The 71,530-nt window shown below is 43.5% G+C and overlaps 2 protein-coding genes across 19 annotated transcripts; one reads left to right on the top strand and one right to left on the bottom strand.

Moving 5' to 3' along the window:
- Positions 1-7,298: 7,298 nt before the first annotated feature.
- Positions 7,299-25,947, top strand: HNRNPA3 (heterogeneous nuclear ribonucleoprotein A3). Of its 18 annotated transcripts, none has more exons than XM_088676363.1 (16): positions 7,299-7,361; positions 11,040-11,139; positions 15,216-15,338; positions 15,506-15,652; positions 15,809-16,019; positions 17,214-17,303; positions 17,391-17,483; positions 17,579-17,662; positions 19,107-19,244; positions 20,880-21,005; positions 21,090-21,162; positions 21,249-24,032; positions 24,117-24,181; positions 24,966-25,032; positions 25,474-25,545; positions 25,806-25,947. In XM_088676363.1, exons 2-11 carry the CDS (start codon positions 11,077-11,079, stop codon positions 21,143-21,145), a joined length of 1,131 nt encoding a protein of 376 aa, XP_088532489.1. In that variant the 5' UTR covers positions 7,299-7,361; positions 11,040-11,076; the 3' UTR covers positions 21,146-21,162; positions 21,249-24,032; positions 24,117-24,181; positions 24,966-25,032; positions 25,474-25,545; positions 25,806-25,947. The 18 variants fall into 18 exon arrangements, with proteins under 18 accessions (XP_088532489.1, XP_088532450.1, XP_088532482.1 ...); XM_088676324.1 differs by having other exon boundaries at positions 17,579-17,660; positions 19,093-19,244; XM_088676356.1 differs by lacking the exon at positions 7,299-7,361 and adding an exon at positions 7,646-7,682.
- A 1,377-nt stretch (positions 25,948-27,324) lies between these two features.
- Positions 27,325-52,497, bottom strand: NFE2L2 (NFE2 like bZIP transcription factor 2). The gene is made up of 5 exons (XM_035134632.3): positions 52,322-52,497; positions 32,826-33,095; positions 32,160-32,252; positions 31,403-31,600; positions 27,325-29,216 (listed from the first exon to the last, which is right to left on the bottom strand). Exons 1-5 carry the CDS (start codon positions 52,340-52,342, stop codon positions 28,020-28,022), a joined length of 1,779 nt encoding a protein of 592 aa, XP_034990523.1. The 5' UTR covers positions 52,343-52,497; the 3' UTR covers positions 27,325-28,019.
- Positions 52,498-71,530: the final 19,033 nt, after the last annotated feature.

A 71,530-nucleotide genomic window follows, 5' to 3' on the forward strand; every position in this document is an offset into this window, starting at 1 on the left:
ACCGTCAGTGTCTGTATTTAATGAATTCAGCTCTTGATAGAAGTGCTTCTCATTTACTCCTACAAAGATGTTATGTTTTATGCTTAAATTCTCACTTCACATTTGACACAATCTCAAGTAGAGCTCAGCTATTTGGGGGGGGGGGTTGAGACATGTCACACATTAGTGGCAACAACAACAACAACAACAACAACAACAACATAATTTATTATTTATACCCCGCCCAACAAATAATAATAATAATAATAATAATAATAATAATATATTATTATTATTATTTATACCCCGCCCATCTCTTCCCGAATCTGAGTGACTTTATCTGCAAAAAACTTTGCAAAATCATTGCAGGAGATCATGTGGCCCGTACTGGGCCCCGATGGAGCAGGTGATTCTGCTAAATTGCAAACCACCTGAAAGAGTCTCTTGCTTGGCAGATGAAGTTGATGGACTACGCAGAATTGGATAAGATGACAGGGAGAATTCGAAACCGGTGGGACCAGAGGTTCTTGAAGGATTGGACTAAATTTGAAAAATATTTGAAAAACAATTGTAATTAACAAATTATGCTGGTAGGTTTGCAGGAAGTTCTATAAGGAGAAATATATTAAATATTACAGTGATAATTAGGAAACTGAAAATTGATTAGTGATTATTAAAAGTAATAGTGAAATAAGGAATACAAGATGAAGTTAAAAAGTTGGGAAATCGAGAGACATGGTTGATAGAAGTCGAAAAATATTGTATAAGAAATGAATGAATGTTAAATTATTTTTGGAATATATATGTAAAAATTTAATAAAAATATTATATAAAGAAGAAAAAGAAAAGAAAGAGTCTCCTGCTGCTGTTTTCTGCAGATGCAATAGAAGTGGTGAAGAAAGTCTTCTTCGCCATCGCTATCGCCACTTGGTAGGCTCGACATTGAGCTCTAACCCGTGTCCGGTCAGCTTCAGAATTAGTTATCCACCACTAGCGCTCTAGCCATTTCAGTGATTGTTTCATTGCCCTTAGATCTGTGGAAAACCACGGGGCTGTCCGGAGGGCACTTTGGAGCCAAACAGTCAATAGCCCTGGTTAACTCCACATTCCAGCGAGCCACCAGGGAATCAGGTGAAAGGCCATCAACATGGGATAAAGCATCCCCTACCACTCTCTGGAAACCATTTGGATCCATTAAGTGGCAGGAGCGGGCCATCAGAATCAGTCCCACCTCCCTACAGAGAGGAAGGGTTGCGGAGAAGTCCAGTTGCACCAAGAAGTGATCTGACCATGGCACTTCTTTAGTTTCGCTTTTACTTAGTGTCATTTCACCAGCATCCATAGAGGTGAACGTCAGGTCCAAGGCATGTCTGCGGCTACGAGTTGGGCCAGACTTATTCAGGGACAGCCCCATGGAGGCCATGCTTTCCACGAAGTCCCGAGCGGCCCCTTGTAAGGTCGTGTTGGCGTGGATGTTTAAATCCCCTGGGACAACCAAACTAGGTGTCTCCAGGAGAACATCCGCCACGACCTGAAGCAGCTCGGGGAGGGAATCCTTGGTGCAGCAAGGAGGTTATTACCCCAAAAGGAATCCTGTACTGCCCCTATTGCCCAACTTCCAGAACATGCACTCAGAGAACTGGGTGCTAATGACTTCCTAAAAATCACTGCAACCCCCCCCCTTCCCGCCCACAAGGCCTGGGTTGCTGTGTGTAAGAGAAACCTGGTGGACAAGCAGCGGCAAGGACAGGCCCATTTGCTTCATCCAACTACCAACATGAGTTTGACCAAACTGTGGGAGGCAGTGAAAGACAGGAATGCCTGGCGTGCTCTGGTCCATGGGGTCACGAAGAGTCGGACACGACTAAACAACTAAACAACAACAACAACAAACAACAACAATCTATCATACAAGTCGTGCTGGACGTAGATATGAACAGGTTTTCCCCAACTTCTAGATGTATAATATATTGACCAGGTACTGGATAATTTAGTTCTATATTTTCAGTTTGCTTTTCCAGCAGGGCAGGCTGAACATCTCTTAACTTCTTCCAATCTTTTTCTGCAAGTATATTTTTGAAGGGGTTGCAATGAGTCTCATTGTGTCCTCAAAAAATAGGTGGATTAATTGGGCTACTTTTTGAACTGAATATGCACAATTTTGCCATGAATACCAGTTTGTGTTCAAGGGAGATATAGCATGCTAACATAAACCCATTCCGTGGGCAATGAAGAGTTTGTGTCACCAGCACTCAGAATGGTAGGGCAAATGCCTTGGAGGCATCATTCAAAGTTGATGCTAGGATTGCGGTCTTCTAATTTTCTAAGGGTCCATGTTTTTAAGGGCCAGCACTGCAACTACCATTGCCTCCTCTGAAATGTCTTGCTGTATCAGGGTGTGGTGCTGGCTTGGTTATGGTAGCTGAGCTGCCTTTTATTCCCCCACCCGCCCCAAAAAGGGTGCAGAACTGAGAGACCCACCAAGCTAGGAGGCAGGAGGCTATAGCAGACATTTCCCCTGCTGCCACCCACCCCATCACAGAGCAGGCTCGTGGACGTGGGGAGCTGCCTACCAGAAGGATACTGTGTTGGAGAGAGCAGCTTGCCTGAGGCCCCCTCAAACCTGCCCTGTAGGGATTATCATCATTGTCGTCATGGACCAAATTTTCTGCAGGCTTTCACAGTGCTCTTGCTGCTTGCACACTTCAGCAGCTCATATAGTGCTGGGTGCTGCGATGTCAGTATCTGGTAGGATGTGCAGTGGGTTGATGTGATGTTTTCATGTCCCCATGTACAGATTAACTCAGTCTATACATTGTTAACATGGAGAAGCATCGTCTTCCCGGTGATTCGTGTGTGCCAATGGTATTGCCATGGATACTCAGGAAGCAGCTGTTAGGGCTGCTACGCTCTCTTGTTTTGTGTTTTGTCGTTTTCTTCTTCTCCGCTTTCCTGCTCGGTGAAAGCCAGCCATCACCTTGGCAGAACTCGAAAGCTGCCTGTCTAGTCCTACTGGACTGGCATAAATCATAGTACTCCGGTTTAAACGGGCTATATAGCTTGCAATTGTATAATTTGACAAAAGAATTAGCAGTGTTTACAATTAATCATTGCTGATTGTTCGAAGAATGCCTGCCAGCGTGCTTAAGAAATTGCTGGGGCTAATAGAAAAAGTTATATTTGTTCTGTTTAGAAACCAGAAAATGGCAACTCAGACCAACAACATATATTTAAATTCAGCCTAAGAGAGTTGGCTGTTATTGGCTGAACACTGACCCCATGGTGTTTGCTAGCAACCACTCCCACAACCAGATCTGCATTGCAGTCATGGAAGGAATACGATCTATTTTTTCCCCTAACTTGCTCATCAGGGGTTCTATGAAGCAAGTTAGAAAGGACACATTCACATCTCTCTAGTTTTGATCTTCAGAGCAAATATTTTAAAAATTAAATATGTATCAAATAATGCAGCTATGTCTCATTAAAATTCTCAAATTAATAATCACAGGAAACCTTACATTCACATTGCAGATTTATTCATCAAACAAAGGGACTTCAAAGGGAAAGAGCGACTGTAGAATTAGAAGTCATTATCACAAACAGCAACTAACTGAATTAGTTATCCTTAAATAAAATATGGAAACATCTCAGCTCCTTCCATTCTCTGCCTCCTCTGGCCGAACATAGATGGATATTTTATGGATATTTATTCCATCTGTAACTGAGTGCACAGGATGGGCTGAACCAAATCACAACAGCAAAACAAACAAAACAGAAAACAAAATAAACACACCATCCTGCATACTGATGTTGTGGTTATGTTTTGACAGCTCAAATATTTGGAACTTAATGTCTTGTCTCCTTGCCTTAACTGAAATATATCTGAAAATTAAAAAAACAGTTATGAGAAAAGAGAAGCAATCTCATTTATATTTGCTAATCTTGCATATTATTGAAGAATTACAAGCAACCAAATCAGGTTTTTTGCAGGCACACATGTCATGTGTGAAACTACTGCAATGTACCCGCATGTGCAGCAATCATTTATTAGTTTGCTTTTAAAGATATTTACATACTGCCCTTCGCTATATTTACAAACAAGATAAAATAAAAACTACATAATAAACAAAAGCATTAACATCATTCTCACAAGTTACATAAACAACATAACTTAAAAACACCGTTAAAATGGCATAACCCATTAGACACTAAAAGCCTGGTGGAAAAGGTGGGTTTTCAACAGGCATATGAAAGAACAGAGTTGTGGGAAGGTAATTCCAAAGATGTGAAACCACCACTGAAAAAGACCTTCCACAGGTCGCTGCACTCGACAGGTCCTTTAATACAAGAATCACAAGAAAAGTCTCTTCCACTGATTTTAGGATGTGGGCAGGTTGATATAGGAGAAAGCGTTTTCTCAGATATTTGGGATCCAGTCCATTCAGGGCTTAAGATATCACCTTAAATCCTTCAGTTAGGCCCAGAAGATAGCTGGCAACCAGTTGCTTCTGTTTGAAAATGGGTTATATATACACAACAACCCCGGTATTCATATCAATGTTCTTGCCATCGCATTCTGCATTAGTTGCAAATTCTGGAGAGCCTTCAAGAGTTGGAAGACCCATCTAAAGTATATTATAAAAGTCCATCCTGGAGGTTATCAGGGTGTTGATAACTGTAGTCAGGCTATTATTCCTGCCCAGAAAAAGCTATAGCTGATGCACCAACCTAAGCAGCTGCTGAGGTCACCTTAGCTTCAATGAGACTAGGGCCCAGCGGGAGTTGTCATCTTTTCGTAGGGCCTGCAAGACAGAGCTGTTCCACTTGGCCTTTGGACTGACTCAGTCTGACCCTGGTGTTACCCTCCCCTAAGGTTTTATCCTACAGATATTTAAATGAGGTTCCACTTGTAGATTCCTAATTTTAAAATTGAATTTTAACATTGTATTTAATCTGCATTTTAATTGAATTGTTTCTTTTATGCTTGTTTTGATATTTTTGTTGTTAGCCACCCTGAGCCCGGTCTTGACTGGGAAGGGCAGGGTATAAATAAAATAATAATAATTATTATTATTAAGTGACAATGATAGCTCTAGATTGAACTCCCAAACCACACCCTTGATCTTCAGTAAGTGCAATACCATCCAGAACATGTTGTCTGACCAAATCCCAGACATGGTAACCCCCGAAGCACAGAGCTTCTATCTTGGTTGGATTCAACTTCAATTTCTTGAGCCACATCCAGTTCAATACCACTTCCAGGCACTTTGGCAGGGTTGGTGAGCAACCCAAGTAGGGGCAGCAGCCCCTACCATATTTATATATGTGTTTTATATGCCAACTACCGGTACTTCCTTAGTCCATTTCTTCAGAGATTGCTGCCAATGAAAGTTTGTGCGCAAAAGGCTGTTGTTTTGCAAAGAAGGAAGCTCCACCCAAATCATTATTTAAAATTGATTATCATATTTGCATACTGTCCTTTATCTGAAGATCACAGGGTGGTTCACCACATAACAATAGGTTGAATTGGGCTAGATGAAGCACATTTGAGCCCTTTTTTTTGCTTTTGCCATTTTTGCCATGTCAATACAGATGAGAATTCAAATGGAAATGTTAATGTGCATGAAAGGCAATGCAGATTTAGATGGAGGTTCCACTCACAAGGTGTCACCAGGGCCGTCTTACCCATAGGCGCTAGGGGTGCGGGGCACCCTGGCACCGGGCTCTCAGGGGCGCCAGGCCAAGAGTCCAGCCTCCGAGAGTTGAGTCCGGGGAAGAGCCCGCCTGTTGGTCGGGCTCTTCTGCTGCGGGCAGCTCTGCACTGCGAGTTCGGGGGTGACCAAGCCAGCGGGATGCTTAGGCGGCCGGCTGGCTCCACCTTTCTGTGTGCTTGGGACTGGGCAACCGGGGGGGGGGGAGGCGCCAGGCAGATCTTTGCACCCTGGCCCTGCATATGCTTAAGACAGCCCTGGGTGTCTTTGGGACAACCGTGCTTATTTAGCTATGGGATTTCCCACTCTAGCTATCTCCCACTCTAACAACCCTTGGGAGAATTAGATCAAAGCTACAAAGTATTAAGCATGGATATGGGGGGGATTATCTATTTTGAGAGAATATGAATTTGATGATACATTTTAATGCCTTGTAATTTTGTACATGAGCTTAGCCAGGATTTTTGTTGGGGGGGGGGGGCAGGCTATTGTTAAGGGAAGACAGAACCTCAGATTTGTATTGATTTAGGGGAGGCAGCTGCACCCACACAGCTACGCCCATGATTTTGTACGCCTTGAAATTGTGTTTTTTTGGTATAAAGTTTACAGGTTTCTAGTCCAGACAGGTGTTAGCATTGCAGAGTAACCGGCCAGGCCCAGCTACTCAGGAGGCCCCCCCTGCCAGCTGTTGCACCCAAGGAGATGGTAGTATCTCTTGGGTGGTGGGAGCCCCCCTCCGCGCTGCAACACCTACTCCCGCCTGCCTTCTCCTCAAGACTCCTCCGGGGCAAAAGCGACGCAACAAAGCAGCTGCTGCTGCTCGCGTGCCCACGAAAAACAGGCAAGTTAGCGGCTGCAAAACACTCGCAAGTAAACAGCTGCCAGTGCTTCAAATTGTTACACTGTGAGGCGCCATGGCTGGGTCTCCAACGCTGCCCACAGGAAGAGCGCGGGAGAAATGGCGGCGGTGGCCTCTCGCTCAGCTGTGCTTATTATTTATTATAGTGTTCTCGAAGCTACTAACATGAGTTTGACCATATTGCGGGAGGCAGTGGAAGACAGGAGTGCCTGCCTGGCGTGCTCTGGTCCATGGGGTCACGAAGAGTCGGACAGGACTAAACGACTACAATTACATTATGTTGATATTTGTGGGGAGGCATCAGGGACGCGCGAAGCGGCCGCTCCAACTCGGTTGAGCAACCTTCCGCCTCTCTTTAAAGTGTATTAATAAAGGTGTGTGTGTGTCTGTGTGTTATAAAAAGCGCATCCATCATCTCTGTTTTCAGACCTTCTATAGATCAATTATATATTCAAAGTGGGAGGCATTAATACAGCGTCGTCGTCGTCCCCTTCAGATGTTGTTGAACTACAACTCCCATTATCCCTGGCGGCTGGGCCAAATCTGGCGGGAATGGGCGAATTCAACAACTGGCGCCCCCATCGCGAGACTTTACCTCAGGGACGGAGAAGAGGCAAGAGAGGCCATGCGGGTGCCTGCGCGCACCCGCGCGCTTCCCTGCCTGCCTACGCGCGCGCTTTCCCTCGCAGCCACGTCAGCTGTCACTCCCCACCCACCCACGTCAGCCCTCTCCCCCCCCTACTCCCCGCGCGCGCGCGCTCTTTGTCTTGGCGGCGGCTCCGTGGGAAGGACTGGGCTGAGGCAAAGGGAAGGTGGGTGGTGGTGGTGAGGGACCGTCTCTCCTTCCCTCCCACCCATAACCCGGAATTGGCCCTCACTCGTGGTCAGGCACAGGCACGAGCACGAAACGCCGCTTCCCCCCCCTCCAGTGTCTCAGGCGCCGCGCTCGTGCACGCGCGCCTCCCCTCCCCTCCCGCTAACCGCCCGTTTATTTGCTGTTCTCCCTCCTTCCCCGCGAGCCCGCCTTCCTCTCTCTCACGTGCCCCGCTTTTCCTCTGACCCGCCCCGCCCACCCTCTTCCTCTCGGCTCCATATTGAGGCTGAAGGAGGCTAAATCCAGTCACAAAATGGAGGTAACGTTTGTCGGCGCCGCCGCGCGGGAAGGCAGGCAGGCGGGGAGGGAGAGGGTCCTGCAACGGCGGTTGCGGAGCGGGCGTGAGAGTGGGTGGGTGGGGGTTGCAGAGGGAGCGGGCGCGTGGCGCGGCGCATGAGGGGCTCGCGGGAGGGAGAGTGATTGGCTGGCTCGGCTCCTGGCCTTCTCTCCATCCACACACACACCCTCTCTTCCAACCACCTCGGTTCTTGCTTTATCCAGCTGCAAACAGCTAATTATCCGAAATGGCGCGAGAGGGCGGCGGCGGCGGCAGTTGGGCGGGAGAGACTTCTGTTGGGCGCCATTGTAACCCTATGGAGAAAGAGGCTCGAGTTTGAGCGAGAGCAGCCGCAGGAGGCTCTTTCCTAAGTTGGACCCAAACCAAAATCCTTCCCTCAACTGTGTACAGTATTAGGCTTGAATATGTGTTTGTTTGTTTGTTTGTTTGTTTGTTTTTGTGTGTAAGCAAATTACAACCCGTGACTTGATTCAAGTGCCTATCACTCGATGGTCTCGCTGGTTCTCATTCGACTTCGCGAGCCACTTGTGCAGCGTTTGCCTTTTTAAACTTTAAAAGCTCTTTAATCCCACTGACTTGAGCGTGACGACGAAACATCCTGAGACCTGTGTGATGTGTTATTTTTAATGAAAATAAAATAGTTAAGAAAAGCACCCAGTTCCTCCTACACAGCAGCAAAAGAGCTAAAACTAACTGCTTCCCATAATCTATTCTTCGGGTGCTTTCAGTTCTAATAATATTATGGGATATCTTGCATTTGTCCACGTGGCCCAGTGGGCCTTGAGATGAAAACACGTTCTCTCCCCCCCCCAATAGTAACTGGTGGTTTGACATTGATGTTGAATTGTAGCAGTTCCTATTTCTGTCTGTCTTGCTGGGTATTTTAGTGGCTGTCACTAAAGCCAGTAAACTGGAGTTTTCTGGTTCATGGAAACAACCAGGCCTTCGAATGCCTCTTTAATAACATAATCTAGCTAATTATCTTTCTCTGGCAGTATGATCAAAAGCCTGGCAGCTGAATTCTGAAAAATAATAATGGATTCAACCCCCCCATTGAGTGATTACAGTTTTGTAGATGAGTCCCCTATATAAATTCATCCTATCCTATGCTTTTTGATAGAATTACTTGGGAGTAAGTTCCATAAGGTTCCAATTTAATTTTTATTATATCCATTCTTTAACCAAAAAATCAACATAATGATGTGAATAAAATATCTTTAAGATTGGATGTGAGAAGACTTTCGAGACCTTGGAATCTTAAATTAGATTTAATTAAAATTGAACCTGATTGTGTAGCTTCAATGAAAGTCCCCCTCAAACCAATGCTGAACTACAGTATAACAAGCATTTTTGTATGATGACATGCCAAATAATATTTTGCAGGTCTGGAGACAACTATCCATGATTAAAACCTGTGCATATCTAGACTGAAATGTCAAACACATGTTGCTTCAAAAAAACACCCTATACCTGAATGTTGTGCTCTACATTGCATTCTGGTTTTTGTTTTTTTTTAAATTCCTAGCTGACATACAGATTTTATCTGTTATCCTATTAAGCTTCAGAAACATTTGACGGTATAACTTGATGTTTTGTATATGAAAATTAGAAATGATCTTCTCAAACATCTAAGTATTCTGTGACTAAGCAGTCTTGCCTAATCCTGTCTATCTGTAGCAGGAAAAGGGCTTTGTACTGTACTGTACCTGTAACAAGAACTATATGCTGTTCATTATACTAATGTTCTCCTTGGCCTTCTTGCTGAAACCAGCTATGCAGGGTGTGTTGGGGCTTGCTTTTTGCTCTGTTTCAGGGTTTGCATTCTCTATAGCTTTGCTTATCTAAGCTGAGTGTTAGGGACCTGGGTCATAGAATTGTAGAGTTGGAAGGGACCCCAAGGGTGAAGTGTTGAACCCCTTCAGCAGAAGCTACTGTCTGTCTTGAGGTATAAAAGGATTCAGAGAAGGCCTCTTGAATTTCTTGTTTTAATTGGCCATTTCTTTCTTCCAATATTTTAATGTAACTCTGGTTTGGCAACAGCTGTCCCTGGCAAAAAAGCAAAATTTAGAAGTAAGGATAAATGTCCCTGCTCAGCATAACGGGGGGGGGGAGGGGGACTGATATTTTTGACCAAAACTACACCCCCTCTGCATACAAATAAATGGGAGTAAGAATCTTCAGGACATAATTGCTAGATTTGACCTAATAGCAGAGCCCCTCAACTTGAAATAGTAGCATAATTGCAATGAACTACATTGCAGGGTTGTTATAAGACACTTCTGTCCAACTTGGGCTGTATCCACCACCCGTACCCACCCTGTTTTGCAACACCACCAGACCAAATTGCAGGGTTGTTGAAAACAATGCAGCCTGCAATTATGAGGAGTGAAACACTGGAGGGTTGTCCTAAATCACTCTACCAGCCAGCCCCTCTCCAACCTGAATTATGGGGAGAATTACATTGGCAGGGCTATTTATTTAAATGTAGTGTTCACAGGAAATAGGACATGAGGCTAGAAAGAAAAGCAGTGCCTCTGTTTGCTGGCACTTTGTAAGGCAATGCACATGCTAGTGCTCAAAACTGGGGGCTTCTCTGTTGAGTTGTTATGGACACCTTTATCCTGCCGAGGGATTTTTTAATTATTGCTTCTCAGTGGGAAGCAGGAAATGGCGCATCTAGGCAATAACATGGCCATCACTGTGAGATAGATATCTGAATCTATATCAAGGATCAGAATTGCTGGTTCAGTGATACCCCAGCTGTAAGCAGGGCAACAAGGACGTCAACCCCCCTTTCTTTAAGCCGCTGGCCTAGTAAGAGAGGTAGCAGGGCCTCTGGTTCAAGGACCTGGATGTCTCGCAGGAACGAGAGGCGCCAGGTTTGAAGGCAAAGCAAAGTAGCTGTAGCGTAAGCCTTGCCTTGGAGGCTAGGCAGGTTTGGCGGACTCGAACAACACATTGAGGGAGAGAGGCAGAAGAGCTGAGGCGCTGATTGGTTTTTTAATTATAAGATATTTCCAGTGATACTGTCAGGTTATATGCCTGGCTGACCTATTCAGGCATTTGTTCCCCTTTCTTGCTAGCTACTGCTTTGCAATTCAGTGTGTAAACAGATGAGTTCCATATTTCAGGATAAATGGCTTGAGATTAAAGACACTCCCTCTCTCTGTTTGTTTCATTCTCTCATACAGTACCATCCCTTAAACTAAAGTGGCTCCCATATGCTTGCTCCACTAAAATAAGCCATTTATTTGTATGAGAGTAAGAAAGTAAAAACTTTTAGGAACGGGTAAATTACTCGTGCTACTTGTTATTTAGGTTAAAAGGAGCAACTGAGTCAGAACGCTCTCCAAAAATGGCGTGTAAAGATGAGAGAGAGGCTGAAGATTACAAGAGGAGGGGAAGAAGATCTTCACAGGTGGAATACTTTATTTTTTCCTAGTTCTGTTACATGGGTAAACAGAGAATTCTTGCTTTCTGCTGCTTTGGTAACACTGTGTTTGCTCAGATGCTACATTGCACTTCTCTTCTGCTTGGCTCTTACGCATGTATTATGCTTTTTATTCTCCACACTAGTTGGTGATTTCTATAATAGCTCAATACTTAGGCATATTGAGAGTTACTATGGAATATTGAACTTGAAAACCAGCAGTGCTATTTCTATAATGGTATAAAAGTGATCAAATTCTATGAACAGTCATTTTATTAAAGAGGCGGCTTTTAATGGTTCTCCAGAAATACAATACACAGAAAGGAGCAAGGACTGAGTATTGCCTGTTGATTAGGATCTAGATATCTCTAAAGTGCTAATAATGTGCTGTGATATTTCAGACTGCATCCATTGTTGGATACACCTTCATAAAAAGATACTTGGTATAGAAAACTAGTGTGTTGGGGGTAAGATGTTCAATAGTCTTCAACGCAGAGGAGCATTACATCATAGAAAGTCTTGTCTGCAATCTAAAGGTGTGTCAGACCAAACACAGGTTTACCATATGACTGAGAACAAGGCCAGGAGTGGGGATGATCACTTTCTGAACCAGTTGTAGTGGGCAATATTTTAGAGATCCTTAGCAATAAAGCTGTTTTTGAGAACCCATATATTTCCCTTCTCCAATGCCCCCCATGACTTCTTACAAACTCTGAATGGTGGCTTGTAATGTATGGTGTTATGGTTTTAGTTTTGTGCTATAGAATTGTAGAGTTCCAAGAAACCACACGATCTTATTGTGAGGCAGCACCACCCACCAGCTGCCCACAGATGAATGGAATGCATAAGATCTAAAGACATCCTGTTTGTGGAAGGCAGGAGGAACAAGGGAAAGCAATGAGTCCATCATGACAAAGGTGCTGCTTTATGGGAACTTACCAGAAGTTTAGGTTTTTTCTTGCTGCCTTCACCTTTTGGCAAGTGACATGTGGAGCCCATTCCTTGCTCTCTAGCTTGGATCTGGGGTGGGTATCATGCCCATAAGAGTTCTGAACATAAGAATAAGGAAGATCCCAACCTCTCTCTCCAACTCCAAGCATGAATGGCTGTTTTGGCAGTGGGTGACTTAGATGTAAGGAACACCTTGGGTGCTTGCTGTCAAAGCAGCTCTTAAGAGAAATCTTGGGCTGGGACACTTCAGTAGTAAAAATCAAGAGCTGCAAAGAGAGCCTGAAGACTCCACTCAAGTGAGGAGATTGAGGCTGGCCATTTTGTCAGATCTTCCATTTGGAGGCCCTGCAGGAGATCAGAGACTAAGGCTGTAGTCCTGCACAATTTAAGCCCCACTTAATACACTGGGACATGCTTCCTGGTAAACATGCATGTTTCACTGGAGAGGAGAGACTGGATGACCACAAAGTTTCAGCTTGGCTACTGAAGACAACCAAAATTTGTGACCTTCTGTCTTCCAGTTTGGACCAATTCATACATTGTCCATTTGGCAACTACCTTCCATAATTCAGGTTTTGCCTAGAAGCCCTCTAGTATTCCATAATAGTTGCCATAAAAACCATGATAGGAAAGATTCAAGTCTGTAGAATTGGCGTTGTGAGCTAAGCTTTTCTGCTCAACTGTGTTAGCTAGGCATATATTTCTCTACTAATAATTAGGAATGCTGTGGGCGTCTGCTAATAAGGCTGTTGCAGAACATTGTACTTGTTTCTCTGAAAACGTAGCTGTTAAGCCTCTTGTGCAGGGACAAAATAAAAATGATAATTTAGGGAAATCTGTTACTTCGTTTGGAGTCTCCCCAGAAGAATCAGCAGATTAATTCAAAGAAATGTACTACTTTCAAGGAGCGATGGTTAAAAATACTTTTGATACTGAGGAGTTCCTGCAGCATCTAACCTGCTTCTGAGGGAGAAAGTAAGCACATTGTTAAGTGAGAGTGTAGTATATAGAAAAGAAAAGAAAACATTTATATTTTTCTGTTCCTGGGAATTATAGCCCCTCTGTTTGAAGGCTTTAACATTAGATTTTCATTTAGTCTCTAATATACATCACCTGTAATAAAATAAGTAATTTCTACCTGCAAACTAAGGCACCTGAGGTTGCCGTTTAAAAGAGGAAGCATAGCAAATGAACCACCATTACTAGTGCCCTGCTAGGATTAGCAGGGGAGAAGTGAGGGCAGAGCAGCATTCTTGTGCTTCTTCATCCTTCCCTGAGGTTTTATTTTCCTGCCCCATAAAATTCATTACACCAGTTCCAGGGCTGTTAGTCATCTCCCTGGTTTGGGTGTGTGTAGAGGAACTGGGAAGAGTATGGATCTGTTGGATCTATAGCCTTCCCCCAGCGGGGACATAATTTTATAAATAATCGCTCTCAACACATGATTTATGCAACCTTAATGCGAACAGATAACAGTTAACTATAAAATGCTCCATACTGTTGACCCCAGACCATACCTCCTTTTGGGGCCAGTGGGTACATCTCGAATTTTCATAAAGTTCTCTGGGTGCTAGTCACAAAATGGTTTCCATGGGGGCGACATAGCAAAACTGATACAATGGAGTTTGCAACATAACACACAATGGTTGCCACATCTAAGAGAGCAGGAAAAAGATGACCACAGGCAGGCATGTCCCTCATCAGTCTGCTGTGCTCAGTCACAGAGAGAAACTGTATTTGAAAGGGAAGGGAGGAGTGAGTGTCCAGCCCTGGCATCTAATTAAATGTGTAATGGGGGGGGGGTGTTCAATGTAGGAGAGACTGAGCTAGTGTGAAGAAACGAACAGAAAGAACAAAGAGTCTCTCAGGCACTGGATTTTTTAGAGGATGTTTCTTGAGACCTTTTGCGGGTGCCGTTGGAAATACTGGAAGGCACCCTAGGCTCCATGAATTGGTGGTTCCTGCCTTAGTACATGAAGTGTAAATGAAAAAGTGGTATCATAAAATGGGTAAGAACATTTTGTTCCTTATGTTTCTTGGAATTGAAATACTTCATCTACTCTTTGGAATGATGGGTATTCCATTAGGACTTGTATCTATATGGGGACAAATCCTGTGTCTCCTGAAACTTTTTCAGTTATGCCAGGCACAGAAGACACCTTTGTTTTGTAGTGCAATCGTGTGTTTCTGAGCCGTAAGCAATGCAGTTGGCTATTTAAAAAATGCAGCAGCATTCTTGTTCTGTTGTGTGCAGGTTATTCTGAACTTTACAAAGTTAAGTAGGACTGGATGCTGCTCTCTTGTGTTGTGTAGCCTAAAGTTTTGTTCTTCCTGCAATAAATAAATAAATCTGGGGGTTGAGATGTTAGGCGTGGTAAGTAGAAAATTATACGCACCCTTAGTCGTTTTGTTTAGTGATTAGCCAACTTTTGCTAGAGTTGTCTATCCTCTGAAGTTCACGACATGGCATTAAAGGTTTTTAGTTTGTTATTCTTTTTAACTAAACTTGAAATAGTCAACATTTCTTTATATGCACAGACCAAAGACATCAGTTGATGAAGGTGTTAGATTATTAATTGAAGTTTATGTCCTCATCCTAGCTGCCTCTAGTACACTAACAGCACAGACCTTTGCATGCCTGCTCCAAAATCCCATTGAGTCTAGTGGGACTTACTTTCATGTAAATGTGCTGTACTTAAGACAGACTTGAGGGTAAGCACTGTTGAACATAATGGGATTTCCTTCCCCATAAACTTGCATAGGATGCATTGGATGGCTACATTACTGAGTAAACATGTGCTGAATGAGGCTGTAAGAACTGTTCATACACTATGTAACAAAATCCTGGTATAACACCCAATCTGCTTTGCACCCTTTAAACTTGTTTATGTAGAAGTAAGTGTACCGAGAGAGAAACCATGAGCCAATTGAGTTTATTATTTATTTAAATATTTACAGACCTCACTTTTCATTAAAAAATACAGCAAAGCACTATGATAGTACCTAATCATAGTGAAGTGTGATAAGACAGTAAGTTGCTGTGAATTGTGTTGGTGGACTTCGCTGCAATAACACAAATCTCGTACAGCATATTGAAACTTACCTTCTTTCAGGGCTACGATCCTAAAGAACCCGAACAGTTGAGAAAACTGTTTATTGGTGGCCTGAGCTTTGAAACTACAGATGATAGTTTAAGAGAACATTTTGAAAAATGGGGCACTCTCACAGATTGTGTGGTAAGTAATCATAACATTCAGTTTACTTTTAACAATGTTATGTGTGCTTACTTGGAAGAAAGTCTCACTTTCCAGTGGGGCTTACTCCTAGGTAAGTATGCACAGGTTTGCAGCATTCACAAAAGTCAGTGCCTAAATTATTGTTACATGCTTTAACTTTCTTGAAGGTGATGAGAGACCCACAGACGAAACGTTCCCGAGGCTTTGGCTTTGTGACCTATTCTTGTGTGGAAGAAGTAGATGCTGCTATGGCAGCCCGACCACATAAGGTTGATGGGCGTGTGGTGGAACCAAAGAGAGCCGTTTCTAGAGAAGTAAGTGAATATTTAAGTATATATACTGAATTGGTCAAACCTTAATTGTAGGAACTTTTAATCATTTGCAAATCTTTTTGTAAGACATTTGTAAGTATTTAGGCACGGCACCATCTTGGAAGGTTGAGATACTAAATGTAACTTGTGATTTTATAGGATTCTGTGAAACCTGGTGCTCATTTAACAGTGAAAAAAATATTTGTGGGAGGAATTAAAGAAGACACAGAAGACTATAATTTAAGAGATTACTTTGAAAAATACGGCAAAATCGAAACCATAGAAGTAATGGAAGACAGACAAAGTGGAAAGAAAAGAGGGTTTGCCTTTGTAACATTTGATGATCATGATACAGTCGACAAAATTGTTGGTATGTAATGCTTTTCTTTTGTGCAGGCTTTTTATATTTCTTTCAAGCTACTGATGCATGGAACCTTCTCCTAGTGAACAAAAAAAATTACTATAAGAGCTAGTCTTCCTATTTGCTTTCTTACTAAATTGAATATATTTTACAACATTACCGTTTTAAATATCAATATACTGTAGTGCTTTTGGGGGGGGCGGATGCTTTTCTCTCCTGAACTTTTTTGTGTGGTGGCTTTCCTACAATTTTAGACGACTATGAGGAGCATGATTTGCTCCCAGCCTCTCTTCAATCCCCCTCCCCTGCCTGAATCTTTCTAACATGTCTTTGTAGTTAAGTGCCTAGCTGAGAAGGACAGTCCAGTTTCCTTGCTGGGCCCCTTGTCAGGATCTAGCTGGCTGTCTACCTGTCCCTATTCTCCCCCCCCCCACTTGGTTTGGTCACATTCTTTCTCTCCTGCAAGTAAGAATTTCATGCTACACCCCAAGGTTTCAAGCATCCTTCACACTAATTGAGTATACTTATGAGCCAGGTACAACAGACTTGCTAACTGCTTTAAAATATAGCCTGGACAATGCTAGGATCCTAAAGAACCTTGGGTCCAAAGCAAGCACATTCTTGGAAATCCAGCAGGAAAATGAGCACACTTGGATTGCGTGGGAAGAGTCCAATGCAAATGACCATTAGGTACCACACTATGGAGGGCATGATCAGCTAAAATCAGAAAGGGGAAGCTTTTTTTATTTCATTATGGTCTTTCCTACTGTTTCCCTATCATTCAAGTACTGCTTGGATTCCATGAGTCATTTGTTCTTTGAGGAGCTCATTTCCCCATGAATTTTTCCTTCTCCCACTCCCCCCCCCCAAATAATTTCTAGGCTCCAGAGATGTTCCTTCTTTATGAAGAGGTGAGATGAGAGGGATGCTGAGCATCCATTTTATGGTATATTCTGCCCACAAAGATCTAGGAAACAAACTTCATTGCCTATTGTTTTCCTGGCTTCCTTTCTTTGGCTCTTTGTGCTATGCATCTTTTGTTTTATGGTATTTTTAGAGTTTCCTTTACTGATTATAATATGGAGGAAATAAAACTAAATAATAATACTGCTGCTCCTGTGAAAATATATTCTGAATAATATGGCATAAGTGGTTATTCAATTGTGCACATTTTTATAATGATCATTTTAAAACTTATTTTAGTTCAGAAATACCACACTATAAATGGACATAACTGTGAAGTGAAGAAAGCTCTCTCCAAGCAAGAAATGCAAACGGCAACTGCACAGAGAAGTGAGTTTGTTACATAATAGCACAGCCCATGGCAATAATTGCCTACAAGCATTGTAATAATTCACTCTTTTTATTTTTTGTCTTTAGGTCGTGGAAGTAGTTCAGGCAATTTCATGGGCCGTGGGAACTTTGGAGGCAGTGGTGGCAGTTATGGCAGAGGAGGAAGTTTTGGTGGCAGAGGTAAACATCTGTTCTTGCTTCTCTACCCCCTTCCAAAAATACTACCCTGGATTACGGTGCATCACTGTATATTACACTTCTTGTTCTGATTTTAGGTGGTTACGGTGGCAGCAGTGGTGGTGGTGGTGGCAGCAGAGGAAGTTACGGGAGTGGTGATGGATACAATGGCTTTGGTGATGGTAAGAATAACATTGCTAATACCAGTTCAGTTATACTTTGGGGGTGGGGTCAGTCCCTCCTTAGATCTGCCTGGTGTATCTTAATGTGAGAAATGTGAAAGGGAAGCTGACAACTTGTGGAAAATCTAGGTATTACAGTAAATTGGGTTCTCTTAAGTTTAAGTCATGATTAACTTATCCCATGGGACTAAGGCATGACTAACTTACAGAGCATTAAAAAAAAACAACCAACACCTTATGTCAGACTGGGTGATCACCAAACTTGTCCAGGGCAGCTGATGGCAGGCTGTCCATCATTTAGATTCAGGTAGGTAGCCATGTTTGTAAGACGCAGTCAAAATAAATAAATACATAAATTGTCCAGTAGCACCTTAGAGACCAACTAAGTTTATTCTGAGTAAGCTTTCATGTACATGTACACTTCTTCAGATACATCAGTTAATTAGCCAGTGGTAGGTCTTGGAATGGGGCATTCTAATGAAGGCGATAGAACTGAGACAAGCCGGGATCCACTGGATCCCAAACTGGTCTCACTGCTGTCATGTGATGCTGTAGGTCCCAATTGCCTTTCCAGCCTGGAATGTCTCCCCACCCCACCTTCGAATTTGGCCACAAAGAGTGGCAGGGGTGCAGATGCATTTTCCCTGACATCTGGAAGGACAGTTGATTGTGCCACAGTCTTGAATCCTAAGTTCCTGTGAACAAAATTCTGCTCATGGGAGTGCCACCACTCTGGGGCAGGGAAGGAAGTCCCCTAAAAAAGCTCCAGGTAGTTGGGGAATCTCCAATAAAAGTTGCATGGGGCGGCACAGAGGGCTACTGGTGAAATTGGCAAACACTTCCCACTCGCCCTTTATATTAGTAAGAGCTTCTGCTGGATCAGATTCCCTTCTGTACATGGACAGGCAACTCAGGATCTAAACATTATTTTTAGATTTGTGAACTGTATGTAACCTATTAAGAGACTTTGGAATTGCTTTATTTTCTTCAGCCAAAATATAGTTGGGTATGCACAAAGCCTTCTCAGCAGGATAAATAACCAAAATATAGGTTATCCTCAAGCTGCTTGAATGACCCATGACAGATAGAGCCTCTGGTCCTTGCACATGGAATACTTGGCAGTTTCCAGTAATCAAGTGATAAATCATGCTCAGTGGCAACCAGTCTTCAGCTATGGACATGAAATGGTTTCCATTGATTGCAAATTGTGACTACGAATCCTTAGTCATGGCTAGGTCATTGATTTTATTTGGATTTCTCCATTGGGATTACTTGTTTGGTAGCTATTACGTCGTAATACGCCTTTCGTAGTAGTTGGTCTCCAAGCAATATTGGTGATTTTTTTAGATACTGCTTTACAGTTCCCAGTTACTTTTGTGTTTAGATCATGTCGTTTCATAACAAAAAATTCACATTCCTGTCACTTTTATTGATCTTTCTCAAGGTGGGAACTATGGAGGAAGTCCTGGGTATGGCGGCAGAGGAGGTTACGGTGGCAGCCCGACCTATGGAACCCCAGGTGGTGGATATGGTGGAGGAGGTGGAGGCTATGATGGTTACAATGAAGGGGGGAGCTTCGGTGGTAAGAATCCTGAAGTACATTGTGTTGATACATCTGTTTGTTCTGCTCATGTTGGATAACAAGCTTGAGGTCTTTAGCCTGTCACCATTTTTAAAATGTTGTGCAGTGTAAACTTCAGCTGAAAATGAAAACCACTTCCAAGTTCTAACCCAGACATCCCCAAACTGCGGCCCTCCAGATGTTTTGGCCTACAACTCCCATGATCCCTAGCTAACAGGACCAGTGGTCGGGGAAGATGGGAATTGTAGTCCAAAACTTCTGGAGGGCCGAAGTTTGGGTATGCCTGTTCTAACCCCTTGAAATCACAGTGGTATGAAAGATATTATTATTATTATTATTATTATTATTATTATTATTATTATTATTATTATTATTATTATTCTGGGTGGCTTCCAACAAAATATTAAAATATAGAAATCCACCAAACATTAAAAGCTTCCCTAAAGCTTCATGGTTCCCCGCCCCCGCCCCCAGGCCAGTTTTGTAGGATGTCTTCTTTAAGCTATGGAGATGCACTTGTAACAAGACTCCAGAGCAGGGGATCTACAGAAAGAGGGCTTGCTTTCCCACCTGAGCAACCTTCCAGTGGCCACATGTCAGTGGTGGACAGAGCCCAAGGCAAAAGTGTGCAAAGGAAAGTAGCTTTCTACACATGCCTTTCTCTATCCCCCAGCCAGGGGCAAAGAGCTCATTGACACATTCCAGCCAGGCAGAACCCTCAAGAAAGGTAGAATGGAGGGCTAGCAAGCAGTGTGGCCTGGGCTGAGTCGCAAGGGCTGGATAGAGAGGCCTGAAGGGCTGCATTTTGTGCCCAGGTCTGAGGTTCACCACCATTGCTTCATACAAACATTCATTAAGCCTTAAAACCTAATAAGGGAGCAACTACAACTTTCTAGCCAGCTAGTTCCATTGCCCAGCATTTATTTAAGAATCTTTACGTTAATGTAATCTACAGACTTTCCCCCTCTTACCTGAAACTCTTTGTGAATAATTTACTGTTGTTTGTTTTTTCCTGCCTCTGCATTTTTTGCTGGCATTGGAGTGTAGAGGAAAGAATCCAGTCTATCTGTTCAGTGTTCAGATCTGGGGAAACTTTGGATCTGTGCTAGTGAATGCCTTGCAGTGTGGATTGGAATACTAGTCTCATTTTCTGGGACTGGACTACTGCCCGATATCATTTTTTAAAAAAGAATAATGCTCTTGTTCATACTTCTCTCAAGAAACTTTGAACTTGGTTAAGTTGACACAGCAGAATTTTAAGTATCTAGAGTTATTAATGTGGTTAATTAAAAGAACAGGAACCCTTAATGATTTAGCAAAGAAGTGAGCATTTTTTATTTTGCCAATATAACAAAGGTTAGCAAGAACTGAACAGGAAATAAATTTTTGCATGTGTATTTTGAATGTTCTTAGGAACAATTGCAGTTACTCAGCCTAGCCATGATTATGTCCAGTTAGCTAAAATCCCATTATGTGCATACAGTAAATCTGGAGTTATGAAACTCGTGTTGTATACTAAAGTGTATTTTGTTTGGGTAGGTGAGTTAATGTGAATGAATTGTAGTGCACTTGAAATGTACTTCTGAAATAATTCTTGATCTGATAAACACAAACCTTACATTTTATTATTCTCAGGCAACTACGGTGGAAGTGGAAACTATAATGACTTTGGCAATTATAGTGGACAACAGGCCTCAAGCTATGGACCCATGAAAGGAGGTAGCAGTTTCAGTGGTAGAAGCTCAGGCAGTCCCTATGGTGGTAAGTATAACTTACTAAAGTACGTATGTGTCTGTTAGGTTCCTAAAGAATACTTATTTCAACAGTCCATGTTCCCATTTTTAGGTGGCTATGGATCAGGAGGAGGTGGTGGTGGTGGCTATGGTGGAAGAAGATTCTAAAAACTAGCAGAATAATGGTAGGTATGATACAAATACTTGTTGTATATGAAGACTATACAACGTTTCACTGAGAGTAATCCTTTTCTTATCCTGTATTCAACAGGCTACACAGTTCTTAGGAGAGAGCGAGGAGTTGTCAGGAAAGCTGCAGGTTACTTTGAGACAGTCGTCCCAAATGCATTAGAGGAACTGTAAAATCTGCCACAGAAGGAGCGATGAACCATAGTCAGAAAAAGTTACTGCAGCTTAAACAGGAAACCCTTCTTAAGGACTGTCATAGCCACAGTTTGCAAAGAGTGCAGCTATTGATTTAATGCAATGTAGTGTTTAGATGTACATTCCTGACTTTTTTTAATTTGTTGTTTGTAGCTTTGTCTTTTCTTCATAAATCAGGTATATTGCCCTGTAAATTTGTGGTAGTGGTGGTAGTGGTACCAGGAATTAAAAATAATTAAGGAACTTTTAATTTTTTCCAATATTTGTGTAGTTCAGTTTTTTCTCACTGAAACTTCTTTAAATAAAGAAATGTAGTTTTAGGGTATATTCTTGCTAGGAAAAAAAATCAGTGCATTATAATCTGTATTAATTTAAACTAGAAATGCTGAATCATTTAAGAACCTTAGTTTTCTGCATATGTAACCGAATGAAATGAGTTGCACATGCAAAGGGAGAGAAAAGATGTTTGCATTAAAGCTTGTTTAGCTGTATAACTAGGAGTGAGTCATTTAAACTAGTGCTTGTGAATGATAAAAAGCTTTACTTTCAAATGAAAATTCCAGATACTTCTGGCTTGTGCATATCTTAATTTGTAGCCTTTGTTTCTTAGCCTAAGACTTATAAGTAAATAAGCCTTGAAAGAGATACTTTAAAGCTTTATTCAGTTTGCCTCCCATTTCATTGGTATATACAGGAACTACATTAAGCATTGGCAGAACAGGTTTATTACTGTTGAGGCTTAACACCCCACCCCCAACCTCAAACAGATTTAAGTGTGTGTGCACACACACTCTTTTGAATTAAAACTTTGAAACCAATGACCTGGGTCTGTTAGCTTAATTGTATAACTTCATTTGTATATATTTCTTCCCTCAAAACTGGTTCATCTATAATGGTCAATACTTCCTACTTTGTGTATTTCTGCATGCCCTCTCTTATCTGAAACTTACAGCACAGGCACAATCGCTTCAAGTTCCTTGCAAATGGGTGTAAATATTCTGACCTATGAACAAACCCAATACATTTCACACACTTTCTAATGCCTTGATTGTAGGCCTTGAAGGTGATATGAAAACCAAATGGTTCACAATCTAGCAACAGGAAATATCTGGGCTGAACATGATACATATTTGTCACTAACAGGAGTATTGTGGGCTATAAATCCATACTTTTATGCATCAGAATCGTGTGTTCAAAACTTGATAAAATTCATAAGCAGGGGTGTGTGGTCTACTCCTTCACTTACCCAAATTTGTGTACAGCCATTTCCCAGGCTATCCTTCTCAACCTGATCAGACTTCTCTTTTAACTATTGCCAGAGCAGTGCTTTCTGTCAGTACACATCCAGAAGAGTAGGGCACAGTGAGTAGAAGAAACTCAGACACTTGCCAGTATGATGCTGGATTTTTTCTTCTGTTACTACTTCTCTAGGCCAATGAACAGTATCAGGTAAACAATTCCAGTATAGGAATGGATTATCAGACACTATAAAACGTTGCTCTAAAATTGTTGTAGGTTCAACCAAATGTGTATATTGGGCTTGTACAAGGCATACAGTGGTGGTGGTTGTATAGAATTCTATGGTTAAATCTCAAAAAGTACAAGTGTGCTTAAACAAGGGTCAAGCACTGATACAGCCCCGGAGTGCTATAATATCATAATTGTATATACAGCGGTACCTCTACTTACGAATGACTCGACTTACGAATGTTTCTACTTACGAATGGAGCTCCGCCCGCCATCTTGGATGCTGTTTAGATAGGATTTTTTCTACTTACGAATTTTCAGATAGGGTTGCTTCGACTTACGAATTTTTTCTCCCAGTGCATTCCTATGGGATTTGACTTACAATTTTTTTCGACTTACAAATGTGTGTTTGGAACGCATTAAATTCGTAAGTAGAGGTACCACTGTATTAAGGTGGGAGTTGGGTAGTTGGCCAACAGGAAACAAGTGTTCTATAATCCAGTAGGCAAAATGTGTAGAAGGGCATCACTTTGGTATTGTGAAATGGAATCCTCCCATTACTAAACTGCATATGCAGATTTCTTCTTAGAAGAGTAGAGTAGATGTAAATCACCCCTTTCAGGCCTACTGTTGATTGTAGGGACAGAACCTAGAGGATGAGTTTTTCTGTTCTTGTTGGAGTGGGAGAGGGTGGGACCTTGATGGCACACAGGGGGAGGGGGAAACCAATTTTATAGTGTGTTAATCTGTTCTGCTATTCTTAATCATGCAATCTGAAAGTTGCCAGTTGTTGGTGCCAGTGACTTAGACCTAGTTCTCTGATGTGGAGAAGTGTAAGCAGAGGACAGCAATTAACCAGCTCTAAAGACTTTAGGATGTACCTCTTAGCCAATGTGTGGATCAAAGGAGACTCAGACAGGACTTCCTGCAGCCTATTGTGTATGTGGACCAGTCAGCATATTTAAAGAATGACAAGGCAGCGACAGCACCAGCTTCAACTTCCAGAAAAGTGAAAGCATAAAATACTATGCTGATAGTGAGCAGCTTTCCAAAAGCTAGTTAAAACTGCCTATCACTGCTGAAATATCGAAGAAAGTCTAGCAAGAGTTCTTCACCAGTTGGAACCTCCTTGAGTCATAGCTACTTGAGTTCACCCAGTCATAGGTCTAGCATTTAGACCTGAAAGGAAGGGGAATGAGAATAGGTAAGGTTCGTCTCTAACACTTTTAACGAATTAAAAGAGCTACTCTTTCCTGAACAAGGTAAGAAAAATCTCTTTGACTTGCAGATTGTTGAAGAAACTTCTGCTTGACCAGATGTGGATTTCTTGCCTGCTGGGAAACCTGTGGCTTGGTAAGACTCTAGTACAATATAAAACATTGATGTGCCCATGACTGTATTCTTGGCTTTGAATATCCGGCATCTGTGATAAGGAACTATGCAAAAACCAGGTGAGTGCCAGTACTTAATCATTGTACTTCCATACTATGAAATGTGAACAATGCAGCATTAAAATTGTAATTCTCATCTGACTGATGTATAGGGAAGCTATAACTGGTGACTTTTAGCACTGATACAGCTTTAGAAAATGTTTCATGTTATTTTAGTAACGCAAGAATCCTAAAAGATAGGTCAGTGTTATCCAGATTGCTTAAAGGTGGCTGAAGTGTAGTAGCTTGTCTGATGAACTGCTTGCTGAAGCAAGATTTTATATGGGACTTAGCCTTGCACATAGTGAAATGGTTTCTACTGGATGTAGCCTTGCACATAGTGAAATGGTTTCTACTAGATTACATCTTTTGGTAATAATTTCCCACAACTTAAATGATAAGTAGATTTTTAAAATAAAAACTGTATTTCATGTTCATTAGTAGACGGGTAACTCCCCGTTTCCGCAGGGGTTGCGTTCTGGGTCAAAGCACACGTCGGTGGAGTGCGTATAAGCCTGCCCCCAGCCCTCCTTTTTACAGGTCCAAAAGGACTTGTGCATCAGTTGGATGTGCCTAAAATGATCACTGCCTGTAATTAGATTTGGGCAAATCCAATGCATAAAGTCAACCTGAATTCTGACCACCTTTGCACACCTGTTGGAACTGCAGATTTTCTGTTGGTAATATTATTAATTACTGAATTTCAGACAAGAAAATAATTTCCTCCTCTGGAAGTTGAGTACCTGATGTCCCTAACAAATAATTGGTATTCAGGTAACCCAAGTCTTTAAGAATGGCTTCTTAGTACTGTATCTTGGTTGGGCTTTCCCTGCATATCTCAATAAATACTTAAATTCTGTCTTGCCTTATTCTCCATCTGTGTTAGGTCTGCATGCTAATGAATGTAGGTTCATGGTTCCATATCTTCTTCCCCTGTTGGGCACCTAGGCTTTTGTCAGCATTATATTCTCACTCCTATTCAACCATGAACTTTGACAGGGAACATTTATAATTGTTGACTTCTCCCGTCTTCAGACACACGTGTCAAATGTAGTGCAAATGTTTAATGGGAGAGCACACAGTGCTACAAGGCCACGTCTCTTAATTTGCCTCTTATCTAAAACTGCTGCACTAGACGTTGCAGTTTGCTGCTGCCGTTGCCCAGCACCGGAGTGGCAAACGGCAGCTCTGCTTATTTTCTCTTTTCTAAAATAGGGACTCGGCCAAGCTGCTTGTGTGCTCATTTTGCACCTTTCCGCCCTACACACAACAGAACGTAGATTTGGGGTGAGTGTATGTGCTTCTGTTTTCTTCCTCCTCTAGTAGGAGGGTGCCGGCTTTGTGCCTAGGAAAGAAAGTCCTGAATCCTCGGTGAACTTGCTTACGTACTGTCCCAAGGCTGCATGTTTGGTGAGGTGTTTAGAAGATTTGGGGAGAGAAGTGCAGGCAGAGCAAGTGTTCTTCAATAACTAGTTGGCGAAGCTGGGATACTCCTTAGCTTTACAATCTTAATGTGCTAAACTTGCATTTTCTCTTCTACTCTGCAGGGTAGAACAAAGACAACCATCTCCACAAGTTGAAAGAGGATGTGAAATACGCTGATAGCCTATGATAGGTGAAAGTGATTGAAGTGTGACATCTCCCACTCACCTTGTTCAAACTCTTAAAATAAAGTGTCATAAATTATGAGTTGGCCAATCTTTCCAATCGTATGTGGCTATTAGGACTTCATTTCTACATCACTGCCCGCCCATTTACTAAAGATTTCCTTCCAGCTTCCACAGTGTTAAAATCGAAGAGTTTTGAATTACTCAAGTGAATGTGGGTAACCTTCCTTTAGTTGTATGGACAACACACCCCTGGTTTTACAGCAGATTTGGCTAGCCTGATTTAACTGTAAATAAATCTCAGCCTTTGAAAGAGAAAAAAAAATAACCTGACAAAATTTTATCAAATATTTTTTCACATTATAAAAGGGGAATTCAGGGCTCAGCAAGGCAGTGTCCTGATAGGGTTGCTGTCGACAGACCTACGTGTATTGTGTAGTTGGAGATGTTCTGGAATACAATATTGCATGTTTTTAATAATACGAATGACATGCATTTGTGTCACTCATGCTTTCACCTGCAAAAATGTGTGTAGCAGCCGGGAAAGACTTTGTGTAGGATGAGTAGGCAATACTATGAACAGCCTTCATAACTAATGTTATATACATACTGTTTTCTAATTAGTAACAGGTTCCTGCATACAAAATGGCCGTAAAGCTAAAGAAATTACAGCACTACTTTTAAAGGTTTAAAAGGGTGCTTGAAATCCATGAAACTGAAGTACACCATTGCTTGCATTTAAATAATAATAATCATAAGTAGCTATAGCTGTAATTTGAAGTTTGAAAGCTTATAAAGTCACCCTATGTGTACTTAATTTGGCTTCTTCGAAACTACTTTGGTCTTCAGTTTGTGTTTTTTATTCTAATACAGTATCAAACTACAGGTAATAATATTAGGTAAGGAATATTATTTCGGGTGAGATTAATTAACTACTGCCATTTCCAGTGCTAGTTTGAGCTGCTGCACTAATAAAAATAAAAGCTGTATCCTGTACTCCATAACATAATGAGTGACCTCTAACAGAGTCATTGAGTCCAACTTTCAGTGTAGGGATATTACCCATCATGGCCAAACTCACGTCTTTTGAGATTAAGAGTGAAACATTACACTAAGTAAAAAATTGTTGCACGGTGAGACATGTTGGATGTCTCACCCATTAGCTTTCCAGTAGGGATGTCCAACAGGTTGATTGCGATCTACTGGTAAGATTCCCTGCAATGGCATGGTAGATCTCTCTAAAAAAACCTCAGCAACTTTGACCTGAACCCCCACAAAACGGGGCTTTTCTCCCTAAAAAAAGTTCAACAACTGAACCCCCCCAGTTCAGGGGGTAGATCATTGCCAGATTTTAATTCTGAAAGTAGATTCTCAGGAGTTGGCCACCCCTGCTCTACAGGTATATTGGCCCAAGTTGAAACCCTTGTGGTAAGGCCACATTCTAATGAAACAATCTAGGCCAAGAGTATATGCAGTTTATTTTTTAATGTACAAAATCTAAAAATTATTACTTAGAGCATACATTTGTATGCAAAGCAAAATTTCAGCTTTAAGGACACAATCCAGCCCCAAATTAAGCATATTGATGCTCCATTCATTTCAATGAAAGAACAGTTTTAATTCTTGTAATGAGCCTCCAGTTATTTTGGCTGGGCTGAGCCCTACAATACTCCTTTAGTATGTGTGTTTACTAACACTACATTCAATCTCTTATATTAAAGCAAAGCGTAAAAATTTTCAAGGAACTGCAAACATTCCATTCATATCATATCAAACAATGTTTATGAAAACAAGATTGGTCTTGTAAGTAATTAGGATTAAAAGTCTTAAATCACCCTTGATATACAGTTAGGTAAAACAAATTATAGGAACAGTATATAAATAAGAAATTTTGAAATATTTACACTAGAACAGGAACTAGCCGAGTTGCTGCTATATAAAAAAAAAGAACTAGTATCTTATAAAATTACTACCCATTGTGCATACATTTGCCTTACACCGATTTTAAGTGTATTCATATAGTTAACGCTAAAGAGACATTTGTGTAAAGTCACTTTGGGGGGGGGAGAAATATTTTGCATCCTAGGAAGTCCTAGGAGTAGAAAATACAAATTGAAAAAATAGTTGTTGAGAGAACATTAGTCTCCCTGATCTTCATATTTTAGTCTCTGGCTTCTTGCTCTTAGGAATAAGAAAGATGGTGCCATCTCTTGTTTGCTGCAGTGAGTAATCATTAAGTGAATAAGGCTTGCCATCTTCATCCCGAAGCATACGGAAGACCTCAACGTACAGGGTGCTCAGCTGCTTTTTCAGCAGTCGCAAGCTCTTGTCGTTTTCTGCTTTCTCTTTGAGGAGCTTCTCTTTCTCATCCTTGAGATAACCTAAGTCGTGCTCCAGCTCGGTTATGTTTTCCAGTTTCCTTTTGCGGCAGTTCTGAGCAGCCACTTTGTTCTTGCCTCGCCTTCGTATGTCACGAATCAGAGTAAGCTGTGCCTCACTGAACTGCTCCTTGGACATCATTTCATTGAAGTCATCCACAGGGAGATTGATTATTTTTTCAATGGGGAAAGGGATACACAGAGCTTTTGCCCTAAGCTCATCTCTGCTGAAATGAGCATCAAGTTGGCTGGAGGACTTGTCCTTCACAAACGGAGCTTCAGCATGACCAGGGTTTTCAGGCAATTCTTTTTTGGGTATACTTGTGAGCTGCGATTCAGGATTTGAGACGCACTGTCCTGGCGACGGAGACAGCGGAGCATAGAACTGAAATGAATGCATTTTAGCATTGCTCTGTGGCACGCTTCCAGGAGCACTATCCATCTCTTCCATTTCAGAATCGCTGTATCCAAATCCTGTATCTCTAGAGATGGAAGATGACCCAACAGAATGAGTGGGAGATGTTGTGCTGGGACTCGCATTCAGCGAAATGCCAGAATCAGAATCGTTGCGTTCTGGGGCATTTCCTGAAAGGTCACGGTTAAAAGCTTTGCACTGAGCAAACTCTGAAAGATCGATAGGTTCGTTTAAAAATCCAGCAATTGCCTGGTCCACAAAATTTGGTGGTGGGGGAGACGTGTTCATATTCACACCAACGAAGGAAGAGTAGAAATCCTCAGGAAAATCAGTGCTTGTGCATGATGTGGTGTTTTGGCTAAGATCTTCTGGCAGTAGCATGCTGGAAAAGGAAGATTCCAGAGGGCTCAGGTACTCTGGACTGCAGTTAGCAACTTCTTTCTCCATATCAGGTAATGAATCATAAAAGCTAAAGTTCATATCAGCCTCTGCTGATGCATTTTCCAAGCATGCATTTGGGGTTACTTCAACCAGGTTATTATTCTGAATGTTAAGGCACTATAAGGAAATAGGAGAGAGAAGTTCAGCAATGATATATACAGGATGAAGTTTTACCGTGTGACAGTTAACATTGTGCACCTAGCAAGCTATCCAGTCAATGCATTTCTTGTGCTTTAGAGGTGATACATTTGGCTGTTGTCCCTTTTTTCTATTGCTTCTGTATATCCGACGGGGCCAGAAGAACTGGCCATACAAAGCAGGAATTGGGAGAAATGCACGCAACTGCAAACACTCCCTTTTAGCCTGTGTAAACTTCTGTGATGTGAATAATTGGGATAAGGGGAAAGGGAGGGGCATCTGAGACGTTGGAAACTATAGCTTGCAGCATTTTGCTTTTTCAGTCACCTGTTGCCTTTCACTATACCGAAGTTGCATTCTAAAAAGATGCCTGCCATATACAGTCATACCTCGACATCCGAACCCTTTGACTTTCAAAGGTTCCGACTTCCAAAGTCGACAACCCCCGGAAGTCCTTTCGCCGTGCGCGTGTTCTGTGCATGCGCAGAAGTGCGAAATCGCGCGTGCGCTGTGGCGGCACTTCAACATCCGAAAACCTCAACTTACGAAGACGGCTGTGGAACAGATCGTCTTCGTAAGTCGAGGTACCACTGTATTTAAATAAGTTATTGGAGGCAATCTTCCCTCAAGTAAACATTTCTGTATTAGGAATTTGCATCTTCCCGTTTACATTCCTACCCCCACCTTTAAAAAAGTTGCTTTAATTTCCTTGATAGTTGTGGAAGTCACTGTTGCTTTGGAGTACAGTGGTACCTCGGGTTGCAAACACTTCAGGTTACAGACTCTGCTAACCCAGAAGTAGTACCTCGGGTTAAGAACTTTGCTTCAGGATGAGAACAGAAATCATGCTCTGGCGGCACGGTGGCATCAGGAGCCCCCATTAGCTAAAGTGTCTCAGGTGAAGAACAGTTTCAGGTTAAGAAAGGACCTCCAGAACAAATTAAGTTCTTAAACCGAGGTACCACTGTACTCACTCGACAATGTTTTTTTTAAAAAGCTGCATGCTTTCTCTTCCATGTCTACTGTCTTAACATTTCATGGGCTGGATAAAGCTGAGAAAGGGCTTCAGAGAAGTCTTCAGCTGCTTATCTAAAGAGGCAATACCTTGGCAGAAACGCTAATCACTCCATTCATTGTGCAAATTGAATGTTCCGTAGAGAAAAGTGCTACATAGTGAACTGGGGTTTCTGTTCAGCTTCTTGGAAGTGCAAAACAAACGCTATTCCCCTCCTTGCTGTACAGACCCTAGGAAAACCAGTAAAGCAAGCCTTACTAGGGGATAGTAAGCCCCAAGCTCAGTGGAGCTAAATTTACATGAACTCACTAGGCTCAGCGCCTCCCGTCAACTAAGTCAGGTGCTTTGAAGACCCAGCCACGCCACTGTTCACCCTTCTCCCTGCCAGGCTCCCAGGTGCTTTTCAGCAATGGGCAGTAGTGCTGCTTTTAATCAGTCACCAGTTTTCCATCAGGCAGCGGCTGCCCACCATCTTGGTTACACAAAATGAGGGGCCCCAGCCCGTGAGCTATAAAATTTAGATCTATTGGCCAGGGCATTGCATTTTAGGTAACACAAGATGGTGGCCTGCTAGAATGGATCAGTCAAGCCTAAGCACAATTCAAAAAAGTAGTGCAGCCCCACAGAAGCATGTTTCGGAGGCCTGCCAGAACCACTACTTGATCCTGGTTGGTTGGGTTGGGGATATACCGAGAAAAGACCCCACCCCAAGTCCAGTGCCAGCCCTGAGACTCAAGATTACGATTTGTATTGAAGGTTAGAAACTCAACACAAACTTCTTGAGCAGAGCAGGCGTTGCTTTTGAATAAAAAGCATGCAAAGGTTTGGATTGAAAAGGAAACTGCCGATACGGGCAAACCTTTTGCTTTTCATGTTCTTCTAAAAAATACTGGTGGGTGAGTAAACGTAACAACCTTTCAAGCTGCTACCTTCATCCTCATAAACCCAAAATTTAATTTTGTAAATACACAGTAGTTGCAAGACGACAGGAGGACCCACCGTCCAAGGGCAAAAATGTCAAAACTTTTGATGTGCCTTTTTTTAGTATAAATATTTGCCCCCAGTATCTGGCTACTTATTTGAAGTGTTATTTAATAGTAATAATAAATTTGATTATTTAGTCATTCGTTCAAGCGCTGACTGCTGTTACCTGCAGCTCTGGAATAGACAGCAATTCTTCCCAAACTTGTTCTATATCTTGTGCGGTCTCAGCATCTGCCGTTGTCGACTCTGGAATGGTAGACTGAAGGAGAGACGGGTCAAGTGGGATCATCCGATCAGATTCAACAAAGACCTGGTTGCTGTCCATCTCAGAAGGTGCTGCTGGCAGAAATTCAGCAGAGGGAACCTGGAATACCAGGCAACAGATTTTATTTATTTTTTGGTCAGTTATGCTTGAAACCCGCTGGCTCTTAGGTTGGCTTGTGGCAATGAAAGAGGTATTTCGTAGTAGGGACATAGGCAGCTGCTTTATAGCAAGTCCTGTCCTTGTCCATCTAGCTCAGTATTGTTTACACTGGCTTGCAGCCGCTTTCCAAGGTTTCAGACTAGAGATTTGCCTAGGCCAACCTGGAGGTGCCAGGGATGGAACTAGAGAAAGCAATATGTTGGTAGGACAATCTGTACATTCAAATGTGTTTGCTGCATAATGCATGCCATTAAGCAGGACACTGCAATCACAGGATCACAAAATTGTAGAGTTTGAAACTCCCTCAAGGATCACCTAGCCCCAACCCCCTGCAATGCAGGAACCTTTTTGCCCAGGGTGGGGGCTGAACCCACGACCTGAGATTAAGAGTCTCATGCTCCACCAACTGAGCTATCCCGGCCCCCCGATAAAGAGACAGAAAGGAATTTTAATTGTTGTAAAGGAGAGGCCAGATTAAAAACAGACTTGCAAGATTTACCTGGTCATCAGCAAACAAGAAAGTCTCTGCCAAAAGCTGCATACAGTCATCAAAGAACAGGTCATCTGCATCTTGTTTGGAGATATGAACGCTCTGTAGATTGAAGTTAAAAAATAGCAAATATGTAATACTTCTACTAAGTTCAGGCAACCTGTTCCTTTATATATTGGGAGATATCTCTCCATGGAGTTTTATTTTGAAATAAAAAAGGCACAAAAAAGCACACCACAATGCAACAAGATCACTAAAGAAACAAACTTTCTGGTTGCAATCATTAATATCTCCTGGGTGTGCTTGCGGGAGAATTAGAATAAAGGACACTAAGAAAAATCTCATTAAGTATTGAAAGACTGGCTATACAAGTTCTATATTGGATAGATAGTAAACAGAAAATATATAGGCATCTGTACTTTCTGGAATTTCATCAGAAGTTTCAAGAGAACCCATGGAGCAATAAATGGAAACCGTAGCACTAGGATAAAAAACAATGCGATTCCTTACTTCCTGAATAAGTTTGTATATAACCATAGTCTCACAAATTGTATCAATCCCCTGCTGTTCAGATAGTTTGCTCTGGAGACTTGCAGTAACATTCTTTAGGAAAGGGGGTGGTACCCAAAATGTAGATCACATGACAAAAAGTTGGGGAGGTTTTTTTTTTTTTACCTGTGAATAATTATTGGATGTGATGGCATTTCCTGATTCAATGGCTTGAGCAGGCTGAATAGGAACAAATTCTCCTGTTTCCTCATCCAGCTGCAGCTGGTCTAGGAAGGCTTTTTCTTGCTCTTTCTGAAGCTGCTCTTGTCTCTCCCTCTCAAGCTTCTTCTGTTTTTCATACTCATATTCCTTCCGTCTTTGGCTAAAATCAAAAACTTCACGCCTTGCTCCGAGATCTATATCTTGCCTCCAGAGAATGTCGATCAGATTCATATCCTGTATGTGTAAAAAACAACAACCCAGTATGGATAATAATATTGGATCTTCAAACTTTTTTTCTTTACATAGTTTTCAAAACAGGTGCTGTCTCATCTAAGTTGATTTAAATCAGGGTTTTCCAATCTTGGGTCTCCCAGCTGTTTTTGGACTACAACTCCCATCATCCCTAGCTAGCAGGACCAGTGGTAAGGGATGGCAGGAACTGTAGTCCAAAGACAGCTGGAGAAACCCAAGTTTGGGAAACTGCTTTAAATGGAATCAAAGGACTGTAAACTACACTCTGGGTATTCTCCATTGCATGATGGTACAAAATTCATGATATATTTGACTTACTCCCCGCCCCGCCGCCTCCCCAAAAAAGGTTAAGATGTGACTTCGTGGCTTCATAATAGAGTTTCGGTCCTGAGCACTAGCTTCAGATTAATGTAGCAGTCACCACAACAGTAGGATTTATTTGTGAGTAAACATGCACAGTAGCAACTTCATGGCTGTAAGCACTAGCGATTGTTCCATTAAACCTAATGGGACTTCCTTATAAGTGAAACCCAGGTTGCCTGCGTTGTAAATATGCATTACAAATTTGAAGTAATGGACCAGTGGCATGCATTAATTAGCAGTGACAGTTTCCAAAGCGCGATTACAGGATTCTATTACAGACGAATATTACAGAATGCTTTTAATAAAATGTAAACACCTTAATGTGTCACGTCCCCCCCCCAAAAAAAACCTTCATTCTGATATAGCTGCTATTCATTCAAAATTGCAATGAGAAAGCTGTCTTTGAAACCTGATATTTTTGGAGCGCTTCCAGAGGGATCTGTTTATTGAGCTTTAATCAGGGAATTTGTTCGTAGGGGGGGGTGTTAGACAACATCGGCTATTTAAATGAGCATTTGTCCTTATTTGTTGGGAACCTAGACGGTAAAGGTAAAAAGGTAAAGGACCCCTGGACAGTTAAGTCCAGTCAAAAACGACTATGGGTTGCGGCGCTCATCTCCTTGCATCAAAGCACATTCCAGTGCGTGGTCCTGCAAAAGTCTGGTCTTTTGGGAACGCATGTTCATTGCACAAGACCTCTTAATCAACTATAGTGGCACAAGCTGAATTGGTCGGTAAGCGACTGAAACCCACCCAGAAATAACAACAATCTGGAAACACCCTTGGCCTTAACAGGTTTTTAAAAAAAGGAAAACGGGAAGATCCTTTATATCATACCATTTGGTCCATCTAGCTCAGTAATGGCCATGCTGACTGGCAAGTGGCTCTCTAGAACAGGGGTCAGCAAACTTTTTCAGCAGGGGGCTGGTCCACTGTCCCTTAGACCTTGTGGGAGGCCAGACTATTTGGGGGGGGGCAGGCACCTTTCTGATTGGCTGAGGAAATGCTGCAAGGGGGTGGAGAGGGGCCAAGTTTTGCTGAGTTCGGAAAATGTATTTAACCCACTGCACAACAACATGAAGGTGTGCCGTTTGCCATCTGCTGCACCTATTGATTTTGTCTGACAGAACCAATAAAATAGTTTTTAGAACTTTGGAATTTTGCTGACGGAAATATTCTTTCATCTGGTCCTAAACACAGTGCGAGTGGGGGGGGGGGAGATGAATAAATTCCTATGCCCCACAAATAACCCAGAGATGCATTTTAAATAAAAGGACACATTCTGCTCATGTAAAAAAACACTGATTCCCGGACCGTCTGCGGGCCGGATTGAGAAGGCGATTGGGTCAGATCCAGCCCCCGAGCCTTGGTTTGCCTACCCATGCTCTAGGAGCAGGCATCCCCAAACTTCGGCCCTCCAGATATTTTGGACTACAATTCCCACCATCCCTGACCACTGGTCCTGTTAGCTAGGGATCATGGGAGTTGTAGGCCAAAACATCTGGAGGGCCGCAGTTTGGGGGTGCCTGCTCTAGAATTTCACTGACGAGTCATTATCCCCATGCTGCAAGTTGCAAGGGGTTATGGCTGGCAAGCAGCAGCTTTGCAGTTTTCATACTGCGGATCAAGTTCTGAGTGGGATACAACTCTGCAATGTTGTCTGGGTGAATTAGAACCCCTGTTGCAGCTTGAAAGCTGGGCTGAAGTTGAGATTAAGAAACAACGAACCTGCATTGTTATTCACTGCTTTTACCTCCGTACTGCATGGTGGGCAAAGGCAGTAGTGCATGACAGCCCTGCAGTGTAGTGTTCTACTCTTATTGCTTAATCCCCCGTCCAGTGAAGCTTACTCCCTATTCTGTAACACTGGTTGACCCTAACAAAGGTAAAGGGGCCCCTGACCATCAGGTCCAGTCGTGTCCGACTCTGGGGTTGCGGCGCTCATCTCGCTCTATAGGCCGAGGGAGCCGGCGTTTGTCCGCAGACAGCTTCCGGGTCATGTGGCCAGCATGACAAAGCTGCTTCTGGTGAACCAGAGCAGCGCACGGAGCGCCGTTTACCTTCCCGCCGGAGCGGTTCCTATTTATCTACTTGCACTTTGACGTGCTTTCGAACTGCTAGGTTGGCAGGAGCAGGGACTGATCAACGGGAGCTCACCCCGTTGCAGGGATTCGAACCGCTGACCTTCTGATCAGCAAGCCCTAGACTCTGTGGTTTAACCCACAGCGCCACCTGGGTCCCATTGACCCTAACAAAAGTCTTTGTTAAACTGTGAATTTTCCCCATTTGTGAATGGCCCAACACAACTTACTTTTCTTGTATGATTTGGAGAACATTTAAACAGGGTGTAAGGGTGAGCTTAGGGCAAATTACCTTGTCATAAAAGCCATAAAATTATCCTGACGTGCATAAGACCAGCAGGATCAAAGCACTAACTGCATTAATATATTGCTCCCCGTACTAGCAGTTAAAGCTTCAAACACAAAGTCCATGTTGTAGGCACAAGACAACAATGGAGTGGGGGGGAAGAAATAAGCAATTTTAACTTATTCCCCCTGCAATTCTGCTGTTCACCCCCTGCCTTAAAAAAACAGCTGTTCCAGAAAGTCAGCGAACCGTGTTGCAGAACACAGGAGGTAGCACTGGGGGCTGCAGGGGGAATTGGCAAAAATCACCTCCACGGCATGTTGGTCCATTTCACAAACAAACAAAAACACATCTGCAGAAGGGCAAGTCTGGACCTGACCCACTGAAGTTTTCAGATAATGTATTCGCTAAATAACATCTGGACTGGGATTCACATGAAGAAATTAGGTGGTGATAAGTTTCTCACGAGTAAGAAGAGAATTCAGGGTTGCCCAAGGAAAAGCAGGAGCCCCACTAGGTTCGAGACACAAAAGGAAAGACTTGTGGACAACACAGCATGAACTTCTGCAATTGACCGTTGCACAATATGGCAATGAATGCTGGCTTACGATGGCTACAGCCACAATAGCTAGATGCAGAGGCAGCATTCCTTTGGATACCATATGCTGGGGACAAACAGGGAAGGGTTATTGCTTTCCTGTCCTGCATTTGGACAGATACTACAGGAAACGGAATTCTGGACCAGATGGGCCATTGATCTGCTCCAACAAGGTGATTGCGATGTTCCTGCATGCCCATGGCTATATTCACCAAATTCCAGGCTTTCCCTCTAACGTCTATCTTTCTAATTAAAGTATATTTCAAACCTCTTCCAAGGAGATGCCAAATTTCACTAGGAAAGGGGTAAAAACGAAGAGAAGCTGAAAGAGTTATTATGGCTGTCCACAGTAAGGGTTTGGTCCCTCCAGACTGCCATGGTAGAACGAACTAATTAAGTCTGGCAATAAGGGAGAATGCTGCAATATGGCAGGGCTTCATTAAAGGCCAGTAGTTTACCAGCTGCTCACCCTCTTCTCTCATGGCAGATTTGAAATGTCTCCTTCATCTCTGAGCATTTGCAATATGTTCTGGATAAAAATGGCAGGATCTGGATTTTAGATTCCGTTTCTAAGTTGCTCATCGTTTTCAGAGTGCCATTGACTGGGCTGCTGCCTCTGCCAAAGCGAGAAGCAAAGATCAAGTGCTTCTCTGCAGTCCTCAGCATGTCAGATGACTACATGTCTTTCCCAAGTTTGCTTTCAGCTGTGACCAGAGCCGTCTTTCCCAGCAAGTGGGGGAGCTGCGGGGCTTTGCCAGCGGCCTCCCCTTTCCCTGCACGCACACTTGTGCCCCGCCAACTATAAGGCTGGCGTGCAGCTTGCCTCTGCAAGGATCGTTCTCCTCCTGAGGCGGCTTGGGAGAGAGTTGTGCCCCTCCGGATGGCTGGCAGTGCGCAGCTATGGCCACCCCAACACTATCCGTGGTAATTTGGGGGCGCTGGGCGGATATTTGCACCCCAGCGACGCATCTGCTAAAGACAGCCCTGGCTGCGACAGTAGAAATGAATAGAAAACAATTGTACAGAAAATGGCATTCGAGAAGCACTGTGGCTTAAAAGCCGTAGCCACGACGACAGCTGCTTTTGAAACTTGGGACCTGTTGGCATGAAAGTTATTGCACAGGCTGTTCAGAGTAGTTGGGAGGGCGGAGGAATAAGCCAAATCTATGCAAAATGAGATGAGAGCAACTCCCTTTTAAATGCTTTATATCTTACATTACATTACATTACATTACATTACATTACATGGCAGGGAGTTGGACTAAGTGACTCTCAGGGTCCCTTCCAACTCGACAATTCTGATTTTATGATGCAATGACTTTTTCATTAACTGGAATCTTCTTAATATGATAATTTGCAGGCGCTCTGTTTCATTAATTTTAAATAAAGCTTCCACCCCCACCCCACCCCCCATAAAAAAGTATTTAAGGTAAGGCTACGTTCCAATTAGATTGATTTCTACAAATTTATGTTCATAAATATTTCTTACGGTTCCTGTAAATGCTTGCATTGACTGCCAAGTTCAGATGAATATCAAAATGAGGCTGAATGTGTTGCTAATTCTACACAAGATTAATAAACAGTACATAACACATAACACATGTCTTGCTAACCACATCCTTCAGAAGAATTTACTGCTGATAAAGAACAACGCAATGGTCTGTCATGTGACTTGCTCCATAAGAAGACTTTTGTTCTCTTTTTTTTGTTGTGCAAGTTCCCACATTATGTCAGAGGAAATAGCTGTTTGGGCAGATCCAAGAAAGGGGAATGCCCAAGGAAAAGGACTAGGCTTTCAACACCTGTGAAAGCATGTGTTTTGGACAAGAAGGGTTTTCAACTAAACCCTTGAACAATAATTTGGATATTAAGTAGTTTAACTATAGTCTCAGCAGGCTTGATTAATAAGTATTACTATTTTACATTTTTATCCTGCACCAAAAGCTTAGGGGAAGCACAACTATTTGACGTTTAGAAGACATCTGAAGGCAGCCCTGTTTAGGGAAGTTTTTAATGACTGATGTTTAAATGTGTTTTTAATCTTTTGTTGGAAGCCGCCCAGGGTGGCTGGGGAAGCCCAGCCAGATGGGCAGGGTATAAATAATTATTTATTTATTTATTTATTTATGTGGGGAGTCCCATTGTGAATGCAGAAATCAGTTTGCTAACATAGTTATTCAGTTGGATACCACCCCGTGGTCCTTTTCTTCTTTTGTACTTAAAACAACCATGTTGAGGTAGGTTTAGAGATAAAGGCTGGCCTAAGGTTTCCCAGTGAACTTGATGACTGACTGGGGATTTGAGTGCTCACAACTGCAATCCAACGGTCTAACTCAGTGTTTCCCAAACTTGGGTTCCCAGCAGTTTTTGGACTACAACTCCCATCATCCCTAGCTAGCAAGACCAGTGGTCGGGGATGGTGGGTACTGTAGTCCAAAAAAACAACTGGAGACCAAAGTCTGGGAAACGTTGGTCTAACTCAGGCATCCCCAAACTCAGCCCTCCAGATGTTTTGGGACTACAACTCCCACCATCCCTAGCTAACAGGACCAGTGGTCGGGGTGATGGGAATTGTAGTCCCAACACATCTGGAGGGCTGAGTTTGGGGGTGCCTGGTCTAACTATTATACCACCCTGAGTCTCCATAATGGCCTGTGCAGGACTGGGAAATGGTGGTGTCAGAGACGCTGATGCGGCTACTCTAGAGTAACGACTCCTCGCAGCATAGTCCTTTTAGACTTTTATTAAGTGCTGATTATTTACAGTGCTCAGAGCGATCTATATACATGCTTTCGGTCAGGTGTCAGTACCTCCGAATGGAGGTTGGCGCGTTTTCTTCCAGCAAAGAAGCTTGGGGAGACCCAGCCTCTTCCCCCGACGTTTTTTGCGCAATTCCGGAGTCGGGGGGATTGGCCTTCCCCCCGGGCTCCCCCCTTCCTGTCCCACCTGGGTCAGTGGCTCCGCAACCTTGCCTGAGCCTCGGACACCACTTCCTCCTGATTCTCCGCTGGAGGCAGAGCTCTCCCTGCTCTCCCCAGCGCTTGGGGATGGGCTGGACCTTAAGATGGGAGGGACCTCTCGGTATCCCCTGTCCCTCACAGGTGGGCTCAGGTGTTTATTTCTCAGAGCACAGGTATTAATGTGCTTATAACAACTACAGTGGAACCTCAGTTCTCGAACGCAATCTGTTCCGGAAGACCGTCTGAGTTCCGAAACATTCGAGAACCGAAAACTCACTACGGAAGCCTCAATTCAATGGAGAAAATTGAAAAACACGCAGCGGAAGCCGCTCGACTTCCGAGACGCGTTCGAAAACGCAAGCATTTACTTCCGGGTTTTCGGCGTTGGGCTTCCGAGACGCTTGAAAACCAAGGTACCACTGTATAAGGTCCGTTCAGGTACAGGTAGGAAACGCAGGCATTTATGCTAGTATCAGGGGTTAGTTTGTCTGAGTGCTCAGGCTTGGAAGCTGTTCTCGGCACCACCCAGGAATCTTTGAAACAGCAAGAAATAAAATTGCCCCATGGCATGCACAGAGTGCCTTTGCCTCACCACTGAGTAATCGCTACCTCTCCCCTCACACTCACGCTTACAAGATCAGCGCTACCTAGGCTAATGATATGGCTTCCCAGCGGGCTTAGGCATGAACCCCTCTCTTTTTTGAAATCAAATGCTGAATGGCATTTGGTGTTTTTACTCATTTACTGATATGCTTTTCCAGAGCCTGTTCCGAGCCACATTGCTAAGCTTAGTCTGGACTTATAAAAGGCAGTTTTAATAAGATAAACATAAATGTTAAACAATTCACATTAAGCAGCCATCTGGACCCCAACGGAAAATTTCATGTTTTAGGTTTACATATCAGCATTTGCCATCTGGGTAGTCAGTTATAGATTTTATGTGAAACTCTCCGTGTGCGTTGTAAAGTTTGGCTATTAACTCTTATTGCGCTTTAGCAAACATATTTGCATCAGGGTAAACAAAAGGAGCAAGGCAAGGGCCCCAGATTTAGAATTTTATATTAGGTGTATATAACAAAAGCATTCTGTGGTCCAAATATGTTTTAAATCCCTGCCAGGAGGCCTTAAAAATAAATTAATTATAAAAGATATTTACAGGAAAGTGTATAATGAAATTTGGGGGTAAAAGGAAAACAGGGTTTTTCAAACTGAGTGCCACCAACTCTCTGGCTCAAACGAGTTTATCTTAATAATAGTGATGCTCTACTACTGAATTGTGACCCTAATGAAACCCCACTGACCGAAGTGGGGCAGAAGCAGCTCCTTCAAATTTAGAACAAAAATGAAGCAAGCATCTTTATCTCATGCCTATGAAGGAAGGCATGTAAGATCTTGAGGTGAGTGGAAGAATTCCCTCAGAATCATGTGTCTTAAAACAGCCTCAAAAGCCGATCACACCTTTTACCTCAGAAAGAAGGTAACTGAGCCAAGTCAGAAGGGTTCCTCACTTTAAAATAATAAATTATAAACAGGTCGTCTTGTTTTAGTGGCACTGGATGAGCTGTATGGTTCTGGCAGTAAGTGTTGCTGTCACTACCCATGATTTGGACGGCCATTATGCCTCACTTTTATTTAAGAGTAAAGCCAATAGCTTCTTTCCCCCTTGTTCTCTTTCTAATTCTTTCTCACCTTGCTAGCCAGAACCCAGAGGCATCTGCCCATGCAGCCATTTCGAAACCATCCAAGCAAAAGGCTTCAGGGAAAAGGGGTAACTGAAGAATATATGCTTTTATACCATTGTGGGATGAAGTTTGCTTTTCACCAGATTGAATACCGTTCCCTCCCCCCTCCCCCCTCCCGAATGTTTTAAATTCCACGTGACCCACTTTCCTTATAATAAACAAATTTTTGAATAGTTGCCTGCAGATTTCATTCCGCTGCACTTGAACACTATTTTGCTACATCTGCTAGGAAACGGCATATTTTTGGTTGCAAACTGACGCCCTCGAGCTTAAAATCAGTGAGTCCGTGCATATCTAACATTCTGTTTATATGCAAAAAATGGAAGTATCCCAGCATTCACATATAAACATTGTGGGAGTAGGAAGTGTCCATGCATGCAAAGAACCTATAAATGTATGCAAGTATTCCGGTTTACCTTACACGGTCCTCGCCTCTCTCTAAGCGCACCCTACGATTAAAGAGACTGATCTGCAAACCTTCCCACCCAATCTTGCATCAGTTGTGAGTAAAAGCTCAAAACTACAAGGATGAGGAAGGGTTGAGCTACTTGCAGCAGCTTTGCTTCTCGATAAAAAGTCATTTTGATCGTGTTATTTTATTCCTCAAAACAAGTTTACATGGCTGGCTTGGCCCTCGCTATCATATTCCTTTAGTGGCTTTTGGCTCGTGGTGCTCAATAGGCCTCATCACAAATTATATGTGCAGTGTTCTCAATTGGAAGTTATGTATGATTACCCGGCAATTTTGAGTGCTTCAATTTTCAAGAAGGGGAGAAAGCATAAGACACATGCTCCAATGGTTTTATCTCAAGTATTTTCTGAGAATTCAAGAGGTATGAAACAAAATTGTAACTAGGTGGCGAAGATAATTTTCATCTGGTGGGAATGCTTCCATAAAGCATTCACGAAAGAAAGAGCCTTTCTCACTAAAACACCAGCTTTTTCAAACTGCAAATTTTTAACTGAACCTGGTGTAAGTGTTCCATTAAAAAGCTATCACTCAATTCAGAATGGGAAGCTTGAAAACCTAAACATTTTATCAGAAGAGAATCAGTTTAATACCCAACGACTGGCATTTTTCCAAGTTGTCATGTGTTTTATAAAAACAAAGAATTTTTGAAGCACTTATTTTTTTCCATCATCATTGCTGCTGCTGCTGCTGCTGCTGTTCAAGACAACCATCAGCTGTAGCAGGAAAGCCAAAACTTGCTCCTACATTTTCCATCACCGTTGGTCTTTCCCTGAAAGACCTTTAGCAAAAGGGGGGGGGGTCAAATCTCTCGAGCTGCAATGGAGAATTGTTTTGCACAGCAATTCTTCTATTCGCCACAATTTTGTATTAAACTGTCTTTAACAGTATGATGCAACGATGACTTCTTTAAACACTTGAGCATGCTAATGGAAAGGTGGGACAATTCAACAAATGTCTACATGCGTACATCTATTCAACCAGCGATACATACATTGTGGGTTACTGTAACATCACCAGGATGTGGAAAAATATTTAGAAATAATTATTTATGGTGATACAGTTTACATTTCGAAAAGTAGTATATGATATGTGTGATATTTAAAACTGACTGTACTTGGGTGTAATGCTAAACACTGACAAGCTTAGGATCAATCACATTTCGGTATCACTACACTGTAGTTTAGCGTGACATGCTTGAGACCAACGCAAACCTTGGACACACTTGGGAGTTGTAGTCCATCGGAGGGACCCAAGGTTGCAGAACATTGGTACAGAGGACTGCAAAAGATTGGGGGCTTGGTGAAAGTTGGGTGCTCCACCGTACACAAAGGCAAGGCCCCCACTGAATACAACCCAATGTTCTCATTTCAGATGTTTGCAATGTCTGTCACTGGCACAGACAACCCCAGTATTTGCTGTTAAGCCATGGTCTTCCACACGCCCTTATATATGACCCATTTCCTTCCTGCGCACCTTAAAATGAGCTTCAGAAACCTGCAGAGCTAGCCTGGCCAGAGGCAATAAATCAAAGGAAGTGTTTTCTTCACAGGCAATAAGGGGTCTATCATCTCGCCTTTAACTGTATTTAAAACCACATTTACTGACTGGGTCCAGACAGCAGCTTCCCATATACCGGAGCGTTCCAAACTTTTCATGTCTGTGACAAATTTTTAGACATGCATCGTTTCACGACACAGTAATTCAGTTTTACTAGCAAACCAGAGGTTAAACTAACCCCTTTCCGGCCCCGGGAGGAGAGCAGGGACTGTTCGTGTGACACACCTACACAATGCAGCCAACACACTAGTGTCGCGACACACTGTTTGGAAAGCTCTGCCATATAACAATTTATTGCGAGAAGTGTTAGTAAGGAAGAAGTACCAAAATGCACAAGGTTCTCCCACAACAGTCACATTTGGGGACAGCAATCCTGCAAGACCCCAGGTTCATTTGGACCAGCAGCAAATACCTGTCTAGGGATTTGCACACACAAACTCCATGTAGCTTGTCAATGTCAAGCATACGGAACAAGCCTGTTCCACTGAGAAACCCTGGTTTCAGTCAACAAAGCAGATCTGCAGAAACAAAGGAAAGTGTGTTTGAATTAGCTGTCTGTATTTAAACTAAACAAGAGGGGGGCGAGACCCATATCAGAAGTGACTGCGATATGATAGTCCAAATGTGGTGATTTGCGTCAGGTGTTGCCTAAGCATCCTTTGGGTTTCTGGCTTGATTTTTAGCACATTTTCAAACTTTCTTCCATTTTAGAAAATTGAGATGCTGTAATCGGGGCTCTGTATACTCAAGGATCGAAGTACACTACAATTGCCTTAAATCTATGAACTGTGTCGGAGTGAAATTACATAACATTATGGATTTTTCTCTAATACTACATAAGGTTCTATTTTCTTTCTTATAAGCCAATTCAATTGCTTATCTTATTAAAATAAGCATGTAATAAAACTATTAAGCTGAGCAGTTCTGTTTTCTCGGCTATCTGGACTCCAAAGTCTGGCTTTCTAGGTCCTGTTAGCAATTTTTTTCTACGTGCAGGCAACTCTTGCCTGATTATTCTCTGCTATAAAAACCGGTCAGTTGCATAAACAGTACAGAAAATGTTTCCAAGAGACTGTTAATCTTGCTGCACTTTTAGTGCTCCTAACTACAATTCAAACATTTCAGTATACTTTCTCGTGCAAAAATGAAAAATTATTATGCAGTCATTCCAAGTTTTCAAAGGGCCTTCTAAACTCAAGAAATAGGCTGCTTTTGGATGGAATGCAATAACTGGGGCCAAAACAAAGTTTAACTAGGCTGTTAATCTGTGGTCTACTTTTTCATTTTGGCTGAAGTGCAAAACACGCCTACAGAAGATTAATGTCTAATCAGTGCCAACAGACTGTTGCTCAGGCCTGTATATCACTAAGGTCCTGCATATACATTGCATGGCCATTTTCTTTATGGCAAAGCAGTATGGAGAGGAAGAGATTTCAAAAAGAGAAACAGCAATGGCTGCTTTAACCTTTATCTCTCCCCCTGGTTCTCCTGCAGGACTACAAACATTGCAAACCCATGTCTGGAACCCAGGGGATAAGAGGGGCAATTGAGAACAGATGGGAAATGGGCTGAAAAACAGGTCATCTTTATCCCAAATCATTCTCTGCCCCATATTGCTTTGGGGAAGTTCATCTGGCTCTGTCTGCTACAACACTTCAAACTTTGTTTGAATCATGTGTGTGTGTGTGTGTGTGTGTGTGTGTGTGTGTGTGTGTGTAATCATATATATATATTATTTAATTTATTTATTAAATTTGTATACCACCCTTCATCCAAAGATCTCAAAGCGGTTCACAGCATAAAAATACAAAGCAGTAACACAAAATAACCCTCATACTATTCTCCTGGTAACAGAGGTTCCCCATGGAAATCTTTATGCTATATAAAAAAACACTTTTCCACAAGGTCAATATGGGAAATATCCAAAATAGGAAATGCCTAACGAGTGAGCGGCAATGCTTTATGTTATTATTTTAAAATATGTTGTTGTTGTTTTTAGAAAAGGAAAATAAATAAGTTTATTTCCTCTTTGCACAAGTTGCTGAAAGAGCTATATATTTCTGTGTCTTGGTGGAGAAACTTCCTACAATGAGAATTGCTGGTAATATTTACAGTTACACTATTAGAAGAGGCAAAAATTAACAGCAAAATCAATTTATTTATTTTTTGAAATAAGTAAAGTTTAAACAGTTACACACACACACCCGTCCTTGGTACCCAGTGGATCCTGACTTCAAGAAAAGTCTCATTCCATAACCAAAGCAGCTGCCTTGAGGGGAAATAAATGATTGCACAACTTCCAACTTCTTTCTGGCTTTTAGAGCACTGAAGTTTGCACGCTAAAGAACAGAAAGGGCCCTTTTAGGGAAACTATGACAGGCAACTGCCACCTTTTGTTAAGGCCAAAAGGAGAATGCAGACAGTATCCTTCACAGATAAGTAGTTCCATGCTGCAGACACCCAACAAATTATTCACATTTGCAATATGATCAGGTGTCAAAACCGTAATGAAGATGAACACAATTTTTCTAAATCTATTCAAGTATTTCATTTCTACAAGCGCCTTAGAAACGGGGTGGGGGGGAATAATACACTTCTTCTTTTTGCACAGAGCACCAAATGATCTAATTTAATGTCTTCACCTCCTCCATATACCACCTTAAACTATTACAAACAAAGGTTTGAGCTTTCAATCATACCCTGCAACATCTGTTTCCCACACCCCATATTTTACTAGCCTGATTAAGAGTTTTGCTGAAAGAATGCTCATTTCTTTATGAATTTTTTAGTTAGATCAAAATTAGTAATCGTATGATGCCACAGTTGCTTTTGGATTCTGTACGCCCCCCCCCCCAAAAAAAGTAGTACCGGTAGTTTCCAGGCCAACACTAATACCTGCACTTCTGCTTAGGAAAAAAATTAGATTGGTTTTGAAATTAGGCATGCCTTACCATGTTTGCTTTGGGCCACGTATCAGATTGTCTTATGAGTGTTGGGGACGGGAACCGAAGGGGTAAGATAAAGTACGGTAAATGTGACTTGTTCCTCAGGATGAAATCATTTTCCTTATTGCGCCAACAAAACAAGGTTGCAACTTTAACACAGCAACCCTCTGTTTCTACTCAGGAGGAAGCCACAGTGAGTTCAATGGGACTTACTCCCAGGTAAATAGGTACATTGGTGTTCATTACTTAATGAAAGGATTTTTCTAGCGGAGGTTGCTAGACAAATTCGTTTTATGAAAAATTCGTCTAGCGAATCACGGTTTCCCATAGGAATGCATTGAAATTCAATTAATGCGTTCCTATGGGCAAAAAATATATACAGTGGAACCTCGGTTTATGAATTTTCGGTTTATGAACGCCGCGGACCCATCTGGAACGGATTAATCCACTTTCCATTACTTTTAATGGGAAAGTTCGCTTCAGTTTATGAACGCTTCAGTTTATGAACAGACTTCCGGAACCAATTACACCCATGTTTCAGTTTAAGAACGCTTCAGTTTAAGTACTCCGCGGACCCATCTGGAACGGATTAATCCACTTTCCATTACTTTCAATGGGAAAGTTCGCTTCAGTTTATGAACGGTTACTCCGCGGACCGTCTGGAACGAATTAATCCACTTTCCATTACTTTCAATGGGAAAGTTCGCTTCAGTTTATGAACGGTTACTCCGCGGACCGTCTGGAACGGATTAATCCACTTTCCATTACTTTCAATGGGAAAGTTCGCTTCAGTTTATGAACGCTTCAGTTTATGAACAGACTTCCAGAACCAATTGTGTTCATAAACCGAGGTACCACTGTATACAGTGGTACCTCTACTTACGAATTTAATGCGTTCCGAACGCACATTCGTAAGTCGAAAAAAATTGTAAGTTGAATCCCATAGGAATGCATTGGGAGAAAAAAATTGTAAGTCGAAGCAACCCTATCTAAACATTCGTAAGTAGAAAAAATCCTATCTAAACCGCATCCAAGATGGCGGACGGAGTTCCGTTTGTAAGTAGAAACATTCGTAAGTAGAGTTATTCGTAAGTAGAGGTACCACTGTAAAAAAAATTCAATGCATTCCTATGGGATTCGCTAGACGAATTTTTCGTTATAAGAATTGACCCGTGGAACGAATTAAATTCGTCTAGCGAGGCACCACTGTATACGATTGCTCCCTTAATTTCAGAACTTTTACTCAAATACAGACACGCCCCAAATAATCAGGGAACAGATTTAATTATTTTCTTTTTGACTAAAAGTAATATTTTTTAAACATAAACTTTTACAAAATCTTAAGATGGTTGCTTCCCATCTGCAAAGAGCCCTTCTCCCTGCTCTCATAGGGGAAATGCTTTCCTACTACACTAAGCAAGTGCATTACCTTAAAAAAAAATACAGAAAATATACTTCTTGCTTTACCCACCCACTGATTGAGAGAGGAAAAACCAGGATTAATCAATTAAATCAACTTTAATTAGGTGGCAGCTCTCATCACTGACTTAAAACAACATTTCAGATTTGAGTGCTGAGCCAAGGTACGGTACTAACTAACCTTCCCAACATCACCCTGCGATAGTAAGGCTTAAAGCGGAATCTCAGAGATATTGAATGTTCTTGTCCCTTTCTCTCCTCCACAGCAGTTGGCAGGCTCTCATGCTTCCCGAACCTCTGTTATGTATCTCCCTTTGAAACCACTTGTAACAGCACTGTGCCTCCAGCAGCCCAATACAGTACCAGATTTTGCGAGGTTAAACTAGTGCAGTAGTAGTTATCCGAAGCTTACAAGGTTGTGTTGGCTACGATGATGTAGCAAACACTACATACATAAAACACACGCACGAGAACACAGATTTCATTTAATTTCGATAAAGCTAGAACGACCAGAAGGAGAACAGGACTCCTGAACCTTCATCAATATTTTTGTTGCAATGGCATGCAAAATTGCAAAGGGGGAGGGGGGGCCTTCAAAGCAAAGTAGCCTGACGAGTTGTTTGCTTGGTGCAGCCACCGCAGAAACCCCTTTTCCGAAGTGGCCCCCTTCAGCAGGGAATCATGTACACTGGCCCTTAATCTTTTTTCTTTTGCAAGAGGCACTCAAGAACAAGTACAGTACAGTACAGTACAGACATTTAAGTTTGAACTTAATGGAGATTAAAGGCTGGAGGTGCCCACAAAAAGCCTCACACCCCTTTGCCACAGACCCCCTTCTGGAGCTTTCCAAAACCTCAAAAGGACACTTGTTTTCTTGTAGTTGTGATATCTGCATGCCATACCCTCCATTCTGCCCGGAGCGCTGACTTTCAAAATGCCTTAAAAATACTTAGATGGTGATATAGATCCATTTGTGCCTGTACAGTGCCCCAAAGCCACACAAGCGTTGCAACCTTTGCACCTGTAGATATGCAGATAATTAACAGTCCTGTAAAATGTAACGCAGGTAAGGCCGAGCCCGAACAGACCAGAAGAAGGCGGGGGAAGAGGGCGATTATGAAAGAGATGTCGAGAGATGCCAAGGGATTTTTTTATTTTAAAAAAACGCTCTCGTCTTTCGCCCTCTCCTGCTTGCGGTGCCAATCGAAGGTACATCAACCAGAGCCACACATATACCATGCCCTGAGCTTCAGGAGTCCACACACAGCAAAACACTTTCATACCGCAGCACCATGCTTCCACCCTGGGGAAACAAGAGGACAGTTGCTTCCTCCCTGCTCCCCTTTTTAAAAAGCAAATACAGTCTGGAAAGGTACAGAAGAGGTGCTACCCAAACATCAGATGTTAGTCTGAAGTCGTCTGCTCCTGGAAACAGTTGCATCAGTAAGCATACATTTCAAGCTTCCTTGCACCGCTCTGGAGAACGCTGGAGCTGTCTTTTGTGGAGGGTGATGGGAATTGTAGCTCCATGAGGTCAACCCCCTTGACAGTTCCCAGGATGCTTTGGGCGGAATCCATGACTGTTAAAAGTAGTGCGAGAGTGCTTTTAAATGTATGGTGCGGATGTGGCCTTAGGGAAAAAAACACAGTGCAATGTCTACTCAGAAGCCAGTTCCACTGAGTTTATTGAGGCTTACTCCCAAGGCCTAGTGATATTCTACAAGTCCAAACCTGCCACAACTTTCACTTCATGAATGAAGAATTATATAACATAATGCATTGTGTGTATAGAAACCAGGGAGAGGTATGCATGCACTTTTCCTTTTGTTACCGTCAACAGGAGAGTCTCGAAAATAGAAATATATTTCCAAGACTTGGGACAGCTTTGAATGTGTGTAAAAAACCCCAAGAAACTACTATTTTGGGTGTGGTGCAGTGCTTGGCAAATGCACAACGCACATAAGTTGCATACGCACCATTACACTTAAAAGTACGTCATTTCCCCCCAACGATTCATGGGAACGGTATTTTCTTGGGGGCTCTACGGATTGTAGTTCTGTAAACGACAGTTCCTGTGATGATTGGAGTGGGGGTGCTTTGAATTTATGGTGCATATGCAGCCAGTCTGAGGTTTCATCCAGGAATCTATTATCAGCAGAAGTGAAGTGGTGGGTTTTAACTAGGGAGAGGTGCTTTTCAGAGATGGTACTTGTGCATCCTAGAGCAAAGAGTCGCCAACACTTTCCTCCTTTCGATGGCAGATTAAGACATTTTCATTCCCCAAGGCTTTACGCTGTTAAGACTTTATTGGTTTATGCTGTTAGACTGTATTGAAAGAGAAGTTGCTGGATTACAACTTATCACTAAACTGAAAACTATAGAGAGACCTGGTCTTAATAGAGATATTGGATTCCTGTCTCATTACATATGCTAATCATCTGCATACTATCACTTGTTTTTTCCTGTAAGACTAATTGCAGCCGTTAACGGTCGTCAACACCAGGCATCCCCAAACTGTGGCCCTCCAGATGTTTTGACCTACAACTCCCATGATCCCTAGCTAACAGGACCAGTGGTCAGGGAAGATGGGAATTGTAGTCCAAAACATCTGGAGGGCCGAAGTTTGGGGATGCCTGGTCAACACCATACCCATTGAGTCAATCACCCATCTCCTACTAACCTCCTGAGAAAAACCCTACCCCACCTTCCCACTACAGTATATATAAGGGTCTGGTGACTTCTGTTTCAGTGTATCTGAAGAAGTCTGCATGCACACGAAAGCTTATACTGTAGCAACAACAAACTTAGCTGGGTCTCTAAGGTGCTACTGGACTGTGTGTGTGTGTGTGTGTGTGTGTGTGTGTGTGACTGTATTGCTGTTTGCATGGAACTCTGCTGTTTAAAAATTTCTTTTACAAAAAGCTGTGGGGGTTTTTTTTGAAAAAGTTTCTAGATGACCCATTCCAACTCTACAATTCCAAACTTAACTTGTTTTTTTGTGTTTGTTTGCGCACAAAATTGTTTGTTTGTTTTACTTGTTGTAAGTGGATTTTGGTATTTTAACAGTTAAGTAGCACTGAAGTATGTTAAATAAATGCCCAGAGCAATTGCTAACGGTTATTTTGAGTACTAGCACTGTTAACTCTGGTATGGGCTACAATCCCATATCCAATGTGCAAGTCCCTTGGAACATAGTGAGGCTTACTTTTGAGTAAACAAGCATAGGATTGTGCTGCTAAGTTAATTCGCCACTGAAAAGCAGCTTACAGCTTTCTTTTTTAGTGGCACGATGTTAAGTCTAAGCATGTTCCTAGAAACTACCAGAAACGCACACTTCATGTTTGAGCACATACTGGTACACTATGGCCAAACACCACACAAAGAACCAAATCCCAAGATGGGAAGGCATGTTTTAACAGAAAACATCCAAAAACACCACAGCACATGCCTCCTTCCAGACCCATGTCATCACAGCAAAATAAACCAGTGAGTTGTATTCATAGGTGACAATTGACACATTCCCTTTCCACATTGAAAAAATCCTTATAGTTAGTTATACCATCACCAACAGTCCACATTGAAATGGCTCAGGACTGCAGTATGTCAAGGACCGCCTCCCCTCATGTAAATAAACCCGGACCCTGTGATCAGCATCGGAGGCCCTTCTTCATGTGCCCCCTCCATGAGAGATCAAAAAGGCAGCAACACAAGGGCGGGCCTTTTCTGCATTGGCTCTCCGCTTGTGGAACGCTAGCCCCTGGGAAACTCGCCTGGCACCTTCATTATATATCTTTAGGCGCCAGGCAAAAACATTCCTCTTCTCTCAGGCCTTTGGCTCATTAAATAATCCATGGTGCTTTAAATTGGAGGGGGGGCAGTAACATATTTTACTATGTTATTTATTTTGGAGGGTTTTATACCTTAAATCACCTTGTGATGAATCACCAGATGAAGGGAGGTACTGTATAGAAATTTTAATAATAATAATAAATAGTAATAATAGGTACATAAAGGGGACCAAGATTATCACGGACACCAGAGTGGGGGGGGGGGCCTACAGTCAACTCAAGTGTTTCCTCCTCTCCTTCCTTCTTCTCCATAGATCTCCTTCAAATAATTTAGGAATCAAAGCTTTTAGCCCAAGCCTCCAAAAGTTCCAAGATTTCAGGACTCAAGCAGTTTCAGAACCCATCCGAGGTGCGCTGTCTCCTAATCCCAAATTCACAGGGCCCGTGGTGCACGCACACACCAGCGACGAGAGCAGCACTCTGCACATGCCCATAAGCACTCCTTTGTTTTTACAAATTTGCACTCTGCCCCAGGTGGGCGGTCCAGGTTTCGTTTTTGATTTTTGGACGGGTTCCAGGCTCAGGGGTAGAAGGAACAAAGCCCCCGGGTGAGTCCCGTGGGTCTTTCCAACTTAAAAGCACCCGACTGCCCGCAAGCAGCCGCCCCTGCCTCGGCCCCGGCCTCGCCGTCGAGGCTGGCAGCGCCCGCCGGTGAGTCAGCGCGCTCGTGTACGTTGCGTCACGGAGGACGGGGCGGGCCGGGGCCGAAGAAAGCCTGCAGCTGACAGCCGTCCTCGCAAGTGGGTGGCGCCTGCTACCCTCGCCCCGCCCCAAGCCGACAGGAGGAGAACGCGCAACGAGGCCTGGGTCGCCCCTCCCACGCCCCTTGGGAACCTGCGGTGGGGAAGGGGCTCCCCCTTAGGGACCCTCTCCTTGCTCAGCCAGATGCCGTTGCAAGGAAGGCGTGCGGGGGGGGGGGGTGTTGCGGGTCTCTCACCTGCGGCGCCTCCACCTCCATAGTGCCGAGAAGGAGGCTGGCGCACCGGGCCAGGCTCACGGGGCGGCTGGGTTGGGCAGCGCTCGGCTTCTTCTTCCCTGACGGACGGGCGCGCTGGGAAGCTTCTGCTGGCTCAGCCGTCCGCTCCGTCGCGCTTCCCCGCTGTCCACTTCTCTGCCCGCCCCGCGTTGCCGGGAAAGTCTCCGCCGCCTGCCCTGCTCCGCCCCGCCTTCTCCCGAGCCACTCACGGGACCCGGGAGGAGCAGGAGGAAGGAGGGCGGAGAGGACGGCCCCTTCTCCTCTGTGGAGCGCAGCCAGGCTTGGGGGAAGGTAGGCGGGCAGGCAGGCAGGCGCGCCGGTGGGAGATAAACTCAGCAGGCGCTGCGGGAGGAAAACAAACCCAAGTCCGGCCGGTTTCAAGGAGAGAAAGGGTCCTTCCTTGCTCTCCAGTGCCGGATTTACGCATATAAGCTAAACAAGCTATAGTTTAGGGCCTCACTCTCTTGGGGCCCCCCAAAAAAATTTAAAGGAAAAAAACTGGATGTACATTTCCAAAATATAAGATAAAAAAACCAAATAAAACCTACATACTACAACAGTGTTTTGTGTTCTTGCAGGAATTAACAGTTGTGTGTAGGCTCCTATGATGCATGTAATGGGCCCAGCCTGCTCCCTAAAATACCACACTGGTTTGCTCATTTCTATACATACTGTGCCTACATTCTGCATGTGCAAATGGCTTTATATATTGATTAGGTCCATAAATTACCATATAGCATATATTCAACACAAAAAACACCGACAATTTGTTGTTGACAAAAGGACTGCTGGACATATAAAGGGTCCCATTATCTTCAGTAGCTTAGGGCCTCATCAAACCTAAATCCGGCCCTGGCCATGACGGCTGGGCTGCTGCCCGGTCCCTCCCCGCTTTTGCGTCCTTCAGAGTTGCAGGGCGGGACGTTCTTGCCTTGGCAAGTAGTTCTGGGGTGGGCAGGAAACGCTACGCATTAGATGGATAAATAATGGTGAATTAGTATACAGTATTGGTGGAATGCCAAACCAGAGGATGACATGCGCAAAATATCTAGGATGCCTTTTTATTTCATCATGGCACAAAAAGCGTTCTTAATATGAATCCGATGATTTTGGCATCCTACATTTACTACTTTCACATCCCACTAAGGCTTGCTTGCGAGACCAGGGTTCAAAGCCTGTTACCGGGTGACATTGGGCCAGTCTCTGCCTCTCGGTCTAACCCAACTTCACAGGGTTCTTGTGAGGATTAAATGGAAGGTGTGTGTGCATGCCACCTTCGGCTTCTTGTAGAAAAAGTTTGATACTTATATTAGGGTCTGCCACCCCTGCTTGCCAGCCCCACCTTTCCCTTTGCCGCCTCCCCTCCATACCCCCACAGGTCCTCTTTGTGTCTCCATCCCTGCTTTCTTCAAACTTCCACTGTTGTTTTTAAAAAATGTTTTAAAACCTGGTTTTAGCAATATAAAGCCCTTAACCCATTTGGAACCAGTTTACTTGGAGAATTGGATCACACAATATGTGGCTACTCAACTGCTTTGATTTGCTGAACTGGCCCAGCACAATACTCATTCTGCAATTGTAAGAAATCAAGCTTTTAGTGTGGTAGCACCCCACTTTGGAACTCATTGCCTATTGATATCAGCCTTTGCTGTGCTTTTTTCAGCACCGGCTGCAAACATTTTATATATACCGTGTGTGTGTGTGAGTGTGTGTGTGTGTGTGTAAAATTTAAAAGGAACTTTGGATTTTACTGACAGTATTAATGTTTGTTTTGTTTTTGTGAACTACTTATAGAGCCTGTTTTCAATCACATGGTATATCCATTTTCTTAAATATTAGTAGCTATTCCTTGCAGGACAGATGGAGAGGTGGCAAGAAGTAACTGGCCCTGCCTCTGCAAGCTTGTTCTCTCTCACTTGCCAGTGTGGGGCTTGTTGGGACTGTGCCTGCTGCACTTCCCAAGCGGAAACAAGTGAGCTGGGACAGTGGCTGTGACTAGCCACTTCCCTCAATACACCTCCTTCCAAGCCACACCCCTTCCCCCAGGCCCCGCCCTTAAGCAGCCCTGTTGTCATCGTCCCCACCCCACCTTGAGTACCTTTGCCCAGCTGGAATGTGCCCTTGTACTCTTGATAATGCCAGTTGGTTGCCTGGATGGAAGATAGAGAGGGGTGTGCAGGAAACTAGCCTACCCAAAAAAGGTAACATTTACATTCATTGTTCTGTCCACTTTGGCTCTGCCCACCTATGGCATTTGCCCCCCAATCCCATCCAATATACCCCAGATGGAAATTCAGTCCTCGGTCTGGATATAGGCTCTCCACCCGGTTTTTGAGGGAGTTCTCGCCGTTGTAAACAAACTTATCTGTAGACTGCTGAGCAGTTCTCATTCTGCTTGACCCATTAACTCAGAAGAACAGGATTTGCAGTTTAAAAGTCAATGTGAAGAACACTTTCTATATCTCTGTGAAGGGCAAAGTCTCTTAATTTCGGTACTTAGTAACACAATTTGCACACCACTTTAACACAATTTGCACACCACTTAATATATGAAATATTCTATGGCAGCTAGTATACTTGTGGTTATAACTCGTGATGGTGATAGGATCATAGGAATGATCCCCGTGCTACCTCAGCTGCAACACAAACTTAGGAAACAACCATATGTGATGTGTGCTGGATGATTGGGGAAAGGGCTTGTTTGTTTGTTTGTTTTTAAAAAACCACCACCACCAACAACAACAACAACAATTTGATTATTGACATATATGACTGGTTGGTTAAAAGGAGTTAATCTTTGGTTAATCTGAGTTACTTCTGGGAAGCATAGCTGCCAAGTTTTCCCTTTTCTCGCGAGGAAGCCTATTCAGCACAAGGGAATTTCCCTTAAAGAAAGGGAGAACTTGGCAGCTATGCTGGGGAGCTTACAAGGTCCCTGAAATTCCTCTTAGTATGAATTAGTACTCTTTCAGCCAGCCTGTTTTATCCTCTGGATGCACACCTGGGATTTTAATTTTCCATTAAATGCATGAACCAATGTGCTCTTTTTGTATACATGGTGGTGTAAAACACAGGCTTATAGCACTATTACAGGCATCCCCAAACTGCGGCCCTCCAGATGTTTTGGCCTACAACTCCCATGATCCCTAGCTAACAGGACCAGTGGTCGGGGAAGATGGGAATTGTAGTCCAAAACATCTGGAGGGCCGAAGTTTGGGGATGCCTGCACTATTATATCACTTTTAACACCTTCAGTCCCTGGTCTCCTCATCCTGCCGGGAACATCCTCAGTGAGGCATGCCACCAGACTCGAGGCAAGTAAAGCATATCCCACAGAGTGTTTAAACTGGGTAATTGTTCTTTGATATTGCCGCATGTCGTCGTCAATCACTTGACCAGCATGGACATCTGTATGACGTGGTCCTACTACAATGCTGGCAAGCCCTTCACCCCCTATAGCACATGCCAATATGACGGAGTTGCTTCCCCCCTAATGCTAATTGCCACAGAGGGGATTTTCATTGGTATCGCAGCTGAGGAGCCCACGGTTAAACCTCCCCTCCCTGTGTGCTGTGATCCTGATAAGACATGGAAGAGCCATACTGAGTGTTCATTAAAGAAAACAAAAACAGGCATGGTTGATAATCATGCAGTAAAAATAGCTTCTGACTTAACTCCCTAACTAACTTATCAGTAGCTTACGCATAATTGGAATAGTGGGTTGCTTCTCTCAGTGCCACATATTAATGAACAAGCTGAGTCTCTTTATTCCCACAAAGTTGCATAAGAATAAACCTCATTTAATGTGGTGGGACTTCCTTCCGAGAAAAGGCACAAGTTTGGGCTGTAAAAGCAGCTGTGTGGCTTCTGCTGTGGTTGCCTTCCCCTCTTTTGACCCCCCCCCCGCCCCGTCTTGCCCTAGCTTCACCTCTCAGTACAGGTTCCTGGATTTTCTGGTTCTTCAGAACCTCGGGCTGGGAAAGAGAGAGAGAAAATGTTTATTGCCCAGCCAGAGGCTCTACTCTAGAGAGACCTTGATAAGTACCTGTGAGTTCTCACTCTCCTCCGCAGATATCTTGCAGTTTTTCAGAGATGCTGAGGGGAGAGAGGGTGGGGAGGCAATGCAGTTCACACTATCCCAGAGGGCTAGAGCAGTTGAATGTGTGGCAACAGATAATGGCACTTCCTGTTTTCTGGGAAATCTCCTTTCCTGGTCTGTTGCCCGGTTGTTAAAGCAAAATTGCACTAATTATTTAATTTTATATTTTAAAAAAAACCTCCAGAAGTGCCCCTGCCCTAATTCCCTTTAAAAGCAGGTATAAGCCCATGTTGCAGTTCATAAGGAAAACAGCACTCTCTCTGGTGCCGTGTAAAATCATTCCAACGCCACTTCATTTCTGCAGTATTAAAAGGCTCAAGTGTTATGGATGCCCCCTAAGGAGCAAGTGAGCACATTATATAGCTATTCTGGAGTAAATGCCTTGCCTGGACACACCCAGGAGTCATTCTGTTTCCAGAAGTAGGCAGCCAGGGTGCTTCTGAGAGGCCCACATGCAGGGTTTGAAGATAGCCCCACTCCCCTGTTACTAGTCCCGTCCCCCAGCAACTGCTATTACAGGACATAACTCGTTTGAAAACGAAGGTACCACATAGCTATTGTGACTAATAGCCACCGATACACCTGTCTTCCATAAACCTGCCTAAAATTGAGACGCTTTATTTGTCTATGGACTTTTTGCATGGACTGCAAAAAGATTCAAACTGATCCATCCTTAAGGAAATCAGCCCTGAGTGCTCACTGGAAGGACAGATCATGAATCTGAGGCTCCAATACTTTGGCCACCTCTTAAGAAGAGAAGACTCCCTGGAAAAGACCCTGATGCTGGGAAAGATTGAGGGCACAAGGAGAAGGGGACGACAGAGGACGAGATGGTTGGACAGTGTTCTCGAAGCTACGAACATGAGTCTGACCAAATTGCGGGAGGCAGTGGAAGACAGGAGTGCCTGGCGTGCTCTGGTCCATGGGGTCACAAAGAGTCGGACACGACTAAACAACTAAACAACAACAAGAAGAAGTTTGTTACTTTTGTAGGTTACAGATTGATTGCTAACATTAGAGGGAAATGGAGTGTGTGGGATCTGTGCAGTTCCTTTAGTATAGTTTCAAGCAGTTCGGCTGCAACCTCCCGGCTGCCTGCTGAACAACAGCATACAAACATCTGCCTAAAAATGATTTTTCATGTGCTTACGTGACTCAGCTGTGCAGTTTTTAGAACACTGAAATCAGCCGAATTGGTTGTACGCTAAGATAGGCAACATAGCTCCCTTTATTTGTTTGTAGTTACTGTACATATACAGTGCAAAATTAATTAGAGCAATAAGCAAATCATGGGATGAAATGCTATTTTAACAACATTCCCATTGCCTTCAGAAGGGCCTGTGGTTTTTAATCTGAAATTTGAATATCCTGCTTACTTCTGAGTTTGGCCCTGACAGGCTTGAGATTTTGCTTGCATGTGAACAAACAGACCCCGTTGATCCCAAATCAGAACATATCACTGCAAGACAGTCTTTGGCCCCTTTCTTTGATAAGCAGTAATATAAGTGGTGCATCGTTTGATTTCTTTAAATTTTTTAGTAAGAGCTTGGAATACCAGAGCAATAAATCTGTCAGGAAGTATTTCATTTTGGGCACTGCATGTTATCAGCAAAGAAATAGCTTCCACTTGGCGGGTAAAGGAATAAAAAAAATGGCAGGTTGGTCTAAAGGAAAATATCCCCTACATTAGGTGCACAGTGGAACAAAATTGGTTCCCTGGTGCTCTGTTCCTTGATATTTTAGTCCCATTTATGATGAAAGGAGCCTCATGATGTTTTTCCATATCTATGCCTGTCACAGATGGGTGTTGGCTACTCCCGAGTAAGCACTCCACACATCCTCTGGATTTTCAGAGTTTTATTGTGCATGCTATATACAGTGGTGAGATGTCTCAAATCATGTCTGCTCTGCATGGGGCAGAAGCCCACAATGGCGTCTCGTGGGCTCTGACCCCCCTTTTAAGACTGGGCATCCAAACGCCCCTCCTCCTTGCTCTATGGGTCCTCTGTGGTCCCAAAACAGGCTCTTGAGGTGCCGTTCTACTTACTCCCTCCTTTCCAGTCCCTGCTGAAGCTAGCTCCACCATGGGCATACCCAGGATCAAAACTAGGGGGGGCAAGGGGAGGGGCCTAGGCACGGAAGGGGAGGGGCCGCAAAGTGGGCGGGAACGGCAAACTCGCGCTCCGCCGGGCTGTGCCCCTCCCTAGAAGCAGGGCTGGTGGGTGGAGGCGGAGGCAGAGCCCAGCCCAGCGGAGCGCGAGTTCGGCGTTCCCGCCCACCGCGCCGCGCTCCCTGGTCCCCCGCCGCGCTTGGCCTTGCCAGAGGGCGCGACGGGGAGCTGGAGGGAGGGTGCGGCACGGCGTGGCGCGGCGGGAATGGCGAACTCGTGCTCCGCCGGGCTGTGCTCCGCCTCTGCCCACCAGCCCTGCTTCTAGAGTAGGGCAGCTGCCCTAACTTGCCCCGTGGTGGGTACGCCCTTGAGCTCCACCCCTGCTTCCCTTCTCGCAGCCTGGAGCTGAGCCTTCAGGACTCTGCAGAGCCCTGGACCATTCTTAACCCGTCCTGTTCCTGGTTTTCCCTCCCAGACTTGCTGCTGCTCTCCCATCTGATGGAAATAAGCAGAGTGGGCTCTTACATTGCCTCTAGCTATACCATAGCCATTTTATTTTCTGTAATCGTAAACTCTGTCAACCCCCACATCTTGTGTTGCCTGAGGAGAAAAGATGTGGCTGGGATGAAAAAGGATAGATTAAGGATGTGTGTGTGTCTGTCTGTCTGTCTGTCTGTCTGACTGAATCCCATACTCAACATGAAGCCACATGAAGCTGCTTTTCAATATTAAAAAAGGCATGGGTAAAATAACCACAGAACTTAAAACAATTACAGAACTACCCAGAATGTGTTGTTCTTTCTGCCCTTAAGCAGAGTTCAACTGAGTACAATAAAATCAGGTACAATGCAAGCAAATAACCTAACCTACCGGTAGGTTATTTCACAGAAATAGAAGATGAAGTATTGAAGCCATAAAGCATGTTTGTGTTGATTTTGAGGTGTGTTTTTAAAAGGAGTCAAAGATTTATTTTAAACGGAGGTGGTATTGTGTAAGGAAGCTAGAACGAGAGAGAATGTTTTTGGGGGCACTGCATGATGGGGAATGAGTTTCAGAATAATTTAGCATCGGATGAAAATACTTTATCGTTACATTCATCTGATCTGATATGGGGGGGAAATACAGATAAGCTAGGCATTAGGTTAGGAAAACGTTAAGCATGGAAACCAAGGGACTTCTATAAAGGAACTTCAGGCTCTTGCAAAACTGAGCAGAAGTGTGAAAACTTGTGAAATAGGGAAGCCTGAAAATGAGGAAGGCTGAGGTAAAATCCACCCAAGTAGTGTTTTTAGTTGAACACAGAAACTACCACCGCTAATTAGTAAATATTACTGTACTTTTGTGCACTTCATTTTCCCCTGACCTGACTATTTATAGTACCCTCCCATTATATGTGTGCATACCTGAAAACTGAGGGCCTCACTCCATGCAACTGAAAAGAGAAGCTCCAGGCTGCAAGGGTTTTGCAGGAGTTAGGTTTGAGCATTTAAAGTGGATCAAAGCACTTGTGTCGCCCTGGTGCAACAATTCTTGTCTTAAAAAGTGAAAAACAGTGGGCTTTTTGTGTTTTGGAAAATGATGGGAAAATGCATTTAAAAGCATGGTGTGAGCGAACAATAGAAAGATATGTGAACAGCAAACAAACTGGATTGAATGCAGGATGAATGCCCATTATATAACCACAATAAATTACAACAAGTGCTTATTAAACACCAGATATAATCTAACCTCAGCGTAAGCTTTGTGCAAACAAATCAGGGCAGGTGTTCAATCAATTGGTGAACTGGAGGTCACCAAACTGAAGTAGACTGTAAAGTTATGTCACAATAAATTTACCACACCACATATTTAAAGCACATTTCCCCCACCCCAAAGAATCATGGGAGTTGTAGTTTACTCCTCCTAGAACTACATTTACCAGCACTCGTAACAAACTACAGTTCCTACTATACTTGGTGTTTGTGTGCTTTAAATGTCTACAGTACCACAAGGCCCTTTTGCATTATAACAAGTTTGTTTTCAGTGCACTGCTCTTCTAATACATGCTTCATGTATCTTACTGTAAAGGCTTCCTTGTGCTGCCAAGCAGACTTAAGTACGATTGCCATATTTCAAACAGTAAAAAAGTTGTTGGGTTGGTGTTTTTTTTTAAGGGACGTTTTTTAAGGGAAATCATTGGTTGCCAGATTTCCCGAACATTTAGACGGTTTCCACCCAGGCACTGCTTCCAACTGCTGTATTCTGCATATGTCCAGGAAATTCCAGATGTATGGCAAATGTAATACGAGGCTACTGTTGTGTAATCACACAAGACAGGGCAGGTTTGCTTTTCCAGAGCCCCAGCATTGGATTTCTGATGGATATTGCCACCTCGTGGTAAACAAGAGCATGGACCTTGTCATCCCCAGCTTTGCTGTTGGCATCTTTCTGTCTCTAGAGACAATGGAGTGTGCTTCTGGGGGTGAAGTCAAACCGCTGCACCAAAGTGACCTCCCCAGGGCTCCCTTTTGTGGGGGGGGGGTGTTATTGGGTTATTGTTTTTATTTTGATTTTCTATATTGTGATCTTTTCATGCATTAATTTTCCCCCCTCCCATATGACTTCCAGTTATGCGGTATGCACTGCAAAAATGTGTTCTTTCCATATCTGCTCGGAATAGGGCTGCAGTTCACCAACTGCACAAGCTGTGTACAGTACTTAGTGATGCCAAGGGACGAGTATAAATAAGTGGTTTGTGAACTGTGGCCCAGGTAATTAACAGGATTTCAGCCAGCCCCCTTGACGATTTGAAAGGGCTCCATGTATTCCTTTGTTAAACCATACACATGCAAATCAGAATCAACTAGGAAATGAATAACCCATCTGGCAGTACAATGTACAAACGGAATAGCGTAATAAAGATGAAATTTTTAAAATTAATATTCAAATCATACAGTCATCCTTGATTTAACTTTCAATTATACAGAGGTAATTGTATTAAGGAATTACTTCATTTCACCGGTTGGTGAAAAAAAAATAGCTTGAGTGTTTTAATATCCTAGTGTCTGTAGGTAATATACGACCTGGTCTGCAGTCCTGAGCTGACTAGAATCCTAATTCTTGTTGCGCTGAGCATATATGAGTGTGTGTCTATAGCTAGCCTCTGAGCAAAACCCTCTGGACCTACATTCCACAGTCTATAGAATTTGCCGGAATATCTTTAACAGATTTCTCTGTACAAATGGTACTTCATGCTAGAATGGAGCTCCATGTCTGGAAGGAAATACACAGCAGATTTAACAGCTAAGGGCTGAGTCTGTGTACAGGCTACAGTATTGTATAAAATATGGTAATGGAATTGTATGAAGGCTGTGTTCCTATGATCAAGTCCCTTCCATAGATCTTTTAGAATTCGGAAGCGCTCAGGCCTCTCTCCGATCCACTTTATGTTCTTTTCTTCTCAAATGCAACCAGCTTAATCCACATTTAGGTGATGAGCATTCACTGGCAACCTGATTCTTTCCTCTCCCCCTCTCTTTAGTAAAGAAAACCAGGTTTGTTCTGAAAATCTGCTTACAGGAATGTTGTTTGTGTTTCTTGGGAACATTTTAACTCTAAACTGTGCCAAGTTCAAGTAAGTTTATGATGTAAGAGGAGTGCGGAGAGAGGAAAAGAAGAAAAAGTAAACTGAACTTAAGTTCGCTCTGATTAAAAGGGGTCAGGAATGCTGTGGTAAGGAAAGCAAAGGCATACAGAAACTGGAACAGCGCCCTGAATTAAATGAAACTGGACTAGCAGCCATGTGACCCAACGTACCGGTAAGTGTCAAACATATGCTATGGAGAAAGTAAAATGACAATGATAGCAATGAAGCTATTTAAGAAAAATGCCTCAGTACTTTGATGAGAATGTTCTTCTTCTTTACCATTAATGATCAGCCACTGGTTTGCATCATGAGAGTTCATATCTGTCCTGAATTTATGGAGTCCCATAATCGTAGGTGCACTCATTATCCATATATTTCTCAGCCCAGCAAACTATTGGCCTCACCAAGGATGATCCCTGGGTCATTCTCCAATATATTACATAGAATAGATAAGCTGAAGAAGTGCCATTCTGGACTGTACCACTTCAGTCTGTGAGGGTGAGTGATAATTTTGAATGACCCTTCACATTTACAAAGGGAGGGAGGAAACTCTGCACGCAGTAAGCAAGAACATCAGGGAGCAAGATTTAACTCAACTCTTAACACATCATATGCAGAATGGGATTTATATGGTGGTGCATTTAAAAATATGCATACCATGCTTGCATGCTGCAGTTTTGAAGTGGTTTAGTCTATAATTCTACCACCTTGTGCTTCGTTTGTTGGAAGTGTCAAGGAGTGACTCAGCTGATGTATCTGCATGAGAATGGGCGGAGCATGCTCAGAAGCGACTTTCGATGCTGCTCTGCCCAGTTCCAAAATGGCTGCAGCGCAACTTCCGGCGTGACGGCCATTTTGGAACTGGGCGGAGCATGCTCAGAAGCGACTTTCGATGCTGCTCTGCCCAGTTCCAAAATGGCGACAGCACTACCTCCGGTCTGCCAATCCCTTATTTTTCCGGCAGGAACTTGGCAGGTACGTACCATACAACAAGGGATACCACAAACTTGAACTTACTAATGCCTTCAGCAAGACCCTTAGCTTCAACAAGAGATTCACTTGTTTACTTATGTGGGTGTGGTTCATTATAGATCTCCATTAAAGCATCATATATAGTACCAAGATGATATCTCAGTGGTTTCAAAGCATCAATCCGACTCTCCCATCTTGTTTGACTCAAAGGCTTAACAGTAATGGTAGGTACATGGCTAGTTAGTATTTGCCAATGCTGAGTTGATGCAGAGAAATAATTATAGATCTGTTGAACCAACATGAAGAAGCCTGTTGCTTCCCGGCAACTCTTAGCAGCATCATTGACAACCAAATTGAGAGAGTACACACTGCAGGGCACGAAAAAGGCACATGGATTTATATCAAGAACTCTCTTTTGTACTCCATGTTCTTTACCTCTTATGTTACTCCCATTATCATAACCTTAACCACGCAGATTCTCAAGTGGTAATCCCATTTGCTCAAGCAGCCAAAGAAGAGTTTCTGCCATAAAGGCACCAGTAGCCAAGAAATGTTCTTTTATTGTAACCTCAGGCTCCGATGTTTCAGTATCTGATGGCATGTTTACATTGACAAAACGTACAATCTTGGTCATTTATTGTTCAGTATGACAATCAGGTGTACAGTCCAAAATAACTGAGTAGTATTTGGCGGAGTTTATACGTGCAAAAATGTTCTGTTTTATGGAAGTTGCTAAAAGCTCTATAAGCTCATTTTGGATCTCTTTTCCTAAGTAGTGAACCATAGTTTCTTCATCTTTAACTCTGCGCACATGTTCAGTCATGACAGGGTCAAAAAGAGCCAAAAATTCAACAAGCTTCAAGAAATTCCCATTGTTCTCACTGTACAACTTTTCAGTTGTACCACGAAATGCCATGTTTTGCATGCCAAGAAATCTGACCGCAGCAATCAAGCGTTCCAAGACTTGTTGCCAATATTGCTCTTCTTCCCTTATTTTCTGTTGGACACCAGCCAATCAGTCAAGTGGGAAAATTCCTACCAGGCCCCTGAATACAGGCGACCCCGTGACAGGCACTGCAAGGTCAAAGCAAGGGGCCTAAACACAGCGGAGGGCGGGTGGGAGATTCAAAGCAAGCAGCAAAGAGGAGGCACAAACTGCTTCTTAAGCTTAAAATAGAATTGTCAATCACGAAATTGCAACAATTAAAACCCCCCAGCAACAACCAACCCTCCAATAAGATACAACAAGGTCATCAAGACCCTGGGATATCTTGTTAACCCTTCCGCAACCCATGCTCTCCCCTATAGTGAGAATCTGCTTTTTCAAAGGTATTTCCAGAAGAACACCTCTTGCTTGGCGTCTTCCTTGGCTCTTTCTGCCTTTCGTTTGCGGAACTAAGCTCCAGATGGTTTTTTTTCCTGTTGGCCATTTAAAAACCCTTTAAAGAGCTTGAAATGGGAGGAAACGGTGCAGTGCAGTGCAGTGAGCACACCCCATGCCATTTTGAAAGTGGACCCCTAGCTCAGCTTCTCTTCCCCATAGTGGTGATGGAGGGAAGGGTCCACATAGATGCTTCCTGCAACCACAATTCCTCTCTTTGAGCTGGATTCAGATAGGCCCCAGCTGCTGCGCCTTCCCCCTCGCCCACCGCCCCTGGCCCCAGGTGGCCTTGATGAGGCCCCCCACCGCCTCATGGCCTGGCGCCGCCGCCTTCTAACCTCGTCGTCGTCCGACCAGCCCGCAGCTCCGCCAGCAGCCCAGCACCTCCGCTCGTGACACCAGGCCAGGTGCCAACTTGGCGCCGCCAAGGAGGGAAACTGCGGCCTGCTGCTGCGCCTGTCTGTGAGGCACGAGCAGCACAGCAGCAGCGCCTGCTTCTGCCTCCAGAGGGCGGGCCGTGGGTAAAGAGAAGTGGGTGGGCGCTAGCAGGCTGTGTGGAGCATGAAAGAAAAGGAGTGGTACCGGGTGGGGTGGGGGGGGGCAGTCTGGACAGCGTCCCCTCCATTTTGGCGCCTTAGGCAACTGACTAGTTCGCCTAAATGGACGCGCCGGCCCTGATGACATTCATATAGCGCTCTCTCTCTCTGTGTGTGTGTGTGTGTTAGTCTACATAATTGTACAGGGCAAGAGCCCCGATCCCCGATCTAAAATCTTCCTAAAAGTGTATTTTATATTTTAAAATTTAAGTGTGGAGAACCAGAGGGAGATCGTGCTACAACCAAAGCACATTTCACTACAACCACAGTCTGCAGTGCATTGTATCTAAACGAGCCCTCTCTTTTAGGAAAACAAGAATGAAATTTCCCCTGGGGAGGGGGAAGTACCGAATAAATTAGTTTTTAAAATTCAAATTAGTGCTGTTTTGTAAACAAAGCTGTCTTCCCTATTAGTATTCCCATCTGTGGGGCTATAAACTGTTAGCAAGCAAGCTTCTGCTTATATTTTATTGCTTGTTATCAGAATTAAGTTGGCCTTCTGAATACATGAAAAAAAATGAAAGCACTGTGATTGTTCTCCCCCTCCTTTGGAGAACTATTGGATGAGAAATGCTAATCACTGTTATTAAAAAGCTGAAATATCTACAAAACATTTTGGTCCACATTTGCTTTTCATCAATCTTCCAGGGGCCACATAAAAAAAGGTGGGTGAGGGCAGAGACTAAAGTGGGCAGAGCAAAGAAATGTAAGGGTATGGCTTGGGGAGATGGGGGTGTCTTGAAGAGAGTTTGAGGGGCTGGATTGAGAGGCCTGAAGGCCACATTCGTATCCAAGGTCTGAGGTTCCCCACCCCTAGTCCACATGGGCCTACCAATTCTCCCACACAGTGGCGTAGTGGGGGGGGGGGCAAAGGGGCAGTTGCCCTGGATGCAAAATTGTTAGGGGGCACAAAATTTCAACCCCCAGTGCTGCCTAGATACAGCTGCATGCTTCTGTCACTGGGCTACATTGAAAGCAGCTTCTCCATGCGAACCAGGAAGTGACAATTTTATTATTTACACCAGCCACTCTTGTTTTCTTATCTCTGCAGCTGCGATCTTCTGGGTGACATGGGTGGCATTAGGCAGTTGAATACGCATGCACACTCTACCCATTTCCCCACTTCCCCCTCCTCTGTGTGGCCCTGGGGCACTGGCAACCCACGCCACGCCACTGCTCCCACAGAGCAGGAAGCACTTGTCTAAGTTAATGGGCAGCTTCATTTCTTGTTGCTTGAAATCTGGGTATGATGATATCTTATCAACATTAAAGCATATAATCTTTTAGCATACGCGGAATTGTTAACCTCATTTCAGACTTGGAAGACTATACTTTTCAAAGCCACTAACAGTTGAGAAAGAAGTTTAAGAGCCAATATCTAACATTAAAGTAGGGTACTTTGCTGTACTACCTATTAGTCCAACCTAGCAGTTCGAAAGCACGTCAAAGTGCAAGTAGATAAATAGGAACCGCTGCAGACAGCGGGAAGGTAAATGGCAATTCCATGTGCTGCTCTGGTTTGCCAGAAGCGGCTTTGTCATGCTGGCCACATGACCTGGAAGCTATACGCCGGCTCCCTCGGCCAATAATGCAAGATGAGTGCGCAACCCCAGAGTCGGTCACGACTGGACCTAATGGTCAGGGGTCCCTTTACCTTTTACCTTACTTTGCTGTACTACCTATTAGTCCTGTTGCAAGTCACCCCAATCTCTACTAAGCAGTGCACAAGATTCCAGGCGTCTTAGCCTTCAACCAGGGTCTATGTCTCTTTGGGGAGAAATAAGGTGTGTCAGAATCTGCAGCATCTTTGAAATATGGTTTATAAGCACAAATGTGCAACCTGGGGGTAGATGAAGTGAGTGCACAGTATACAGCTTTCTTATCTCAGGAGCATCTTGTCCTTCTCTGCAAACCAACATTGTGCTCAGAGACATCCTACATACCATGTATTTGTTCTTCCTTCTTGCCTCTACAGCAGCCCATGGAATTCCGCCCCACTCCTTTCCAGCAAACGTTTAAGGTTTCAAAATGGACATTTTTTCCCATGACGTTATGTCTCCATCATCTTGGCAACCTGCCAATTCTCCTATCCATTTTGCATTGCCAATGGCCCGTAATGGCTCAGTATTTGGCTCCCCACCCACTGTTTGTGTGTCTTCCCTTGTGTGTCTTTAACATATGTGATGTCACGAAAACACTCTTGTCTATCATAATGCTAATTTATTGTGGTGATGAAGCAGATCGTTTTTCCCATTCAGAGCCCCTCCAGACTGATGTTTTTTTATGGGTTTATCCTGCATCATGGCATTGGCATGATAATAGTGGATTACTGATGGGTTTATGCTGAACCATCCACTCACCCTTCTATTTTATTAGGTTTTTTTGTGGTACTTCCCCTACCTATGGTACATTATTGCACAGTTGTTCTCTGGAGGGACACTCTTGTACTATCTATAGATATAAAAATGTAGGCATTGCGCGCGCGGAGGTCACAGCCTTTCTCTGTAACTGCTGAACCGTAATGTAACAAATTTGGCCACAAAGTACCTTGCCCATCAGGGAGGGATCTGGCATAATCCCCCCCCCAAAAAAACCCCACACCTTTCACACCTAAAATAATGATTAAACACAAAAAAGTGGCGCCCAAATTAGATGTCACCACCAGAAGCTCTGAAGACTCCAGCAGCATCCAAAAGCTGCGCCGCCAGATGACGTCACAAAATTTCACAGCAACCAGCTGAAAACAGTCCTTTTGCAGCAACAAGGCCCAGCTTTTTCAATAGGCCGCAGCATTGCCAAGCAGGGAAAAACAAATAGAATAGGGCCTTTCACAACGGGGGGGGGGGCACAGGGATGAGGCACAACACATAGCCATGGGGGGGGGGAGGACCCTGAGTTAGCCAAAGCAGTGGGGGGTGGGTTGGGACAGGGAAAACTGAGTAGGCCGACCGCCAAAACGGCCATTCCACCCATAGCTGCCAAGTTATCCCTTATTTTAAGGGATTTTCCCTTATGCTGAATAGGCTTCCTCGCGAGAAAAGGGAAAACTTGGCAGCTATGATTCCACCTCCAAAGCCCAAGCCCAAAGCCTCTCCCAGCGGCTGCATTAATAAACGCCTGGCAGCATTAGGCAGTCGTTCATCATTTCCCCTAACACGCACTTGGGGGCACGGCGAGGGGTTTTTGCTTTTTAAATTAGCGGGCGTTGTGCCACATGCGAGGCTCCGGCGGCCATTTTAAGTAAGGGCAGTCGGGCCCCTTTTAACCTAGGCTTTATACTATGACTGATTGCAAGCCTCTGCGTCTTTAAAAACAGTAACCATGCACTTTCTCTCCCCAGTTTAAGGTCCTCGGATATTTGCAGTGGCCAATCCCCCCCCCCGATTTAAAATCCCCTACCTTCCCCTTGCCACTTCCTGGGTTTTTTATGAAACCGAACAGCTCGGGCGCTTTGGAACACGCCTTCTGTTGCTATGGGGCTGTGGGGCTTCGCTATTTGATCTCCTCCCCCATCAGGATTTTAAAAGTAGTTCTCTGGGTCCCAGGGCGCATCATCACCCCCGATCCTTTTCTTTGCCCAAACGGACCTCTCCCCACCTTCCTCAGCACCAAATACTCCTCAGTTATACCCATAGCTGCCAAGTTTTCCCTTTTCTCGCGAGGAAGCCTATTCAGCATAAGGGAAAATCCCTTTAAAAAAGGGATAACTTGGCAGCTATGATTATACCCACAATAAAAACCATAAAAATTAAAACTTACAAACAACACATTAAAAAAAAATACATCCCATCCTACATTCCAAAAAATTACACCAAAAATAAAAAAACCAAAAAGCAACCACCCACACCAAAATAAATGACAACCCCAACTAGAGAAATAAAACATCGCAAACAGCACAATAAAAAACAACAACACATCCTACATTCAAAACACCTACTCCAAAATTAGAAAATCCAAATAACAAAAAAACAAACAAACCACAAAACAAACAACGCCCAAATCATACAATACCCACCAAAATAAATGACAACCCCCCAAATAGAATTAAACAATAATAACTTCTGCTTCTCATGTTCTTATTTCAACAAATTTTAATCTAAATATATAAAAATGCTCACGATGCGTGCGCAGGGGCCAATGTATAGAGATACAGGGGGGAGGGGACAACACTCCCCGGGGACAACAGAAGGCTCAGACAGAAGTAAATACTGCAAAATAGAACCCAGAACCTAACAGTTCCTTCTCCAAGGGTGGGGGCCAAGGTATGGAGATACATGGGGGAGGGGCCAACACTCCCCAGGGACAACAGAAGGCTCAGACAAAAGTGCATGCTGGGAAGAAGCTGACAGTTCATTTTCCAAGGGTGGGGGCCAAGGTATGGAGATACAGGGGGAGGAGCCAACACTCCCTGGGGACAACAGAGGGAAGGGTATCCTACCGAAACACAGGGATGAGTCGAGGGGGTGGAGGGAGGAGGGACGGGATACATCATGGATCGGGACAGGGTGGGGGGAATCACAGGGATGACCCACAGCAACACGTGGCCGGGCCAGCTAGTACTATAATAAAAGCAGGTAAAGGGGAACTCCCAGAACATTTGTGATATTGAATGTTTCAGGATTTCCAGGAAGCAACAGGACATGCTGTAATGGGAAATGAAGCACAATGTCCACCTCAAAACCTTTGTGGATGGAAACAGTAGGTAGAGCATGTGACTCTTCATCTCAGGGTCATGGGTTCGAGCCCCACATTGGGCAAAGAAGAGGTTGGACTAGATGAGGCTTGGGGTCTCTACCAGCTCTACAATTCTATGACTCTATTAGAAAAAGAACACAAACCATAATGAATGCACAATAAATATGATGTCTAGAAGCGCCCTCAGGTGGTTTTTGTATATTGCATAATTTCCCCAAACAGTACACACACACACACACAAACAAACAAACAAAAACTTCTGTATTGGAATTAACGTGCATAAATCACTGGGAAGTCACTTCCAGTTTTCATTATGTGGAAAACAGCCTTTAGGTTGGAAACATTATGATGCAGTTAATGGACAATGGCCTTGCAAACCTTTTGAATGTTCCTTTTCCAGAGCTGTAATGGCTTTCCCCCAGTAGCATCTGAAGCCTGGTACAGCCTTTCTCTATCTATTCATTTATTTTCAAGGGTTCTATCTGTGTTTCTGATACTGCAGTGCCCAGCAGACAAAAGGAGCTGTCTTTCCCTTTTCCCTGCAGCCCACAAAAGCAATAGTACTGCTGTCCAATGTCAGGGCTTCTGTTTTAACCCTTCCCCCTATCAACACACAGGGAGCCATATCGCTACATAACAAGGCACTGTAAATTAGCTTCCAAGTAAAATGATGGGATTGTCAGAGATGATGACCCACATTTTGATGAGCTATGCCCTGTTTGTGATCTGCATCCAATGTGCCTTTTATTCTGCAATCCTGTGTACATTTTACTGGAAGTAAGCCCATTGAATTTAGGACCCTGGCGGGGCCATAGTTTGAAGACCCCTGCTCTACTGCCACAGCACTGTGGGGTGCCATATCCTCCGAGAATCACTGATCCAAGTCATGATACACAGTTGTCATTAGGCGACAGCAGAAGGAGAGCCAAAGATCTCCAAAAACCAGTTGAAGGAGAGCCAAAGACAATTGCTAGCCCCTCAAGGGAGCCGGTGAAAAAGCCTTGCTTGCTTCTCTCCTTTGCTGCCTTCCATCTGTTTCTGACTTAATCCATAGCTGCCAAGTTATCCCTTTTTTTAAGGGAAATTCCCTTATGCTGAATAGGCTTCCTCGCGAGAAAAGGGAAAACTTGGCAGCTATGCTTAATCCAGCCACCCCACTGAGCTCTGCCTACTGCAAGCAGTCCCTGTCGCCTTCACTGCCCTTGTTAAAGGGGTGCGTGGCAGAGTGGCTGTTGTGTGCAGGGCCAGAAAAGCATGCTGAAGGTGGCCTAGCATCGCACAGACCCCCAAGCGCAGCCTCCGGACAAATTTGAATGCGTCTTTCTGAGAGTCACAATTCTGTAATTCGGCCAATTCCATTGGTAAATCAGGTCAATGATTTCTCCCTCGGTCTCCTTTTGCCCTGCCCCGATGTGTCCTGGCCTTGGGCCTCCACCGGCGCTACCGCCACCACGCAGCCAGAATACACAAACACCACAGTGCGCACATGCTGAAAGGACCAACGAGGCCACCATATTATCCTCCTCCTCCTCCTCCCCCTCCCCCTCCCGCAAAGGCTCGCCTCCACTTTTGCCCGCTGTGCTTGTTTTGCATAGCTGCCAAGTTATCCCTTTTTTTAAAGGGATTTTCCCTTATGCAGAATAGGCTTCCTCGCGAGAAAAGGGAAAACTTGGCAGCTATGTTGTTTTGCCT

This window comes from Zootoca vivipara, chromosome 1 (assembly GCF_965207765.1).
Source record: "Zootoca vivipara chromosome 1, rZooViv2.hap1.1, whole genome shotgun sequence".
Taxonomy (NCBI): domain Eukaryota; kingdom Metazoa; phylum Chordata; class Lepidosauria; order Squamata; family Lacertidae; genus Zootoca; species Zootoca vivipara.

Excerpts from the sequence above, each read along its gene's own strand:
- HNRNPA3 (XM_088676324.1), top strand. The coding sequence starts at position 11,077 with ATGGCGTGTAAAGATGAGAGAGAGGCTGAAGATTACAAGAGGAGGGGA. Across the intron at positions 11,140-15,215 it reads GGGGAAGAAGATCTTCACAG|GGCTACGATCCTAAAGAACC; the intron begins GTGGAATACTTT and ends ACCTTCTTTCAG. Across the intron at positions 17,484-17,578 it reads AGGAAGTTTTGGTGGCAGAG|GTGGTTACGGTGGCAGCAGT; the intron begins GTAAACATCTGT and ends TTCTGATTTTAG.
- NFE2L2 (XM_035134632.3), bottom strand. The coding sequence starts at position 52,342 with ATGGAGGTGGAGGCGCCGCAG. Across the intron at positions 32,253-32,825 it reads CATCCAATAATTATTCACAG|AGCGTTCATATCTCCAAACA; the intron begins GTAAAAAAAAAA and ends TTCAATCTACAG. Across the intron at positions 31,601-32,159 it reads TCTTGTTTGCTGATGACCAG|GTTCCCTCTGCTGAATTTCT; the intron begins GTAAATCTTGCA and ends CTGGTATTCCAG.